This window comes from Neltuma alba, unplaced genomic scaffold (genome assembly GCF_004799145.2).
Source record: "Neltuma alba isolate B1F8T4 unplaced genomic scaffold, ASM479914v2 tig00001082_pilon, whole genome shotgun sequence".
Taxonomy (NCBI): Eukaryota; Viridiplantae; Streptophyta; class Magnoliopsida; order Fabales; family Fabaceae; genus Neltuma; species Neltuma alba.
Genome location: NW_021632319.1, coordinates 18995 through 91083, shown reverse-complemented (window position 1 = coordinate 91083; position 72089 = coordinate 18995). Strand labels below are relative to the sequence as shown.

The window sequence follows — 72089 nt, the reverse complement described above, 5'->3', positions numbered from 1 at the left end:
ATATGTTATGAATGGCAATGATGCCATGTATTTAATTACAATGTTTATGGAATGAATGGAAATATATGAGGATGATTGGGAAAGTGTAAACCCAATTTATGTATGCCAAAGAAATAGAGAGAATTAAAGTAAAAAGAGGTTACAGGATAAAACGTAGGTCATGGAGCAGTGAGTTTGTAGCTCCAGTTTGACCTGTCAAATGAATGAGTTAAGCCATAAAATTTTCCAGACTCATAGTACACATCCCAAGCTTTAAAATGAGAAGTAGATTGCCTCAATTGGATGTGTACACAAGGAGATGTAGATTTCCAAATTTGAGGCACAGAACCTGGAAGTTCTAGATTTTACCAAATGAATAGTAATCTTTATTAATTAAACTATAAGAATTGGGCAAGGATAAGTCCATTGGATATTTTTCCCTTAAAGAGCTTTCAAATATTTTTCCATAGAATTTTAGAGCACCTCAATATAATTTTTATAGAATTAGTTATGATTTTTCAAAATTGAACCTGTAATCTGGAATTTGAACAGTGAATAGTAACCCGAGTAATTATGTTGAAATTTTAAATCCACAGGCTTGTATTTTTGACCTGCTTGAACTATAACGCTTAGGAATGCATACTTTGAGGGGTTAAAGATAGGATGTTTCACCTGTCTGGAGTTGATGACAAAGAATGAAGAAGAGGATGAAGGATAAAAGGATTACCAGGCTCACTATGGACCAAGTAAGGGGAATGATGTTATCGTGTAGGAGTTAATGTCTCTAGTACAGAGAACCATATCTCTGAAAGTACGAAGAAGACTAAGTAGAAGAAGAGTGAAGGATATAAATAAATGAGAAAAAGGGAGGAAAAGATTGCCAATTTAGGGATGGCCAAAACGGTGTACTTTCGGCCATAGAGACGAAACTCAATTTGGCAAATATGTTCAAATGACAAATAGGGAAACATTATCCCATCTTTGAATTTCATAGAGGTAAATTAGCAGCAAGCATTATTAGCCACAAAGATGGCAAAGGAGAAAGAAAGGATTAGAATCAACATGATTTGAGGAAGCTATATAGGAAATAAAAAGGAAAGAAGAATCAACGCTTTTCTCGAAACCAAGGTTTACTTGAGGTTGGAAGAACGTTAGGGGCATAAGGTATACCTGATAAAGTGGATGTCTTAAATGGGATAACAGGTAGAGAGAAGTTTTTTAAAGTTAGCATGGATCAAATTGAAAGCGAACAGACAAGGAGATTTAGTAGAAATATGTCTAGTAAGACTTAGGTCCAAATAGGTCCAAAAAGTAACGATAAAAGCTTAAACTATGTGAAAGGAAAAGAAAACAAGGTGGGCCTTGTTAACATTGATAGACCCATCAGCCAATACATCTATTATAGGCCTAATATGGATTTGTCACCAGTAACCTCTTTTTTGCTCTTGAAATTATGGAACATTCAAGTGATATGTTGATGCCTTTGAAAGGAATTGATCGAGTAGGCCTAGCAGAGTCCATTATAGCACCTTATTTTTATATCTAATCCTATTTAACTTCACATTAACTTCTAACTTTTGAGTTTTGGTTTTCAATCTTTCTAAATTTAATTTCACATGCCACTTCCCCATAATTTTGCATGTAGAATTTGTTTCCAAGCTCAAATTAAACACAATCCAACTCTTTCCTCTTCAACTCAACTTGGCTGAACACTATAGGGTTTTAGGGCAAAAATTTCATTCATGTCCCGTCATCAAATTTACATTAAAAGAGAGGGGAAAATAGGGAGAAATTCCTGCCTCCTCATACCCTTGATTATTCCTCCATTGATTTTATGCTTTTACATTGTATTAGATAATTTTTTGGGTCTTGACTTACTCGGTAATACTGGGACATATTCTAGTACCCTTTTTCCATCACAATTAACTCATATGGCATTCAATAATATGCCTAAAAAAAGGAGTGATGCTTTTCCCTTATTCTTCCATTAAAAAATTTAATAATATTTATTTCAAAGTAAACTTGACCAATTTCTCTCTATTGTCTATAGCTCCAAGAATCTATCTTTGGGTACCAATATTATTTATTTATCACAGGAAATTTCTCTAATTTTTTTCAAGTTGAAAGTCAACTTATAAACAGTTTATTTTGACTTTTCCCAGATACTGTATAAATAGGCTTTAAATTCTATTAAAGTCAACCTTTTCGCTTTTTAGGGACGGAATTATTTTTAAAAATTATAATAATTTCTCAAGTATTATTCCACATTTTTTCCAATTATCTAAGGCGTCCTCATATTTTAAATAATTCAATTTTCGCTAGTATTCATAATTAGTCAAAACCCTGGGAATTTCATCAATTTGCTCTAAGGGTATTTTTATCATTTTTAACCCTTGTAAGCATCAAAATCTCATTTTCCATTTTTCTAGAATTTTCTAAAAAGTTTTTTGAATTTTTGAGCATACTTTCCATTATTGCCCTTTCTGGCTTGAAATTTTCTGAATTTATGATTAGGGCCCTACTTAGGCTTAACCTCAGGAATCTTCTCACTAAGGTCCTTAGCACAACTTTTGATCCTTAATCATCTTTAATCCCCATACTCAAGCCCTGGAGACTTCATCCAGGTCTCAAACTTGCCTATCTTGTGGTTCCAGAAAATTCTTACTCTGTGATTTAGTCCTTGGGAATCTTCTCATCCTTCCAGGAAACTTTTGGAATTCTTACCAAAAGTAGTCGAATATCCTTCCATCTTAAATTACTTTCTGTACTTTAGGGCCCAAAAATTTAGGGTGTTACAATTCTCCCCTTGTCAAAAGAAATTTCGTCTTCAAAATTTTGAGATTAAACCCCGACTCAACTCTTCTTGAGGTGGTTTTTTTAGGGGAGAATATCTCCTTCTTATACTTAATTCTAGCACTCTAATTCTATTTCCACTTTTTTTTTGGCTAGGTTTGCATCCTAGGTCTTATTCTTTTACGTCATGGCTTTACACGCTTCTCAAGCATGTATACGGGTACAAACTGTGTTCCCGAGCATGCTTTCTTTTCTTTAGGCACATTTATCCACAATGATGCCTTCACATCGTGTTCCTTCTCATAAGGCATTCTGGGTTTCTCTTTTTGCACCCTTACTAGGTACTTCCTGTACCTTGCTATCATAGACCCTTCTCATTCAATTTCGGATAGTTCTATTCTATTTTTCTCACCCTTAATAGCTTTAACTGGAAGGCTCACTATATTTTTTTTCCTCATTTGATATTAGCTTGCCTGAATATATGAAGTTTAGGACTTACATCTCTTAACTCCTTTTACCTGTACTGCCATTGCTTTCCCTTTATTGACTAGAATAGAATTAAGCTCGGTCCAATCAACAACAAAGGTATTTGTAAACAAGTCAAGGGTACTCTCTTTGTATTGGGTAACCAACCTGAGGAGATTTCCATATCTTAAACTCATCCAAGGTCATCTCATTCTTATTCCCAAAGAGGTATTATTCCCTTATTCTGATGGCTCAACAATGTTTCTCAAGCTTGGTTTACCGCGACTTCGGGAGCTACCTTGCTCTACTACAAGTCTCATTGGGAGCTACTGCTCTTTACCAGAAGCTTCTTAATAACTTTTCTTAGGTTGAGTTTACTACGATTTTGGGAGCTATTGTGCTCTACCGCTAGCCTCTTCAGAATCCACTATGACCCTATAATATTGTAACCTGTTTGAGCCATATTCCACTCTCTGGGAGAATTTAGACAACATGATTGAGGTATATGATTCGATGGTGTCATTACGCCTTAGGGTCAAATGCAATAAATTTATAACTGAATCCAAAGGATGCAGTATAGCAATGCAATAAGGGTTGTGTTCACTTTTGGGAGCCTTTATTGATGACCTAATCTAGGTAAATGTAATGAAAACATGTAATTCAAGGGGTTTGGGATTTTAAAGATTTAAATAAATGATGACTAAACTAAATGCAATGAAAATAAACCTAAACTATAGTATTTTTGGTATTTTTTCATAAAGTGTTAATGGAATGGAAACGGATGATAGGAAATCTCTTGAAAATGGTTTTAATGGCAATCATGGCTTATTTAAGATATTAAGAATTTCATAAAGTCATTAGATTTTTTTGAATAACAACCTCAATTACCCATTGAGTCCAACGCTTAAATCAATTAACTTTATTAGTGAAAACACTATTAAGCTCTCTTAATATGCAATTTGAGAATGATCAATGCAATTGGTTCAACACAACCCAACATCAACTCAATATTAGAACACAACCATGCAACATAAGTGAGAATCAATAGGATTACATAAAACATATATGCAACCACATATATTGAAGCACAGAATTCAACATTAAACAATCCAAACTACAATTGTAAGTCATCAAACAATGATTACAGTAGCAATCCAACTGTTTAACTAAGAATTACAACTCCTAAACCTAGGAATTCATAAGAACATAGCTATGAACTACAGATTGAAACTAAAACTCCCCTTTGAAACTTGGAACCTCATGCCACTCCACCATCTTCTAGAGTTGGAAAACCCTAGCCCACTGTAGCCTTAGAAACAACCCTAACCAGAGTTGAATCTTCAACCATAGCAGCTAGGAGATGAATGAGATGATGTGGGATGAAGAAAAAGCGAAGGAAATGGATGGGAGGGAAAGTGGAGATGGAGAGGCAAGAGGATGAGAGAATAGGGGTGTTGGAGATGAGAGAATGGAGTCCTGTTTCAAAAATAGGGTTTCTAAGGGTTTAAGGGGCCAATCTGAGTCAAATCATATGAGTTTAGGCTTCAATTTCGTGTTTTGATCCGAATATGGAATTATTGATACGAGTGTCTTTGTCACTGCGAAGGGATACTTTTGCTGTGACGAATTTATTTCCCGAGAGGTCACTGGTGAGATTTTAAAGTTGCACCGCGGTAAAGAGAAGCCATGATGAATTTATTTCCCGAGAGGTCACTGGTGAGATTTTGAAGTTGCGCTGTGGCGAAGCAATCTCTTCGCCACGGCAAAGTGCTCTAGTGTTGCTGCTCTTGGTCTTGCGTTGTGTGATCCTTTGGTTCCATACATTAGCTCTATTTCTTGAGTGTCCTATAATGACAAGTAATAATTTGAAGCATTAATTGTTCTAGAAATCAATTGAATACAATTAATGACTAATTATGACAATTTTACCCTCAAAAAGACACTACTCAAAGTAAGGACTCTTCATCCAAATTAAGCATAATTATCATCAAAAAGAGTCAAAATCTATAATAAAAGCCCGAAAATGATATGAAATAACATAGAACAAATGGGTTCTATCAATTCCCCCACACTCAAACCTTTGCACTCTTGGACAAAGGTAATACAAAACCAAAGCAAGAGGAAAGTATTAATACAAAGGGAAACTTCTAAGAATTCAAAGGAAGAGAGTAATAGTGCCATTAACCCAACTCTTTAAACATGCAATCATAGTCATCTTAGTTAATGAGAAGGGATTAAGGTAGAGTACAATCAATGTAATGGGAATGAACAGAAGAGAAAACACTCAAGGTATAAACTGTTTCACTTTACTCACCAAGTTGGGATAATTCTCTCTCAAATCTACTTAATCAACACTTTACTATAAGCTTATTCAAATCCTACCTCTCCACTTTTAATGCACAAATGCAATAATCAAGAGGACTTTTAAGGTTATGATAATAAAAAAGGCTAAATGAAATGAATGAAGTGAAAAGAAATGAAATGATTAAGTACTAAGCATTTCAGAAAAAGGGGTTCCAACCACATTTACTCTATTTCTTTTAAAACAACTTTGTTCTCCAAACCGCCAATGAATTGTCTTATTTTAATACTTTATTCTTTTGGACCCATTTTATTTTGGGTTAATTAATCAGTAAGTCTTAATAGTTTCAACGAATTTTGAATCAGGTCCCTATAGTTTTTTTTCTTTTTATCAGGTCCTTATACTTTTACCTTTTTTTAATCAGGTCCTTGTATTTATTTTTCTTTTAATTAAGTCCTTATAATTTCACTAAATTTTTAATCAGGTCCATGTAGTTTTAATTTTTATTTATTAACTAAATATAAGCTTAATTAAATAAATTAATACTGAAATATAAAATATTAATAATTAAATTAAATTAATAATTATGTAATAAAAAAGTAATAAATTAATTAATTCCGGAAAATTTTTTAGAACAATTAATTTTTTTGATGAAAAATTAAGATTATATAATAATTCAATATCTTTAGAATATTATTGTTTATAAACTAATATTAAATAATATATACTATTTTATGTTTATATAATAGTACTATTAGAATTTATAAAATAAAGAATAAAAATTCAGGGACTTAATTAAAAATAAGGTGAACTTATAAGGACTTGATAAAAAGAAAAATAAATACAAGGACCTAATTAAAAACAAGTGAAAGTATAAGGACCTGATAAAAAGAAAAAAACTATAAGGACCTGATTCAAAATTAGTTGAAACTATAAGGAGCTGTGGATTAATTATCCCTTTTATTTTTGATCTTTTTTTCTTCAGCTTTTCTCAATATTTTCTTATATTTATTTGCCTTTTTCTATTTCTTTTCTCAATTTTTCTTTCTCTTTCTTTTCTTTCTTTCTTTTTCTTTGGCAATTCCAAACCCAAGAAGACAAAGTTTAAAACATCATAAATGCAAAAGTAAAATGTTGTTGAACACTTGGCACTTAAGAAAAGATGAAGGCTCAAATGGCTAGCAGTGGATAAAATCATATGGGTTTGTGTTTGGGATGTAAGGGTTTAGAAATGAATGCCTCTATCATGCTCATCATTTCAATGCAACTAAGTCTTGATTAAGAATTGGAACAAGTCCTAGAAAGCAGAAGATATAAGTGGATGCAACACACTGTGAATGAAAATTAGGCTCAAAAAATCTTCCAAGAAGGCTAATTCTCAAATGTTCATGCACAAAGATTAATTGTACTCTAGATTAATCACAATACATTAACTGAATCAATATCAAAGCAAGCTTGAAGAATTGTGACCAATGAAACTAACATAATTAACCTTGAACAAATAGCAATTCTCATAAGTATCAATACAAGTTCATGAACATTTACCAAAGTCCAAGAATACACAAATTCAAGTTTAAGTTAATTGAAACAAAAATTTTCAAAAACTTTTGACTTAAAATCTTTAAATTAGGTTCAAAAATTAATCAAGATTTTGAAATTTTTTTTTTTAGAAAACTAGATTTTCAATAAACACAGAAAAACACAACACAATCAGAATATCAATCCCTTCCCCACACTTAAGTTTTTGCATTGTCCCTAATACAACACTCAAGTGCAACCCTAAACAAGAGAAACCAAGACTAAAAAGGGAGGAAAAGAAAAGAAAAGAAAAGAAAAGAAAACAAACTACTTTTACTACTGGAATGTCTCTTCCCCATATTTATCTCACAAAACAAGCAAATAATTCAAAAAATAAGAGTTAAGGAAGGAAAAGGACAATCTTGAGAATGAAATCTCTTCAAACTCTTGGAGGAGAAGTTCTCATCCTGGATGGGAAGCATGCATTTCTTCAATGTACTCACTTCTCCCATATTGGTTTGTCTTGGTAGTGGTGGTGTGGAGTCCTGTAAGCAAGTAGAGCCCACAACAGTACCACATCCAAAAATAGGAACATGAAGAGAATAAAAATGAAATAACGATAGCTTAGAATTTAATCTCCCCAAGTAACTGTTACAACCAAGGAAAACAATGGCGCTCCCATCAGTAGGAGCCAAAATTTTATTTAAATTTTTGAAATATTCAAGCTTATATGAAGTGGAAGCTGAAGAATCCAACTAACAGTTGTTGGAGTACATCACATCACTATCACATTCACAAGAAGTAATGTTTAAAGGGGGAGAAAAGAAAGAAAAAATATATTTTTGCAAACTACTATTTACAATGTAAGATAAATCAGGAGGCAAATCACAAGACAAAACTTGTTGGAAAGACTTGTTGATAGTCATGATTTTATCAATTGAAACTTTAGAGTCTTTATCAACAAAATTAGAAGTTACGAACTCAATGGAATTATCAAGAATTTGGCTCTTAAGGCAATGGTTATTTTCAATCAACTTTTCCATAGTGGTACTCAAACAGGGCTCAACAATTTCAAATTGCTCATGCTTATCAATAACAGCACTTCCAGTACAAGAGGATGAATCATTAACAAGTGCATAATCATCTATAGTACTAGGAAGAGAAGCATGTTTATCATTCAATTCATCACACAAAGAAGTAGAGCATATGATTAGTAAAGGCTTTAATCCAATCCTCAATGTCCTCTAATCTTTCCTCTTCTTCTTTGGATATCCCAAATAACTCTGTGCTTCTAGACAACTCAAAGAAGTGGATCTTCACAGTGTCATACATCCCTCTCAATTTCTTTGTTTCATTATCCATGTTTGGTAGTGTGAGGAAGTTGTCAAGACCGTAGGATTGAGGCTGAGGCTCAAGGTAGGGTGGAGGAGAATGTTCATGATATGAAGGAGGATATGAATGGAATGATGGTGATGGTTCATGGAATGTTTGGTGTGATAACGAAGGGTATTGCTGGTAGGGTTCATGTGATGCAAAATTTGACTCATGATATGGATGATGTGGTGGAAAGTGTTCAAAGTATGGATCATATAGTAAAGGTGCTAAGTCATAATATGGTTCTGGTAGTGTGTGTTTGTTCAAGTGTGAATGGAATGAAGTGGTGTGGTGAGGGGAATAAGAAGGTTCATTTATCCAATCATAGCCATGGTCATGGTTAGGGTTGGGTGTATCATGTCCTTGGCAGGTCTCCTCTTGTCCATGATCTGTGCGTGCCAGAAGAAGATTCAATGCTTGTTGTATAGTATGAAGCTCTTGAGACAAATCATTACCCGTCTTAGTGTTATCACCTACAAAAGAGAAAGAGTGATAAGGTATATCAAGATTATCATTAAATCAAGCCATATAAAAGTAAAATAATCAAATCCCAATGAATTCCTATGACTTAGAAAAATTTTAGCTAAGCAAGGATTTTTGTTGAGGCAAGACTTGAATTGGTTGCGACAAAAATCTAACCAAACCAAACTCAAAAGAGAAAGGAATATTCATCGCAGCTAGATAATGCTTCGTCGCGATGAAATTATTGGCAGAAGTGATCTCAGAACAGAGCAACAACAGAAACAGTAGAAAAATGAAATTAAAAGGTACAAACACATGCAAAACCTCTAAAATCTCAAACAAACCTAAAAATTGCAAAGAATGCTATGAGATATATGAAACTATATGCAAAAAGAAAACCAAAATCAAGATCTTTATTTGTATATTTCAAAATTTTTATGCAGTGCAAAACCTATTATGCATAATCCAAGAAAAATGTAACCTAAGAGGCTCAAGAATCCCCAATCAACCAAAGTTGACAATTAACTAGCCAAGGGAACCAATTGCTTGGCTTCCCAGCAACGGCGCCAATTGATTCAACCGTGTCATTATGCCTTGGGGTCAAATACAATAAATTTATAACCGGATCCAAGCAATGCAGTATAACAGTGCAATCCGGGTTGTGTTCAGTTTTGGGAGCTTTATTGATGACCTAAGCTAGCTAAATGCAATGAAAACATGTAATTCAAAAGAGGTTTGGGTTTTTAAGTATTTAAATGAATGATGACTAAACTAAATGTAATGAAAATAAACCTAAGCTACAGTATTTTGGTATTTTTGCATAAAGTGTTGATGGAATGGAAATGCATGATAGGAAATCTCTTGAAAATGGTTTTAATGGCAATCATGGCTTACTTAAGATATTGAGAGTTCCATAAAGTCATTAGGTTTTCTTGAGTAACAACCTCAATTACCCATTGAGTCCAATGTTTAAATCAATGAACTTTATTAATGAAAACATTGTTAAGCTCTCCTAATGTGCAATTTGAGAATAATCAATGCAATTGGTTCAATGCAACACAACATCAACTCAATATCATAACACAACCATGCAAGATAAATGAGAATCAATAGGATTACATGAAACATATATGCAATCACATATATTGAAGCACAAAATTCAATATTAACCAATCCAAACTACAATTATAAATCATCAAACAATGATTATAGTAGCAATCCAAGTGTTTAACTAAGAATTACAACTCCTAAACCTAGGAATTCATGAGAACATAGCTAAAAACTACAGATTGAAACTAAAACTCCCCTTTGAAGCTTGGAACCTCATGCCACTCCACCATCTTCAAGAGTTGGAGAACCCTAGCCCACTGTAGCCTTAGAAACAACCCCAACCAGAGTGGAATCTTCAGCCATAGCAGCTAGGAGATGAATGAGATGATGTGATATGAAGAAAAAGTGAAGGAAATGAATGGGAGGGAAAGTGGAGATAGAGAGGCAAGAGGATGAGAGAATAGAGGTTTTGGAGATGAGATAATAGAGTCTTGTTTTGAAAATAGGGTTTCTAAGGGTTTAAGGGGCCAATCTGGGTCGGATTATATGAGTTTGGGCTTTAATTTTGCGTTCTGATCCGAATCTGGAATTACTGATACGAGCATTTTTTCATGACAGAGGGATACTTTTACCGCAATAAATTTATTTCCTGAGAGGTCACTGGTGAGATTTTGAAGTTGCGTCATGGTGAAGCATTCTCTTCGCTACGGCGAAGTGCTCCAGTGTTGCTACTCTTGGTCTTGTGTTGTGTGATCCTTTGGTTCCATACCTTAGCTCTAATTCTTGAGTGTCCTACAATGACAAGCAATAATTTGAAACATTAATTGCTCTAGAAATCAATTGAATACAATTAATGACCAATTATGACAATTTTACCCTCAAAAAGACGTTACTCAAAGTAAGGACTTTTCATCTAAATTAAGCATAATTATTATAAAAAAGAGCCAAAATTTATAATAAAAACCCCAAAAATGATATGAAATAAAATAGAACAAATGAGTTCTATTAGTATATAATAAGTTTATAACATTTCGGATTTTGGGCATAGAAGTACAAGAATTAGCCTAAAATGGGCAAGCTACCAGACTCTTTTTAGCAGGAGTTCTGGTAGTTCCCTGGATGGACGAGAGGATTCCCACGGACTAAGTCTCAGGCATAAAAGGGCAATGATGGAAAGTAGGCTTGAATACTTTAAAATTTTTTTAGAAAAATAGGAATAATGTCCAAAGGGCCGTATAAGGCTGAAAATGGCAAAACTACCCCTGGAAAGAATTTGTGGAATTCCAGGGTTTTGGCTAATTATGAATATTAGTAAAAATTAAATTATTTAAAATATGAAAAGGCTTTAGATAATTGGAAAATGATGAGGAATAATACTTGAAGAATTATCATAAGTTTTAAAAATGATTTCGTCCCTATAAAGCAAAGAGGTTGGCTTTAATTGAATTAAAAGCCTATTTATGGACTATTTAGGGGAAGTCAAAGTAAACTGTCTAGATGTTGACTTTTGACTTAAAAAATTAGAAAAATTCTCCATGATGAATAAACACTATTGGTACTCAAAGACAGATTCTCGGAGTCATGAACTGGTGGAAAAAATTTAGTCAAGTTTACTCCGAAATAAATATTATTAAATATTTTAATGAAAGGTAGAGAGAAAGGCATTTCTCCCTTCATGACAAGCATATATAATGCCATGTGAACTTATTTAAGATGAGAAAAAGGTGTCAAAATATGTCCCAATTGTCCCGAGTAAGTCAAGGCCCAGAAAAGTATCCGATACGGTACAAAATGACAAGATAGGTGGAGGAATACCTAGAGGCTGCATTTTGCAAGAATTTCTATTAATTTCCTCTCCATTTTAATGCTAAAATAATGAACCGACATGCAAGGAATTATGTGTACAATTAGATAGAAGGAAAAGGTAATACGTGTATGGTTTTATAGAAGTTGGGATAAAAAGGAGAGACACATGGCGTGCTTGATGTAAGCATTATGATGTAAGGCAAGGTGATGTCATAAAACACTTGTCAATCTTGATGACACTTGGCAAGATCATAAGGAAAGAATCATGAATGGCCAAGATTAAACTACCCATTTACAAAATCGAGGGCAAAGATTTAAGCTTGTTTATGATAAATACCCTTCCTCTCCCATTCCTTGAAGACTTTTGACCAAGAGAGAGAAAGGGAGGGAAAAATCAAAAATGGAAGAGGAAGCAGGAGAAGAGAAAAAACAAGAAAAACTATACAAGTTCAAGCTCCAAAACAAGGTATGTTCATGGCTTTTAATGAGTTTCCATTACATTTATTATTGTTGAGCTTGCTTATAGGTTTTATTGAATATTGGAAGCTTGAAACCCTAAGTTAAGGGACTGCATGAAATTTCTAAGTTTAAGGGAAGATGAAATTCCTAAGTTTAAGGGAAGATGAAATTGATGATAGAATAATGTTTAGAGACTTGAAAGGAACAAGAATCAAGTGGTTATTGCATGATTTGTGAAAGATTTTATGGTTGTGTACTTAGTTATATATTTCGACCAAAGTTGGTTCTTGGGGCTAGGATTGAATTTTGGTGATTTTGATGCTTTCAATGTGCTTAAAATGCAAAATTGTGAAGGGTACGAGTGAGGAAACAAGTTTGGAAGTGTTGGAATTGGAGATGAAATTGAGCCCTAAGATCCTATGTTCGGCTAGATCAGTTTGAGTAGGGAGAAGTTTGATTTTGATAATTTTTAGCTTGAAAATGAATTCTATATACAAAATTGTGTGGGAATAGCATATGGAATTAATTTTAGAAATGTTGAAAATCAAGCTCAAAAGTTAAAACTTAATATAGTTCCAAAAAAACAAAGTGCTACTTATGTTAGTTACCATGGTGCCAACCTAAACCCTATAGTTAATGAAATACTTTGAATGATGAGCAATGTATTTTTTGCTATTGAAATAAAACAACCTATTTTCTCTATAGGGACTCTTAAGTTGCTCAGACCTGATGGCTTAAATGCTTTTTTTATTTACTAATACTAGTAGGAATAGGCTATGACTGCAATCGTACACCTAGTTCATGAAGCTTTTCAGACTCTCTTCCAAAAAAAGGCCAATTAGAGACCATAAGAGACTTTTGTCCCATTAGCTTTTGTAATGTTAACTATAAGACAATTACAAAAGTTATTGCAAATAAGATCAAAAGTGTCCTTCTGTCCATTATTTTTCCTAATTAGTATGGCTTTGCTATTGGTAGACATGGCTCTGATAATATTATCATAGCTAGCCAAGATGTTATACACTTAATGAGGAACATGAAAGGTAATCAAAGCTTCATGGCTATCTAGATTGACTTGAAAAAGCTTATGATAGACTCTACTGGAGCTTTGTTATGAGTGTCTTCAAGAACTTAGTGTACCTTCCTCCCTTAAAATGCACTTTATCATTGTATTATCTACTCGATAATGCAAATCTTACAGGAACGAAGCATGACAATGATCTTAAAGTTTGCTTAAGGAGTGGTTTTCTTAAGGCTTTCAACTTGATAAAGGAGGGAGATGAGGATCTCTATGCTCATTGGGATTTGTTATGTGAAATGTGCTAGTTGGTCAATAGGAATTAGACCTTGCAGTTGAACCATGTCAATAGGGACCATAATCTCTTCATGAACAAACTGGCCAAGATGGCATTAGGCCTCTCCGCTAAACTCCACATAGCTAGAACTAATGTTGCCTCTTTATCTTTGTCTATTGGTTTAGCCTAGAATGCAAGTTGGATGAAAAAGGGTTGTTCATGGTTTAGGAGTAACTAAATTTTTTTTTGTAAGTTAAAACAACTTTTTCTAGATTCAAACTTTTGGTTTTTTTATCTAGATTTAAACCTTCTAATGCCTACTTTTCAATATATCATGCCATCAAATTTATGCCAAAGTGACTTTTTAATAAAATCTTATCCAAGTATAAATCACGTTAGACTAACTAATTTTTATGCCAAATTTAGTTTGCAAATATTAGAATAAAAGTATTTTTTGTCAACATTAATTCAAACAAGCACTAAGCAAGTATAAAACATTAAGATCCCTGAGCTTTCTTGAAATTTGCTTTTGGTTGAGTTTCTTGTGGTTCAAAATTGATATATTTCTTATGGTTAAGGGTATTTTAGTCATTTTCAACCTTAAATGGGCCTTAACACCTCATTTCCTATTTTCTAGAATTTTTGTGGAATTTATGGGCATATTTTTCATTATTACCTTTTTGACCTGAAATCTTTCAAAATTATGGTTTGGTCCTTGCTGGGGTTTAACTTTAGGAGTTATCTCATTGAGGTCTCCAACATAACTTTTGATCTTTATTCATCCTTATTTCTTATACTTGACTCTTGAGACTTCACTATAGCCTCTAACTTCCTTATTTCTCGATCTTAGAAAACTTTTACTTTACAATTTATGTCCCTACGAATCCTTCTATCCTTTTAGAGAATTTCTAGGACTCCTACCGAAAGGAGTTTAGTATTCTACTTATTTTAGGCCATTTCCTGTAGTTCTAAGCCCAAAATTTGAAATGTTACACATTTCACCATTTTAATGTTTGAAACTTTTTATTATATGAAAGCAATAATTCATTTATAAACCTTGAAGTAGAATCCCAATCTAACTAAAACACAACTATGAAAAATAATATAATGATAATGAAAACATGATAACACTATCCTAATCAAAACCTAATATTATTCTAATAGAAACTGAACATCTAAACTAATCACACCTACCCAAATATCTACTAAAATAAAATAAGTATTGATTAAAAATGTGAATTAAAATTGGTACATAATAACAAAATATCCAAAATTCCTATTTGATCTGGATATTCCTTGCTTATAGTTGAGTTTTTCAAATTTAATCCTTGAAACTACCCTAGTTGTCAAGTTGATCAACCAAGACATAATTTGGTCATTTTTCAGGTATCTAAATTTCAGTCTCGTGGTTATTAGTGCTTGATGGGGCATGTGAGGAATATATGAGAATATAGTTTTTGCCACCTAAAGCCTATCATTATATTTTATCAACATTAGTTGACTGATAAGTGAGAAAAGTTAATGTATATATGACTTAGTGTACTATACATTTCATTTGAGAAGGAAGTAAAATTTATCAACAATATTCTATGTTCTCTTGAAAACTCTAACTCAATGTTATATCAAAGCCATGGCGAGCATGTTCCTATCCATGTCAACTAAAGCCTTTCATTAGTAAAAGAGTGAAGTAGACCTTCAATTGGCCTATGCATCTAGATCTCCTTCGGCACATACAAGAAAGTCATCTTCTCTATGATTGAACTATGTCAATTTGGAGAAGCAACTTTTGATTATGCTTGATTATTGTAGAGATATGTTTTTAAAGCTTTATTGTTCAATGCTGGGAGAGAAAATGTAGTGGAGAAGATAACATAGAGTAGCAATGATACCAGTTTGAAATATTGAAAAAAGAAAAGAAAAGTAGAGAGAGAAGGTGTTGAAGAAAAGAAAGGGGAAATAGTTTATTAAAGAGAAGAAAAAGCAGAAGAAGAAAAAGAAGAAAAGAAATAGTTTGACGATAATGATGAGAAGTTGAAAACAAAAAATAGTGGATAGTTTAGTTGAATTTAATCACTTTGACAAGATCATTCCTAGAAAAGGGAAAAGAAAAAATAGTGGATATCATAATATTGAAGATCAAGAATACAATGGGTTGTTTCTCATAACCAGATCAATGCTTGTGATTTCAACCCTGTGGCTATCTTGTATCTAATTCAATTCTTGCATTGTTGTTGCTGTCTTTGTTAATGTTGGTATGCATCTTGTTTCTTCTTACTTGTTTTATTTGAAAAAGAAAAAGAAAAAGGTAAGCAAGGGAAATGCTAGGAATATATGAGAATATGGTTTGGGCCAATCAAAGGCTAATATACCTTGTCAGTCTTAGTTGAATGACTAAGGAGCAGAGTCAATGCATATGGAGGACTTGGTAGACTATAAATTTCATTTAAGAAGGAATTTATAATTTCTCTAAATTATTCTACCTTTTTCATCAAATCTCTAATGGTGGAGCATTATCGATAATGGAATTCTTCCTACCACTTCCTTTAATACATATGTGTTTTGAACCAATTAATGCCTATTAGTTTGGCTAATTTTTTGCCTAATTCCTCTTTAATAATCATAAGTGATCATTGCTTGCTAGTGTTTTGCAATTCAAGCCTTCTAATCCAGGCTTTAATGCATGTGAAAAATTTAAGATTTAACTTTGAACTTTTTTTATTAGATGGTAGTTTCATAGATAATAAAAGGGAGAAAACACTTACTCTAATCAAAACATGTAACTCTAAATAAGATAATTTCAACTCAACTAAAATGAAAAGACCTCTTCTTTAATACATAAGTATAAAATCATTTTTAAGATGATAACCATGGTAGAAAAAGAATTGAGTTAGAACGTTAAAATACTACAATGGTTATAAATAGTTTATCTTATTTCGAAAACATACCAAGAGTTTAATAACGCATACAACAAGGACTTAGGGCACAGTAACCGCCCACAAGCCCAACATAAACATCATCCCATGAAGACTTAAGGCACAAGAAATACAGGGTGCTTGACACAGCCCACAAGTCATACACATAAGAGTAACAAATACAACAAAGTCTTACAGCCTCCAGCCATTCTAACAGCACTCCATCAAATATAGTCATCCAACAACCAAACAAAAGAAGTATATGATAGCAAAATCATGGGCCTAAGATGGTAACATACATAACATTATATATCTAAACCAAAAGAGGACTACTAGGCTATGCTCGCATATGCCTCTAGTTGTTTCCCTTCGTGCTGAGCCAAACTAGACGGCTCTCCTAAAAAGCATTGATAAATAGCAAGGTGAGACATAAAGTCCCAGTAACTAAGTATTAATTTATAATATATACAAGTAGGATGGCAAGTTGGTGAAGTAGTGCTCAAATATAATTTGAGTAATAAATGATGCTTTAATAGATACAATCACATGAAAGGAGTATATCTCACCATCTACCACAATTCATACAAAATACACATATGCAACAATATAATAAAATATGCCCTCCCATCACCATACTCCTCCTTATGACTCCTTGATAAGGACCCGAGCTTTCTGTGCTGAGTAACCTAACCAAATGTCACCCCACTCACATCAAGCTACGGGCCCCCTCCTATACCTATACTGCCCAAGAATGGACTATGGTGCAAGAGGTGTCTACCTAAGAGCTCCTTCTCAATTCTGGGCCAAGGAAAAAGAAGAACTACAGGGGTCTGACAAAAAGGCCAAACACTCTGATCAATAGTATAGGTAAAACATCATTCTTTTGACCCCTCAGAGTACGTATTTAGAATTGTTACAGTTCAAAAGATTTACGAAACAAGCCTGCAGATTGAAATTTGTAATTAGTTCTCGGGTTACTGTTTACTTGTAAATTCCAGATTACAAGTCCAACTTTGAAAAATCATAACTAATTATAAAAAAATTGTATTAAGGTGGTTCAAAATTATATTTGAAACTCTTTAAATTCTTTAGAGAGAAAAAAATATAAAACTAGACTTAATCCTTACCAATTTGTAAAGTTTATTCATAGAAGTTTACCATTCATTTGGTCAAAACTGTACATTCCAATTTTTCTGTCCTAACTTTGATCAAGTATAGCTCTTAGCACACATATCCATTTTAGGTGATCTACTACTTTTTTTAAAGCTCAAGATGTGTACTTTAGCCATACCAAATTTCATAGGTAGAATCAATCATTTGCCACACTTCCACTCTATCACTATTTTGTTGCTCAATTGGAGATAGTTTATCCCCTTAACTTGTATTAGTAAATCAGAATTAATTCCTTCCTTGCATAATACCATTCCATCAATCCATAAACTATTCCCACACATTATTATAGTCAATTATACATATCATCATTATTATTTAATATCACATAATAGTAGTGGCATGTTTATAATATGCATTGGCATACAAAGAATACAATATAATACAACAAATTTCCTTAATTCTTTTCCTCTTTCTTTGCTTCCACTTCATGTATTCTTTGCTTGATCATTATCACCTATTATGGTTAGTTAAGGGAGAGTGATTTACTTAATCTAGTTCATGCTTGTTTGCAACATTTTCTCATGCTCAATGTTTCACATAAACATGCATGGCCATAGAAAACACCAATGAAACAGAGCATCATACTAGCATTAGCACCTCATATCATCATCAAACAGCATAATGCACATCAAAACACAAGTATACACATCAAGCACACAAGAAAGGTAAGTTCACTATCTTGTATCCTTAAGCTTTCTTCTTGCTCCTTTTTACTTCACACCATTAAGATTTCTTGCTTAACCTTTGCTATTCATTTTCCTTGATGCCTTATGACCTTAAATGCACTAACGCATCATTTTCATTCATTCATTAGAGCCATGGTAATCAACAACATCAATACTTTGTTTTCTTTGAGCTATATTAGCTTCTAACTTTTAAGCTTGATTTCTAACCTTCCTAAAATTAATTCCACATGCTATTTCCACACAACTTTGCATGTAGAATCCATTTTCAGCTCAAAATAATTAAAATCAAATCCCTCCCTACTCAACCTGATCTGGCCAAACATAGGATCTTAGGGCTTAAAATTTCATTTTTAATTCTAATGCTTCCAAACTTTTTTTCTCACCTTTACCCCACATAAGTTTTCATTTTAAACACATTGAAAGTATCAAAATCATCAAAATCCAATCTTAGGCCCAAGAACTAGCTCTGGCTGAAATATTACTTAAGTTACATAATCAAGAAATTTAATCAATTTCAACGTAAAACCACTTAATTCTTGTTCCTTTCAAGCCTTTAAACATTATTCTAACATCAATTTCATCTTCCTCTATTCTTAAGAATTCCATGCAGCACCTCCCCTAAGGATTCCAAGCTCCCAGCAATCATTAAAATCCATAACCAAGCTCAACAACAACAAGGGTAGTGAAAACTACATCAAAAACTATAAACATACCTTGTTTTACAGCGTGATCTTGCATGGGATCACTTAGCCTTTCTCTCTCCTTCTTCTTTCTCTTTCTAGAATTCATTTTGCAAGAGTTTCCCTATAGGTTCCACGGCTTGCATGAAATGGGGGACGGGAAGGGGGTATTTATAGAAAATAAGGTTGAATCTTGGCCGTTGATCTCAAAAATATGTGGCTTAATCTTGATCGTCCATTTTCCCTTCTATTCTTGTGGTGACAAGTGTCCTATGACATCATGTTTACATAATCAAGCCACATGTCTTTAATCCAACCGTACACGTGTCTTGCAGCTGACCGTATACGTGTCTTGCATCCAACCGTACACATGTCTCTTCCATCTAACTGTACACTTGCCCTTCATCTAATAATACACTTGTCTCTTCCATGTCCATTTGTCATTTTTCATTAAAATAGAGAGAAAATTAATATAAAATTCGTGCAAAATACAACCCCTAGGCATTCCTCCACCTATCTTGCCATTTTGCACCATATCGGGTACTTTTTGGGGTCCTGACTTACCCTGTACCACTGGAACATGTTCTGGCACCATTTTCTCATCTCAATTAAGTACACACATGATGCCATCTTAGAGGAGCATAGAAGAAAATAATTAGCTTACTGACAAGCTATTTAGCCTTACTGAGTCACGCAGTAGAGATTTCACTATAATGGGTAGATAAAGGACTATAAAATATAACCATACTATGTTTTTATACTATCCATAAATATGACCCCTCAGAGTATGTATTTATACTATCCATAAATATCTCCTTATGGCTCAGCACACTGACTCAGACGTGTCATGATTGCATTTGATGACTCAGCACGTTGACTCAGCACCATCATGATAACCTTTAGATATTTTTTTTGGTTTTGTCTCCTATTTAGGGGATAAAAATTATTTAATATTTGACTGGAGCATTTTATTCAATCCAAAGCTCCAAAAATTCATCCAAAAATATCATAAAATTCCTCATATTTGAGAGAAAATCTGTGAATTTTCTCAGGCCATAACTCACCATGTAGCTATTTCTTTTTGAATTTCCCGTATAACGCCCTTTTTTCGGTATAACTCGCTTTTAAATATTCTTAAAGCCATTTTGCTAGCTTTTTGGAGATGAGACTAATTTTATAATTTTTTATAGTCTCTTAACTCATGAATCCCTATTTTTGCTTGCATTTCTGAGCCCTCATCATGGATCAATTAATTAAATCCAGCTTTACTCAAAATGAGCCATAATCTTAAAAATTCATTTAAAGTCAATCTAAGGGCATTTTTGTCATTTTTCTTCATATAAAGGCCTTAACATGCCATTTTTCATTTTTGGCATAATTTCTATTTTTGCCCTTACTAGCTCGAAACTTTACAAAATTATAATTTTGTCCTTGGTTCGGCTTAACCCCATAATTCACCTCATTGAGGCCTCCGGCATAATCTTTGACCTACACTCATCTTAACTTCTTATTCTTAGGCTTTGAGACATCATCCGAATCTCTAACTTTCTCTTCTGTCAATCCCAAAAAACTTTTATTTTGCGATTTAGTCTCTAGGAATTCCTCTGTCCCTCCAGGGAACCTATGAGACTTCTGCCAAAAAAGGTCTAGTAGCCTGGCCTTTTTAGGCTAATTATATAACAAAATCCCAACCTCCACATATGAACCCCATGCATAGTCACAATATATATTAAAAATATCATAGTTCTTCAAGGTAAGATGATATAATTTCAAACAAAGTACAACACATTTTTATTTTATTTAATAACATAATATTAGTATATTAAATTCGGCACCACAAGAAAACATAATTTCCAATAAAACACAACTTAGGCATAATTAAATCAACATACTTCCCACTTCACCAAAATTTATTGTATAAGAAAATACATACTTTATTCACAGGCATACTTTTACAAATTAATTTGAGAAAATAAAAACATAATAAATACCTTACAATCCAAAGCATGTACATAAAATAAATTAACCCCATTTACCTCTACTCCAAGCTTAACCTCACAAATTGAGAAATAAGAGCACAAATTACAAACTTCAAAGTACAAGATAGTCTACAAATAATGTAGATACAATTTAATATACATACAAATAAATAACTTAAATTACATAGGATTTATTATTAATATATATACATATATTTAATAACCAAAAATTCTTACTTCAAATAACAATTTTCCTCTACCCAAATAACTCATTTAAATTATAAATATTTATAAAAATATTGTTTTTATCTAATATTGTGAAATCTCAATTTATAACTTAAGTTTCCAGTTTCAAAATTTTTCTAGTAATATATTCTTAACCTATTTCATATTTTAAACTGATTAAAATCTTAATAATATATTAGATAACCCTAATAAGTTATTTAGCTTAAATTTAATCGATAAAAACATTCTATATGTCTTGAATAATATATTTTTCAACTAAAATCTTAGTTTAAAATTATCAAAAACAATCAATAAATAAATATAACTCTGCCTATATTGTATAGCCAGTCCCAAGCCTGGATAAAGGAGGAGGGTTGTGTTAGGCCCTCGACAGCTAACGTAAAAACCCGTCGAATCTCATGAACATGGATCAACGAAGTAATTACGCTAATGCTAGGTTGTTGCCCAGAAGCGACGCGTTGTATGGCTCGAGTACAGTGAGAAATGAGCTAGAGCCGCTGCATCGTCACCCAGATGTAGTGTTAAATGAGCGAGGGCTACCGCACTCTCTTGGACGAAGGCGGCTAAAGAAGTTAGTTCATGAGACTGAGATTAGATTTGGCACTTGGAATATTGGGACACTGAATGAGAAATCTATAGAAGTAACAGGAGTTATGAGGGACAGAAGGATTAATATCTTGTGCCTCCAAGAAACTAAATGGACTGGAGAAGCTGCTAAGGAACTTGGAGAGTATAAACTTTGGTATACAGGAAAGGTGAGTGCAAGGAATGGGGTTGGTATCATCGTTGATGGAACATGGAAAAGAAACGTGGTAGAGGTTAAAAGGTTTGAGGACAGAATAATATCGTTAAGAGTAATTGTTGGAAAATATACTATCAATATCATTAGTGCCTATGCACCTCAGGTTGGGGCAGAGACACACCTTAAAGATAAGTTCTGGGAAGATATGGAGGGGTTGGTTCAAAGCATACCACTCAAAAGAAAAAGTTTTTATCGGTGGGGACCTTAATGGACATGTCGGTAAGGAAGTAAGACAATTCAACGGGGCACATGGTGGTTTTGGTTTTGGGGAGCTTAATAGTAGAGGACAATCTATTCTTGACTTTTCTCTTGCATATAATCTTAAGATTGTCAACACTTGTTTTAAGAAGCGAGAGGAGCATTTAATCATGTACAAAAGTGGTGTCTCAAAATCACAGATTGATTTCTTTTTGGTTAAGAATCTAGACAGAAGATTGTGTACTAATTGCAAAGTGATTCCAGGAGATGGGGTGACTGCCCAACATAGAGTACTTATTCTTGATGTACGTTTTAAGAGTACCAGGCAAAAGTACCATCAAGTGGTAAAACCCGGGGTTAGGTGGTGGCAGTTAAAGGGTGAGAAACGAGAGTTATTCAAAAGGACCCTTTTGAAGGAAGGGATTTGGGAGTCGCAAGGAAATGCAAACATGATGTGGGAAGAGATAGCTACAAGGGTTCGTTTGGTAGGTAAAGAAATTTTGGGAGAATCCAAAGGTCCTGGTCAGAGAGATAAGGAGACTTGGTGGTGGGACAAGAGTGTGCAAGAGAAAGTCAAACAGAAAAGAGATTGTTTTAAGGCCATACACTCGTGCAATAGTGTAGAAAACCGGGAAAAGTATCAGTTGGCTAAAAAAGAGACGAAGAAAGCAGTGAGCGAAGCACGTACTAAAGCTTATGAAGGGTTTTATCAGGAGTTAGGAACAAAGACGGGAGAAAGAAATATTTACAAGATTGCGAAGCAAAGGGAGAGGAAAAAGAGAGATCTGGACCAAGTAAAGTGTATAAAGGATGAAGATAGTAAAGTGTTAGTTACTGATGGTGATATTAAGGACAGATGGGAGGCTTATTTTTACAAGTTGTTTAATGAGGGAAGCAATTATGTGACTCAGGACTTGCTAATTAATGAAGATGATCAGAATTTGGCTTTCTACTGCAGGATCCGTATTGGAGAGGTTAAGGCAGCTCTCAAGAAAATGGACAATGGAAAAACCGTTGGGCCTGATAGTATCCCTATTGAAGTTTGGAAATGTCCAGGAGATGAGGGTGAGGTGTGGCTAACCAAGCTTTTTAATGAAATTTTACGCTCTAAGAATATGCCAGATGAGTGGAGGAGAAGCATTTTAGTTCCTATTTACAAGAATAAAGGAGACATTCAAAACTGTGCAAGCTACAGAGGGATAAAACTTATGAGTCATACAATGAAGTTGTGGGAAAAAGTGATGGAATATAGGTTGAGGCTGGAGACTTCTATTTCAGAAAACCAATTTGGATTTATGCCAGGGAGATCCACTTCGGAAACAATCTATTTACTAAGAGGGTTAATGGAAAGATATAGAAGTAAAAGAAGGGATTTACATATGGTCTTTATTGACCTGGAAAAGGCTTACGATCGTGTGCCAAGAGAAGTAATGTGGAAGGCTTTGGAAAAAAAAGGTGTACGGGTTTCTTATATCAAAGCCATACAAGATATGTATGAGGGGGTAACTACCAGTGTAAGGACGCTTGGAGGTGAGACAAAGGACTTCCCTATTCAGATTGGCCTACATCAGGGATCCTCTTTGAGTCCGTACTTGTTCAACATTATTCTGAATGTTCTAACTGAACCTATTCAAGAAAGAATCCCTAAGTCCATGCTTTTTGCGAATGATATAGTTCTCATGGCAGAATCAAAAGAAGAGATTAACACTAGATTGGAGTTATGGAGAAGGACTTGGAGTCGAAAGGTTTCCGCTTGAGCAGGAACAAAACAGAATATATGCATTGTGATTTTGGGGGGAGGCAAGGCAATGGGGATTTGGAGGTGAAGATGGGGGAGCAAATCATTCCTCAAGTATCAAAGTTTAAATACCTAAGATGCATTATACAGGAGGATGGGGAAATTGATGGAGACGTTACTGGAGGAAAGCTACCGGAGTTATTTGTGATAAGAAGGTACCTGAGAAACTTAAAGGAAAATTTTATTGAACTGCTATAAGACCGGCTATGTTGTATGGTAGTGAATGTTGGGCAATAAAGGGAAAACAAGAGCACAAAGTTGGGGTAGCAGAAATGAGGATGTTGAGATGGATGTGTGGTCATACAAGAAAAGATAGGATTCGAAATGAAAATATCAGAGCAGGAGTCGGTGTAGCACCTATCCAAGAGAAAATGGTTGAAAATCGCTTAAGATGGTTTGGACATGTGCAAAGAAGGCCATTAGAGGCCCCGGTGAGGAGGGTGGATCAGACAAGATGGAGTCCCATAAAAAGGAACAGAGGAAGACCAAGAAGAACACTTAATGAGGTCATTGAATGAGACCTCCTAGTCAACAACATATCTAAGGACTGGGTTGTTGACAGAACACGATGGCGTCGTGTGATTCATGTAGCCGACCCCACCTAGTGGGATAAGGCTTGTTGTTGTTGTAATCAATAAATAAATATAAACCAATTAAAACCTCAATAATATATCAAACAACCTAAATAAATTATTAAACTTAATTTTAATCGGCATAAATATGATATATATCATAAATAATAGATTTTTCAACAAAATAAATTTAATTTTAAATACCAAAAGTAACATAGGGGCAAATCTAAACCGATTAAAATTCCTTAATAATATATCTTTCAATTTTTACAACTATATACTGTCAAAAATCACTACTTACTTTGTACTCAAATCACAAAATTTTCTCTAAATATTATAATGATACTACTAATATAAAGCTCTAAATATATAGGAAATATTCATAAAGAAAATTTAATAAAAAGAAGTGCTTTTATATACCTAAATGATCCTCAAAGCTTATATTACCCTTCAGACTGCTAACACTTCGCTGTAATTTTCTCGATTTCTCTTTCTACACCTCTCACCCTTTCTTTCTCTTCTCTGCATAACACCTCTCCTCCTCCATTTATTCTTCTAACCTCAACCGTCATCACTACAAAAAAAATAGTTGATTTGCAACAGAATTTGTGACGGAAACAAATTTTGTCGCTAATTTTTGACGAAATTATGATGGAAATTCCATTACTAATTTTTTTTACAGATTAGTGACAGAATTTTTTTCCGTCGGTAAATTCCGTCGCTAATCCGTCGGAAAATCAGTCAATAAATTTTCATCGCTAAATTGTTTGTCACAGAAGTTTTTGTCACTAATTCCATCGCTAATTCTATTCCGTCACAATTCCATCGCTAATCCGTTACTAATTTTAAATTTCATTATTTTAAATTATAATCTTAAAAAAATTTATGTAATAACAATTACAAATATAATGATTTAAAAACATTTTTAATTATAAAATAAATTGATATATTTGTGGAGTTGACGTTAATGAAAATATCGTCATCATTCATGTCATCATTATGTATATACTGAAAATAGAAAGACAATTTCTTAGAAAACTTGTTTATATTTTGTTAAAATAAATTCCTCTTGATTATTATAATAATTAAAAAACATAATAAGAATATTAATAACTTTCTTATACAAACTGATATCAGAAAGAAATAATTTTATCATATGTACAATATATTGAAATATATAATATATGATAGAAATTCAAAACCAAAAAATAAATTTATATGAATGCAAACTAATATTGAAGTGAATTTTGAATTTCAATCACTAAACAATAAAATTTAATCATGATATAATTAATACCTATGATATAGATTGATTTTAGTCTTCAATACAAAAACAAATGATATATACAAAGAATTTTAAGAAAATAAATTACATAGGATATATTTACAAGTATGAGAATACTGTTTATCATAATCTATTCAAATCTTTTAATTTTTTATATAGAATAATTTATTAGATTTTATTATAGTAGTTATTTTTTCAATAACGAGATTTTTTGACTAATTGCAAATAATTTTCTTCAAATATATAAAACACATATAGATAATATAATATAATGTAATATAATACATGTCTAATAATATTGTATATCTTATCAATGTTAATTAAAAATAAATTTAAAAAATTATTTATAAAAAATTATTTATGATTTAACATTCAAAATTAGTGTTGTTAGAAATTAAAATTCTATTAAAAATATTTTTTAAAAAATAAAACATTATAAAACAAATAGTAAAACAAATATTTAAAAATTATTTTTTCATTAAAATTATCATATTTATAATTTTATTTTTTTAATAATTATGTATATATAATTGTTTATGTAAAATAATATTTATATATATATATATTTAATTTTACATAATAAGTCAACAGGTTCATTGCAGCTTAACTAGTAAAGCCACATGCGCGCGCAGAGGAGGTCCTGAGTTCGAACCATGGAGAAGTCACTTTGAGGAGCGAATTATGTGGTGGCGACACGTGGTAGGCAAAAGTAACATGTGATGTGACAGGCAGAGGTGAGGTGGCAGCACACGTAACAGGCAGAGGTGATAACGTGGCAATTGGTAGAGGTGCAACTTGGCATTTTAATTTTTTTTTTTCAAAAATCGAATAGTGACGGATTAGCGACACAAAATTTCCATCAGTAATTATTGACGGAATTTTCTGTCGCTAATCCGTGGCTAATTAGTGACAGAATTTCAATTTCATCGCTAATCAATTAGCGACAAAGGAATTAGCGAAGGAACAAATTCCGTCGCTAATTCCATTACTAATCCGTTTCCATCACTAATTCTGTCGCTAAATAAAAAATGCTGTCATTAAATTCTATCGCTAAAAGCTTTTTTTTTTTTTTGTAATGCCTTATCCATTTTTCCTTCTCTCATTAAATGACCCTTTTCCTGTTTTTCTTCCTCTTCTTAAATGTTCTTACCTTTTCCACCAAATTTGGTGGAAAAGGTGTGTTGTTTTTTTTAAATAATAAAATATTATTATTTTATAATAATAAAATAGTGTTTTATATTATTTAATTATTATTTTTTAAATACTTTCTATTTTTTAAAATCATAATAATTTTTTTACCAAAATAATATTTAGGATGTTATACAAAACAAGATAACTCTACCTGAACAGAACATTTAACTTGATCATATTCTTTCCAAAAATCAAACTCACAAAATGCCAATGTCTTGGTGGCATAGTGGCATGCTAATCACCCTCAGTGATAGATTGTGGATTTGATACCGCCGTCTAACCCTTGTAATCAAAATCAAACTCATCAGTTAATCGTAAAATACAAAAATGCTATTCAAAAAATAAAAACAAATAAGACTTGAGCAAAAAAGAAAAAAAAAACGCTTTAACTTAAAAAAAAAAAAAACAAAGTGCATGATAACATACTCTAACAATGAGAGAATTGAATATGTTACAAACTGCTGGAAGCCATCTCAAACTAATTGGGTTATGCTTGTTGCGGCTTCTAGCATCAAGAAAAGTGAAGGCAAAGAAAGGGAAAGGGATTTCATTTCTGATTTTGTTGTGATTACAATTGGCCTCAAATTGTTTGTCGAGAGAGTACAACATTTCTTGCATGACAAGTTTAACCTGTTGGATGCTTACTGCAGCAGGCAAGTACAGCACAATGGTGTGTTAGAAGTCATTATATAAACTTATTCTTAGAAATTTCATCTACTATTATGCAATGTTTGGGGTGTGAAAAAACTATTTTCTAGAAAGGAAATAGGATAAAGATGTTAAGATGGATATGTGGTTATATAAGAAAAGATAAAATCCCTTATGAACATATATAAGGAAGAGTTGGTTTGGCTTCTATTAAAGAGAAGATGGTAAGAAATCATTTGAGCTGGTTTAAACATGGATAAAGAATGTTGTCAGAGTTATCAGTGAGGAGGGGAGATTAGATAGTACGGAGTCATTTGAAAAGGAATAGTAGAAGACCAAAGAGAATACGTGATAAAGTTATTGAATGAGATGTTCTAGTGAACAATATATCTAAAGCTTTTGTTGTTAATATAGAACAATAGTGCCATTCAATATGTTGACCCACCTAGTAGGATAAGTTTTTTTTTCTTAGGTATCATATAGTGTTTGGCACGCGGAAAATTGTCCTCTAAAAATGAAAATGGGAAACGTACCTATATAATTTCCTTTCTTGGTGCATTTCTCATTTCCTTTGTAGTGAATACTTTTCTATGTATTAAACATTGCCTCAGTAATGGTATTTATCTTGCCAGGGTTTGAATATTATCGGTTTCCCAAAGTTTCAATTTTTTTTTATTTTATTTTCCATCTATCATATTATAGGCAATCTTAGACGGATTTGAAGTATAAGCATTCTGCATTGTACAATCCATCTTACCACCATTGTTCTAATTGGAATGGGGTTACTCTAATCTATTGGTAACAATTGTCATGATGTACAAACAAGGTGGTACTCAACTTGGAAGAATTAATTGTTTGTGCAGACCTAAAGTCTTGAGTGATGTGAAGATTAACTTTCCTTTCCCATGATTCAGGATTTTCCAGGAAAAGACCTTGAATGGCTATCAAACAAAGATGCTTTCCCGACTATCGAAACATTTATTGACATGCTCTGTATTCAACCAAAGTTATCAAAGCCCCAAACCCCAGTCTCAACACTTGAATACAGTGAAGGTAGTACCAAAAATAATAACAGTGCTAACAATATTACCCTCTTTGATGGCTCTAATCACATTAAGGTTTCTGTCCAAGCACAAAGCAATCGTCGTACTAGGCAACCCCATAGTACTATTGACATATCCAGTTAGCAGTTTTGGTGGAACCAGCCGAGGAACATGATCAACAAACTAAAAACGATGGTAACAATTAAAGTAATAGGGAGTAAATGCTAGCACTGTGGAGCAAAAAACACTCCGCAGTGGTAGGCAGGACCCCTTGGGCCAAAAACTCTTTGCAAGGCATGTGGGGTTAGGTATAAGTCTGAGCGATTTTTGCCTAAATACCGACCTACAAATAGCTTTACATTTTGTAGTGAATTGCATCCAAATTCCCATAGCGAGGTCATTGAGATGAGAAAATAAAAACAAATGGAAAGCCAGGGATGAAGGGGATAGCAATGGTAGGTGTGGATTTAGAACATAGAAATTAGTGTCAGTAGAACTTGGCTATTTCTTATATTTATTCTAATTTAATTTAATTCTTCTTTCTCTATGTAAGATCAGCTTAGATCACAACTAAAATTCTTTGTTTTTACAGATGATAAGTTTAGGTGAGTCTTGAATTTGAAGTGTCGTGGTTTCATTGGAAATGAGAAGTCAATCATTTGTCTGATTTCATGGTTGTCATTTTAATCAGATTCAAAATTAGGTATAGAATGAGTCAGTAGAATGATGGATAATGTAATATACAGTCTAATATTGATGAATTGTAACATCGTTTAGATTGTGTCTTGACATTGTAACATTGATCATGTTGTATTTTTAAGGTAGATCCGTTATGTGACTTATCTGAAAAGACTGGCAATATTTGTTTCTTAATTATCTGATTGTCTTGACTTATGAGTCCTGCTTAGGGAGCAAAATAAAACATGAATAGGTGAAACTGAAAGCTTTCTTCTTAATTCAAAATATTGACATATTCGATGTTAGAGTGATGTGCTGTATATAGTCATTAATGTTTTTTCTATTTTAGAATTGAGTAAACGTTAGCTGATTAAAGCTACTTGACTATTTTTATTTCGTTGATGGCTTTTCCTTTCCCATTTCTTGTTTTCAACATTTGCTATTTGACTATTTGATGACATTAGAATTACCAAGTACTCCTCCGGTCCTTAATATAAGACTTATTTAACTAATTTGATTAGATTAAGTAAGTTAGAAAATTAAGTTAGTTAATTATAAGAAATATGACATGTTTTTTCTAAAACACCATAATCATCTTTCTTAATATCCTTCATCCCTCACTTAATTGATTATGATTGAGGGAGTATCCATAGGAATAATTTAGGAAAAACTAATAAATATGAGAAATATGTCTTATATTTAGGACTAATATTAACTTAAAAATTAGGTCCTATATTAAGGACCAAAGAAGTATATTATACTTAAACGTAATAAAACAAGAAATTTTAGTTTTTATTTATTTTGCGAGCTTCATGACACAAATGTGATAGCTGAGGCTTTAGTAAGAGGGCATGATCATGATTGAATTTTCTTATAATAATAACGACATTTACCCTATGGGTTAAATGCATCAACCTCCTTTCTATTTAACCTAAGACAAGGCCTTCCTTTATTTTAGAAACATATAGACCTCCTTTAAAAGGGAAAATGCCAGAAAAATGCACCTCCAACTCCAAAAGCCCAAAAACGTCCGCCGAATTTCAGTAATTCCGTTTTGGTACCAGCAGACCATTCTGGGATTATTTTCTTAGACAAAAAGACCAAACCGCCCTCACCCATTACAAAGCGTGGGCACCACATGGGCACCACAATAAACCGCACACCGAAGGAAGATAGGCGGGAAGGAAAGGAGAGAAACGTGCGTGTTCCAGCAGGTCGAAGGTGACGAAAACGTGGTGGTTCGAAAGGGTAAGTGTTTTTCTGGAATCATATGACTGTTTCATCCTCCATGCATGACTGTTGCGGTCTGTTTTCTTCATTTTGGTGGTCCTGCGTTCTGTATGTGGCGTTGAGGGTTCAGAGTAGGTAAGGGGCGGCATTACGTAAGGCATACGTTCTTCATATTGGGGTGTTGGTTTTTCCTTTTTTAGGTGTGAGAATGGTCATCAATCTGAACAAATGAGTTGATTAATGTTAGATAAGGTTAGGGTTCTGGCCAAGTTAGTTTTGTCAGCTTAAGAGGGAGACGATGCTGTAGCAATCGTAAGTTGATTCATCTGGAGGTATTGGTTGTTGTTTTTAACTTGTGGGAATGGAACGTATGAGTCGGGTAGTGAGTGATAGAGTTAGCTTAGTCTGGGACGGTGTTTATAATGATCTGTTTTTGGGGATAGCAGATGGTAGCTGAGGGAAATTGGAAGAAGCGCTGCGATGATCACGTATATAAGTAGGCTGAATATCCATAGTAATGAGGTTGTGAAGGGTGTTGTTAATAGTTAAAGTGGAGTTGTGAAACGATATATTGAAGTTGTTAACTTTGAAAGTAGCTGTGTTGGGTTTATGAAATATCCTTTTTACAGAGATGACATTGTGATGAAATATTTTCCTTGTTTGTTGCAGGGTATAATGCAGAATGAGTTGCAATATTGGGTCAACATATTCAAAGACACTTGCGTTGATTTTTCATCTTGGTGGAAACTTTGTTAATAATGTTGAAGGTGAAATGAGATACAATGGTGGGAGTGTGAGAGTTAGAACGATAAAACAGGGGATAAGATACGAAGAGTTGAGGTTAATGATATTGGAATGGTTTGATATAGATGTTAATATTTGTGACATGAAATATACAGTGAGCCTCGATGATAAGGCATTAGTAGATTTGGTTGATGATAGTGAAGTTGATAATCTTTTTCAGTATAATGACACTAGTGCACATGTGTATCTAGCATTGAAGGAGAGTACACCGGAAGTAATGGATGATCCACAAATGTGAGACTTGTTTTTTTATGGTTATTTTAGTTGTTATTTGTTATATTGTTGTTGTGAATTTGCTAACAAAAGTTGTAATTATGCATGCAGCATTGACAACTACTTGGGATTGTCACAACAAATGTGTTTTTTGTCAAGTAGGGAGAATAATATGGACGGAACAGTTTGTGATGAAAATGGGGGTGACTGTGTAAGAGAAGGCGGTGGGGGATGTCATGTGAGGCTAGTAAGTACAGTAGAGATTGCACCAACACCAATGCCCGAGATGAATGCTGTGAAGTGGAAGGAATTGTTGTTAGGAAAGAAGCAAACTTTTGCAAATGCCACAGAATTCAGAAAGGCAGTATATAAGTTTAGTATTGCAGAAAACTTCGAGTACAAATATGTCAAAAATTGTGAGGAATGTGTGCATGTGAAATGCAAAGTTGAAGGTTGTCCTTGGCGGATAATAGCAAGAGTAGCTGCGAAGAGAAGTCCTTTCCTCGTTGTAACTCGACTGAGTAATGAACATGTGCATAATGCCCAAGAGATGATGCAAGTTACACATGGTGGAAGAGCAGCCTTGACATCATCAATTATCATTGAGGAGGTAAGGGATCACACTGAAAAGCGTCCAAATGAAATAAGGAGGACCTTGGCAAGGGATTATGGTGTGAAGTTGACATATAAGCAAGCATATAGGGCTAAGGAAAAAGCATTAGAGGAAATACAAGGGAGGCCTGAACAGTCATACATGTTGATACCATGGATATGTCAACGATTGAAGGAAACCGATGAGAAGACGGTAGCTGAATGGGTAGCAACTGTTAACAATATATTTGAGCGTGTTTTCATAGCATATGGTTGTTGCATAGAGGGTTTTTTGTCTGGGGCAAGACATATACTGTACATAGATGGAACACATTTGAGTGGACCATATAGGGGAACACTGCTATCAGCCTCAGCATATGACGCGGACAATGAATTGTTACCATTCGCGTATGCTATTGTGAAAGGAGAGACTTATGAGGAGTGGGCATGGTTCTTAAACATGATAAAACAGATAGTTGGTGCAATCCAATTAATTATTGTGTCAGATCGTCACAATGCAATAATAGGAGCTGTTGGAGCAATATTTGGAGGTGACCGTCATGCATACTGTTATAGACACGTGAAGGAAAATTTCAGCTCTGAAATGAATAAATTATACAGAGGTAGGAGGAGAACTAGTGGTATTAGTAAGGAAGTTGGATTAAAGTTGCTTGATGACATTGCATATGCAAGGGTTAACGTTGAGTTTGATAAGGCAATGACAAGGATGGGAAATTTCAGTCCTCAGTTACTTCAGTGGCTTAACAATCATGGTGATATTCATAAGTGGGCAATGAGCAAGTTTGCATATAAACGGTGGGATAACATAACAACGAACATTGCTGAGTCATTCAATGCTTGGATTGTAAAGGAAAGGCAGCATAATGTTGCCCAACTTATTCATGAACATCGTGAGAAGGTTGCAAGGAAGATGTTCGCAGCAAGTGTGGCAATGAGGAACTGGAGAAATGGTGTGGGTCCAAACATTGATGGAAAAGTGATGGAAAATGTGGCTAGATCGATTCATATGCATGGTGAACCTTATGGAGGTGGTAGGGTCTGTGTACATACTTCGCGTGGAGCCTTATATGTCAATGTTCAGTCACATGAATGCACTTGTGCTGCATGGCAAATGACAGGGATTCCGTGTCCACACGCTTGTGCTGCAATAAGGGTGGTTCATGCAAATGTGTATGATTTTGTGGAGGACTGTTATAAAATAACATCCCAAGAGAAGATTTATGGGAACACCATGATTCCAGTAGTGACAATTGACAGGCCTAATCCTAATGATTATATGCTGCAAAATATGGGAAACCAAGTGTGGCTATACCCACCTACAACTAGTAGACCTTCGGGAAGGCCAAGAATTAGGAGGCGGGAATCCCAATTCCAAAACAGGAAGATTTACCACTGTGGACAGTGTCATGAACCTGGGCATAGTAAAAGAACATGCAGAAATCCAAACCCAAGTTAAAATTGGTAGTCCACGTGTGGGTTTATTTTGTAAAGGTTATTTTTTGTTGTGGCTTGTAAATATTTTGCAACTCTTCATATTTTTTTGGATGAAGGGTTGTGTCATGTGGGAAGTCGACATCGTAAGTCACACATAGTCAGTGAAATGTGTATTTTGATGTCAGTGACAAGAAAACATTAAGTGGGGATGAAATATTAATGTTAGCCTGTCACTGATTGTAAGTACTGTCAGGAAGGATCTGGTTATAGGAAAATACCTATATTGAAGTTGTTATTTCCTTTAACTGTGTTGTTAACAATGACAGAAGTTGCAAGACGAGTCCCCTTATTATTCATGTTTGATATTGTTGCCTTATATTTTATGTTTTTAAGTATGATCATCGTATATGAACTTCATTTGAACTGAGTTAAAAATATGGGTATTACTAATCATTTTGTTTTATGACAGTTGTTAAACTTTTACTCGAGTTGTTGAAACATTATTTAGTGGTTGTTATATGGTTTACTGAAGTTGTAATATGGTGGGTTTAGTCATTATTGGAAATGCTGTTGGGAACGCATATTGAAGTGGGTTTAGTCTGTAAACACGTTTCTAAAGAGGGCGTAAGCACGCCTGTATACCAGGTGGTAACAGGTATACCTGCGTTGTGATAACCTTATACTGACGTTGTTAAAAGGTTAACCGAAGTTGTGAAAAGGGTTTTTTCCCCCATCTTGAGGAAGCTGTTGTGAATACCGATACTAAAGTTGTAAAATTTTAAAATAATGTTGTTAAGGCATACACTGGAGTTGTGAAATTTCTCCCCGATCTTCAACACATTTCCAACGAGGGTGTGGGCGTGCAAGAGACCCGTTAGCTTACGGGTATACTTGAGTTGTGTAAAACCTATACTTAAGTTGTTAAACGCTTCACCGAAGTTGTAAAAGGGGGTATTTGTTTCCATCTTCAGAAAGCTGTTGTGAAAACCTATACTAAAGTTGTAAAATAGTATAATAATGTTGCTAATGCATACACTGGAGTTGTAAAATTTCTCCCCGATCTTCAACACGTTTCCAACAAGGGTGTGGGTGTGCAAGGGACCCGTTAGCTTACGGGTATACTTGAGTTGTGAAAAACCTATACTTAAGTTGTTAAACGCTTCACCGAAGTTGTAAAAGGGGGTATTTGTTTCCATCTTCAGAAAGCTGTTGTGAAAACCTATACTGAAGTTGTAAAATCGTATAATAATGTTGTTAATGCATACACTGGAGTTGTAAAATTTCTCCCCGATCTTCAACACGTTTCCAACGAGGGTGTGGGTGTGCAAGGGACCCGTTAGCTTACGGGTATACTTGAGTTGTGAAAAACCTATACTTAAGTTGTTAAACGCTTCACCGAAGTTGTAAAAGGGGGTATTTGTTTCCATCTTCAGAAAGCTGTTGTGAAAACCTATACTGAAGTTGTAAAATCGTATAATAATGTTGTTAATGCATACACTGGAGTTGTAAAATTTCTCCCCGATCTTCAACACGTTTCCAACGAGGGTGTGGGTGTGCAAGGGACCCGTTAGCTTACGGGTATACTTGAGTTGTGAAAAACCTATACTTAAGTTGTTAAACGCTTCACCGAAGTTGTAAAAGGGGGTATTTGTTTCCATCTTCAGAAAGCTGTTGTGAAAACCTATACTGAAGTTGTAAAATAGTATAATAATGTTGTTAATGCATACACTGGAGTTGTAAAATTTCTCCCCGATCTTCAACACGTTTCCAACGAGGGTGTGGGTGTGCAAGGGACCCGTTAGCTTACGGGTATACTTGAGTTGTGAAAAACCTATACTTAAGTTGTTAAACGCTTCACCGAAGTTGTAAAAGGGGGTATTTGTTTCCATCTTCAGAAAGCTGTTGTGAAAACCTATACTGAAGTTGTAAAATCGTATAATAATGTTGTTAATGCATACACTGGAGTTGTAAATTTCTCCCCGATCTTCAACACGTTTCCAACGAGGGTGTGGGTGTGCAAGGGACCCGTTAGCTTACGGGTATACTTGAGTTGTGAAAAACCTATACTTAAGTTGTTAAACGCTTCACCGAAGTTGTAAAAGGGGGTATTTGTTTCCATCTTCAGAAAGCTGTTGTGAAAACCTATACTGAAGTTGTAAAATAGTATAATAATGTTGTTAATGCATACACTGGAGTTGTAAAATTTCTCCCCGATCTTCAACACGTTTCCCACTTGGGTGTGGGCGTGCAAGGGACCCATTACTTAACGGGTATACATGAGTTGTGAAAAACCTATACTGAAGTTGTTAAAAGCTTCACTGAAGTTGTAAAAAGGGGTACTTGTTTTCATCTCGTGAATGCTGTTGTGAAAATCGATACACAAGTTGGAAACATATATAATGCTGCTGTTAAAATTTACCATAAAGTCTGACTACTAATGTCGCAAATGGTATGAACCCGTTGCTAACAAGACACAATTACTAATCTTGAAATCAGTCCTTCTGCCATGTACATAAATGTTCTCCCAAGTTAAATAACATGGAACTACATCAGAGTGTCACATAGACATGTAAAAGGAACCTCCTACTAAGTACTATGACAAACGTCGTCTTTTGGTGGTTGTCTTGTTCTGCTGTTCTGAGAGGAGAGTTAAGGCTTCTTCACGACTTGAATTTTGCGGATGATTAACTAGCCACCACATTAGCTCACGCCTAAACTCAGCTACATGATTCTGCATATAAGACAGGTCCATATGTTAATGTTCACCGTACCTGGCAAATAATTAATCATTAATTATAGACAACTTTCATACCTCATTGAAGTCAAATGTCACATCCGGGACCCATTTGCTTAGCCAGATCAACACATGAACACCACAATCTCTCCTATACATCCAATGGGAAATAAAACATTTAAGTTAGTATGTCTGCTTCTGCAATTCACATCTTAAACTAGAAAACAATGTCAACAGTCAACACAACATACAAGTTGTTCTGTTGTGGAACAGGTGCAAAAATAATATCAGTCTTAGGCTTCTTCCCAACAAGTTGAGGTCTGACTAATGCAATTATATCATAAAAGTTGTCTCTCTGCAAACCAACAACAGAAATCCAAAATATGAGATAAAAAGGTGGAAACATTGGGCACTTGTGATACACAGATACATTAGTTTAGTCCTTACACATGCATGAAGATGAAACATCCTTTTTTCTTCCAATGAATCCTTCTTCTTGGTCTTCTTTGGCATATCATTAGGCAGCCTCATGGAGTCCAGGACATAAAAATGCATTGTTTTTGGCTCCAACACAAAGCAAAACCAGTGAGACTCAACAATTGCGGGTCCAAATATTAAATCACAGTCACCTAGGTTGTACCCGATATGCTGTGGCAAAATAGCACGTTTGTTCTCTGATGCTCGCCACTGAGAAGGGTTACCAAGCATTTTCATCTACAAAACAACATATTAGTTTAATCATCACAACCTGTAATTGTCAAACAAACCGTACACACCACAGGGCTCACCATGAACTCAGCATCAAAAATGTGTCGCCTCACTTGTCCTCCCTCACCTGCCTCTGCCATTAATGCCCTACCGACCATTGTTATTAGAGGGCTACTCACTCTTTCGATTCCACCTATCGTGCGCAATTGATCCCGATCAATTTGTTCATCACACATTGTAACCATAATCCTGCAATGTATACATCATATGTAAGTAAAACAACAATAACAAAACAAGATGAAAAAAATTTCCTGCTTTCAATGTTCCATGCACGGCATATCTTACTTCTGACCCTCCTCCCGTGAACACATACGAGAGACAATGTTGAAAAACTTGTCTTTCTCAGTTATCACTCTCTTTCTCCTCTTAACAGGCTTCAACATGGAAATCCATGGAGAAGTTACTTGACGACTTGGAATGATTGTTCTCTTTGATGGCCTTTGGTCTTCTCCCTTGTCAGTCTCTTCATCTGATGACTCCACCCCTTTATCTCCTTCATCATCACCTTTCTCACTGTCTCCTTCCTCTCCATCCTCATCACCTTCATCACTACCTCTTTCCTGATCATGGGCTTCACCTTCAGCAGTATCTCCATCACTATAACCTTTGTCACTACCTCCCTCTTCACCTTTACCATCAGATGGAAGAATCACTGCCTCATCGCGTGTGTTGTCAACAAGGTCCCTCAGATTTGAACTTGGCATCCCCTGTAGATGGAGCTGCACCTTCATAAGCTCCTCTGCAAATTGGTTACTAAGCCTTTTATGGCTTTCCTCAAGTGCATCCATCATCCTTCGATGCACTTGCTTCAATTCCTGCTAACACATTTGCTAAACAGTTAAACTCTTTACATATAATGAATTTTATACATACAAAACTATAAACATACCGGTCGTAGATGAGCAACACTTATTGTATCTTCGACCACTTTTGTAGACTTCCCTTTGTACAATAGGCCTATGTTACTCTTTGACTCTTTGTTGACCAATTCCTTTATTCTCTTATCCGTCCAATATGCAATAGCATTTGTTGGGTCATGGTTAGTAGCTTTTGACAATGGGAATTTCTCACCCAAATATAGCTGCAACCACAATCATAGAACACACCGCATTAGCCAATTGAATTAAACAGTTACATTAACATTGAACAACATGTTTTGCTCTAAACATACCACCAAGAAGTACAGGCAGCCACCCACAGTGCAGCACGGATCCCTCTCCTTCCTGAACAAATTCACATAATCTTCCATTTCCTTGTAGAGGTCATTCATGATGTACGTTGCCCAATCATACTGTTCATATCCATTCATAGTTGCACATACCACCCTTAATAACTTCTCACCAACTCTTGCACTTGAAGTTGGAGCTAGAAATGTGCCAAGTGTGACCAACATAAATAATAGTTCAAAATGCTCATCATCCGTCCCACTTTTTATGTCAGCTAATATCTTGCTATAAACAACATTTAAATACTTTCTCCTCAGCTTCTTATATGTGTCATGATTTTCATCAACATCTCCTTTTACCTCTTCCCCAGTATGGGGCACACCAAGCAATGTTCCCACATCGTTTGCCTCAACTTCTTCTGTCCTCCCCCTTAATCGGAACTGATGTGTTGCTGGATCGTACGATTGAATGAAAGCTACAATTAACTCACGTGGGAGTTTGTCAATTTCCACATCCAACAACTTAGAGAATCCTATGTTCTCTATCCTTTGTCTTAAACTTTCATCACTCTTAACAAATTCCGCCAGTGACATGAATTGACGAACAGAGCAACGGGTGAACATTTTCCATACTCTCTTACTCTTCTTCTTCTCCGGCCTCATTTGTTTGGCCCTTTCACTATATATTTTCTTCTCCTTAATAGAGAGCCTTGCCCATGCCTCTTTCGCCTTGTTAGTTCTATCTACTACACCCTTGAATTTTTTCCCTTGAGCAAATTCCTCTCTAAATAAGACATACCCATTCCTTGGCCCTTTTGAAGTTGATGTCTCTCCCTCCAACACCATTTTTTCTGCACATTACACATTAATACAAGCATGTCAGAAAACAATTAGGAACTTCTGATTAACAACATCTATATAGTTATTTATAACTTCGGTATGGCTATTCACAACAGCATTTTGAAGAAAACAAACCCCTTTTCCTGACTTCGGTTAGAACTTAACACCTCCAGTGTAGGGATTAACAACATCTATATAAGTATTTACAACTTCAGTATGACTATTCACAACAACATTTTGTTGCAAACACAGACCCCTTTTTCCGACTTTGGTTAGAACTTAACAGCTCCAGTGTAGGGATTAACGACATCTATATAAGTATTTACAACTTCATTATGGCTATTCACAACAGCATTTTCAAGAAAACACAACCCCTTTTTCCAACTTCGGAGTTACTATTTTACAACTCCGGTGTAGGTATTAACAACATATATATAGATGTTTACAACTTCAGTATGGCTATTCACAACAGTATTTTCAAGCAAACAGAGACCCCTTTTTCCAACTTCGGTTACAACTTTACAACTCCAGTGTAGGGATTAACGACATCTATATACATATTTACAACTTAAGTATGACTATTCACAACAACATTTTGAAGAAAACAAACCCCCTTTTTCCGACTTCGGTTAGAACTTAACACCTCCAGTGTAGGGATTAACAACATCTATATAAGTATTTACAACTTCAGTATGGCTATTCACAGCAGCATTTTGAAGAAAACACAGACCCCTTTTTCCAACTTCGGGGTTACTAGTTTACAACTTCGGTGTAGGTATTAACAACATCTATATACATGTTTACAGCTTTAGTATGACTATTCACAACAGTATTTTCAACAAAACACAGACCCCTTTTCCCAACTTCGGTTACAACTTTACAACCCTTGTGTACGGATTAACAACATCTATATATACTTTTACAACTTCAGTATGGCTATTCACAACAGCATTTCCAAGAAAACAAACCCTTTTCTCCAACTTCGGTTACCATTTTACAACTCCAGTGTAGGGATTAACAACATCTATATAAGTATTTACAACTTCAGTATGGCTATTCACAGCAGCATTTTGAAGAAAACACAGACCCCTTTTTCCAACTTCGGGGTTACTATTTTACAACTTCGGTGTAGGTATTAACAACATCTATATACATGTTTACAGCTTCAGTATGACTATTCACAACAGTATTTTCAACAAAACACAGACCCCTTTTTCCAACTTCGGTTACAACTTTACAACCCTTGTGTACGGCTTAACAACATCTACATATACTTTTACAACTTCAGTATGGCTATTCACAACAGCATTTCCAAGAAAACAAACCCTTTTCTCCAACTTCGGTTACCATTTTACAACTCCAGTGTAGGGATTAACAACATCTATATAAGTATTTACAACTTCAGTATGGCTATTCACAGCAGCATTTTGAAGAAAACACAGACCCCTTTTTCCAACTTCGGGGTTACTATTTTACAACTTCGGTGTAGGTATTAACAACATCTATATACATGTTTACAGCTTCAGTATGACTATTCACAACAGTATTTTCAACAAAACACAGACCCCTTTTTCCAACTTCGGTTACAACTTTACAACCCTTGTGTACGGCTTAACAACATCTACATATACTTTTACAACTTCAGTATGGCTATTCACAACAGCATTTTCAAGAAAACACAAACCCTTTTCTCCAACTTCGGTTACAATTTTACAACTCCAGTGTAGGGATTAACAACATATATATATTTACATGACAGTGGGTACATTCACCTTTTTTTCAAATAATTATTTTAAGTTTGGCGCCCTCTACACCCTTATACACACTCCCCCACACCATCACTGTGATTCATACCTTAAATCAAACTATACAATTATACTAATATGCATTAACTTAGGCTAATAGATGAAAGACAATTATTGTCCATAGAGATAACAGTGTCATCGATGTTAATTAAGCTGACAGGAATAGCTTGGTGGCTGGGCTGGAGGAGTGGGAAATGTGAATGAAAAGAACAAAAGGTAGAGATAAAGTAGTGATGAAACAGTGAAATCATTAACAAGAAAAGAAAAGGTACGGGGCTGTGGGCTGTGTATGTGGTCCACACTCCTGAAAGTATATCAGTCATCATATGGTGAAATGCAAGCAATCTAGTGGGTCCTCCACTTTCTGCACATTCACTTTGTCATTTTCATCTCCAGAAACTGCCCACTCCCTCTCACACACATTCGATCGACATCTTAAAAGTAGTAGCAATATCAAATATATAACTTGAACAAACACAGAGAAGGAAGAAATGTTAACAAACTTACCTCTGTCTCACCGCAAATTCCTCCTTTTCTCTCTTCCTCACCTTCGATCGATTGCCGCAATGTAGCCGTTCCGTCGTTCTTTTCCTTTCTCTTCTTCGACGGTGACCACCAAACGCTCTTCCTTCGTCTCTTCTCTCTTCTTCGACACCGGTAGTAGCTTCCTCCTCCGCTCTCTTCTCCTCTCTTCTTCGCTCCGTCGGCTGCAACAGGGGTCGAGAATGAGAGAGTCGAAAAAACCGCCTCTGTTCCCACCTTTTGTTTAAAATAACACTGAGGGCGGTTTGGTCTTTTTGTCTAAGAAAATAATCCCAGAATGGTCTGCTGGTACCAAAACGGAATTACTGAAATTCGGCGGACGTTTTTGGGCTTTTGGAGTTGGAGGTGCATTTTTCTGGCATTTTCCCCCTTTAAAATCAAAATATGTATTGCACAAACCTCTTTTTTAGCTTTGAGATTCAACTTCTATCCACCCAGATTGACCCATTATTTTGACAAAAATACCCCTCCTTAAAACAAATATTACTTAATAATTACCATTTAATCACATATGATACATCTTTATTTGAAATTAAAGAATAGTTTTAATAAGTATTTTAAATATTTTTGTTATACTATTAAATCGATTACCATATTATGAATTTAATTAATTTTATGAATACAAATTTTTATTTTACAATAAACTTAAATGTTTAATATTGTTTATTTAAAACTAATTTTTTAAATATATATATTAGTAGAAAGTGTTTTGTAATTGTAAATGTGTGATTTCAATAAAATTATAAAGTTATGTCTTGATTTACTAAATTTAGTAAAAATATTAAATAGATATTAATAAATATTAATATTAAAAGATAAACTATATGTTTAATTGTAATATTTTTTTTAATTAAAAGATATACTTAAAGAACCTTTTCATAATATTCCTTAGCGGTGTTAATAGTTTGGACTAAAAAGTATGTTATCAAAATAGATGGGAGGTCCATGTAATTAAGATAAAGTAGACTGATGGTCAAAGTATTTTACTCTTATCCTATTTTTCAACCTCATTATAGAAATCCAGTGCAATTAATAAAAATAATTTAGAGCACAAATTATAAATTTTGAAGGCAAAATGAAAATAAAGCATATTGGATTCTAATATCTATGATCAAAATAAATTTGCTCATTATGTCCAACATTTGAGATCGGAAGAGTATTATTTTTCATTTACACAATAATATTTCATTAAAAAGAGTTAACTGCCCTTGCAATTGCATGTGCATTGGTTAAACAGAGACTTTAGGCTTATACCACATCCAAGAAAAAGAAAGAAAATGCATATTGACTCTTGACTACAATGACACTTAAAAGGGGGCATAATCTGCCCTATCTTTTCTTTTTTTTTTTTCTTTCTTTTTTTTGGAGAAAAAGATAATTTATATATATAAGGAAAAATGAGTTTAGAGTAGAGAGTGTATATACAAGGACATAGATGAAAGGGAAACAAATTCCTAGTAAATTCATGATAAGCCTGCCCTTAAACAGTGTAAGTGGAAGATTGAAGTCCAATAAAACATTTGCAAAGGGTGACCATTTTAAAAAATAGAACCAAGAAAAAAAATTCTGATTTTTGTTTTTAAGTTAAGCTAAAAACCAACGGTTCAGCCATTACAAATAGTAGCCCTGTCATGAAGATTGCTTCAAGGGCTGAGCTGGCAATGCTGATGAGAATTATTGGTTGAGAAACCCATATCCATAAAACAACATATACCAAAAATTTCTTTGATGATAGTAAGAGGTTGAAAAGATTTGATTTCTCACGGAGTGTAACACCTTCATTTATTACCTAATTTTATATCAAATCAAAACAATTGGAACTATTTAATAAGTCCTTAAGTTAGACAAATTTGAATTTTTAAATTTCTTTTCTCGGATTAGCATTCATTATAACCCTAAAATTAGCTTAATTTTGAAAAATCATAACTAATCTAGAAAAATCAAAATGAGATGAATCAAAATTTTAGTTGAAGCTTACAATGAGATTGTTAAGGAAAAAATATTCTAGTTGCAAGCTTAGCTCATGTGTGCCCAGTTTTCCTATCAATGTGCACTTTTCATATAGTCAATTTTCTAATTTTTTAGAATTTATGGCTAACTTTGGATAGATATGACTTTTTGTAGAAAACTCTAATTTTTATGAGTTACCACTAATTTTAAAGATAAAATGAGATCTATTGATTTGTCAAATTTCATGATCAATTTCCTTCATTTGCTCAGAATTACGTGCAGTCAAACTTTGAGCCATTTTAGGTCAACTTTTATCCCATGTAAGATTAACTTGCGATAATTTCATCATACCAATTCATACGTGCTTTTACCATAGTTCACAACATTTGTCAAACATTTTCACATAGGTTACAAGTCTCCAAACGGTCAACAAGTCATTAAAATCACAAATATTACAACTTTGTAACATAATGTTCATAAAATTCCACATAAATAACCCTAAAGATGTGATCACTTCCTTGCCTTTCTCATGACCACTTGTAACCCCTTGAAGTGTTATTTTGGACATAGAGAAAAGTGAGATTTCATGAAAATCTTAGTAGTAAAGAGCCATAATTATAATGTCAATCAAGCAAGATATGTTATATGCAATTTCACAAGATATCAACTAACTTTCATACCATGAAAGAGAGCAATATACCATTCTAAAAGTCAATTCAATGATGCATATAACCAAGGCATACAATGCAATAAGTCAAGCACATGATCATCTAACAAGTTCATCCATAACATGGCATATAAATAGGGAATTACACATAGTAACAACCAAGCAAGTTGACATTAAATTGTAAGTTCTAAGCTACCTCTTGTCTCCTTTAATCACATGGCTTCTTGCCTTTGTTCTTGAGTTCCCACTTGCTTAACAATAATGCCTATCAAACAACAAGAATAATGACATTTCCAAATCAATAACATCATTCCATTAAACAATTCACTCTAAAAACCTAACCCTTGAACCTTTAATTTAGGGTTTTAGCATCATCCTTCTTAACATAATTCCTATAAGTTTTTTCGACACAATTTTTCATGTAGAATCCATATATGAACTTAGATTCATTAAAATCCAACTCCTTTCCTTCTTTTTCAATTTAGTCAAGAGGCCCCCAAGGTCCTAAACTTCCATTTTTAATTCTAATACTTCCAAACACATGTTTTTCACATACCCTTGCATAAATTCACCTTCTAAACTCATTAGAAGTACGAAAACAACAAAAATCAAACCCTACAATAACAGACCATCTTGGCCGAATAGTGTCTCTAAATCACACAAGTTGAAATCTTTCAAATAACAAAGTTTAACCAGCATCAAACAATCATTTTCTATCCCTTAATCCATGTATCATCTTAGTATGAATCAATCATTTTCTATCCCTTAATCCATGAATCAACTTAGTATGAATCATATTCCATCAAGAGGCATTTCATGCAGCACCAATACTTAGGGTTTCTAACCATCAAACTCCATCCAAACCAAGTTTAAAACCATCAATCTATAGAAAATCAAGCACTAGAGAGGATAATCATGCCTTTACTGTGATTAAACACTTGAAATCACTTTGTTTAAACTTGTTCTTTCTCTCCTCTTTCTTCTCTCCCTCTTGGCTGAAACACTCTGCTCTCCAAACTCCCAAAAATGACCGAAAAGAGTGACTCAAGAGGAGATGAGATAGTATATATAGAACTTGCCTTGCCTTGGTTATGTGGTGACTTGTTTTACCATTGGTTTTTTACCCTAGGACACATGGCTTCATCTCTCTTCTTCCTTCATAACACACCATTTTTTCCCCTTAGGTGTCCTCCAAATTGAATGAAGGTACCACCTCATAGGACACATAAGCTCCCATGTATAAAAATTTTCATATTTTATTCATAATTCCAATCTTCCAATTCTATCCTTTGTCAAATTATATTATTTCACTTAGGCTCTCTCCCTCCTCAAATGATGCCATTTAGGTCAAAAGAATAGGGAAAAATTTGGCCCCACCAAGCTTATGGTTATTGCACTGTATAATTTTACAATATCGGTTAAATTTTTCTTGGATCTTGTTAAATCCACCATCTCTACAAATTCATTTTCTTGTGCCTATAGCTTCCTTTTGATAAGGATAGGTTCTCTTAATTTTCTCAGATTTTTATTTTGTTCTATAACTCTTTCAATTAATTTTTTTTCCCGAAATCAGCCCTTTACTAATATAATTTCAGCTTTGAATAATTTTAAACCTCTGCATCTCTGGAGGTTGGGAAAAATTTTTAAATTCATAATAACCTCTCAAATAATATTTCTAATTTTTTTTCAAGAATTATTGAGACTCCTATATTTTTTAAATAATTCAATGTGGCCAATTTTTCCTTAATTAGCCAAAATTCCAAGAAAATACAAAAAATTTCAAAATAAATCATTTTCATACTGTTTTCATCTTTTAGGCCTCAAATATTATTCTTTACCCTTTATTTTATTTTTCATGATTTTCTGAAAATTTTCTAAAATTTCAGGTATACTTTCCCTCTCTATTCAATATTGATAGGATATTTTAAAAATGACAGTTCAATCCTTGATCTAGTTTTAGTTCAAAAGTTATACCGTCTATTGTTGGCTACCCTACTTGACCCATGGTACGGTCTGTTTTATATACCTTATTTTTAGGATTAAAATTAATAAGATATGACACAAGGCAATATTTCTCTCATTCCATAAAACAGTAATGAATGTGATTATTCCATGCACCAAGTTCTTTTCCCCATCATTATGAAGCTAAAGCAGAGTACTTTTAAACTGGCTCACAAAATCATTGAAGCTGGAGCCGGGCATCTTAACAGTAAAGAGACCAATCCAAATGGACCTAGTAAAAAGGACATGCAATGAAGATGTGTTCTAATGATTCCTCCTAATCAAATCCAAAAGTACAGAATCCACATACACTACCTAAGGATATCATTTGATGGAACTACCTGGTTCAACAGTTTCCAATTGAAGAGCAAATGCTTGTCATAGTTTGGGGGAAAATGAAACCAGTTTTTGTAGTAAGATCTTGGAGGATTGCCATTGCAAATAAACTGATCTTGAGAGTTAAGTAAGGATACTAGGATTCGAAAGCAAAACTATAAACATAAAGTTGGTAAGGTTTATTCCATTGAACTGGATTACAGTTGAAAGAAGTATGCAGTAAGAGCTTAACTGCTGGATTGATATTCATATGAGGGGCTAAATTTTGTTGCATGGGCTGCCACAGAGGGCGGTTGAGGGCAATTTGATGACCATCACCAACCTGTCAGTTCAATTTGCTAATTATAATGTGAGGGATTTCCCAAAGGCCTTTTCAGACCCAATTTGTAGAGATTAAAAAAATTAGAGTTTAAGTTAGTTGTTTATAAAAGATATGTGTTGGTTTCCCTAAAGCACTCTTTCTAATTATTTGCATTGAAAACTACTCTTATGCAAGACCCTTTTAATGTGTGCAACCAATACGAAGAGTTTAAAAAAGTTACAAATTTAGGAGACAAAGTGGATTGAGATCTTATTTTGAAAATGAAACGCAAAAATATTTTTCCTACTTATCCAAATTTAGTTATTGTCATAGGGTAGTTCTCTCAAGAGTGGCACCAAACTTGATACTTTGTTTAAAAATTTCATTTGACCCAATCAGCACTGTAATATTGCTATAGGCTATATACACCAAATCATTACATCAAAAATCAAAATAAGATATACATATACTATCTCCTTGTAGTATGAAAGGTCATGCATACAAATATAACCTCAATTGCAGATGATCTCCTCCAAAAGATCATCGAAAATAAGGTCATCTAACTCAAGCCCCACGCATTCAGAATCAAACTGGAGATTCATCCACCCATCACTTCTTGCCAAGTCTCTGCTAACATAGTAATCCAAAGATGGATAAAACTCTGAATTCAAGTTCAGATACCACTTGATAAGTGTCCACACTTGTCCTAGAACTTGGTCTCCTACTCGTATTGGATAAACATGACAGAGAGAAGATAACGACTTTGGGTAATAACTGTATGATCTCCCAAAAATCTCAATCAATACCTCATTGATTAAATCAAACAAAATCAAATGGTTGCAGTGAGCCCTGGTTTCTTCGTTACGAGCACTTTGAGGATCAAATAGTAAGCAACCTTCTAATTCATCATACACTGTAGGATCAACTGGTTGCTCGTTGGAAAACCATGTGCTAAGGTATTCATGACTTGTGGATAACCCAGATAGCTCTAATACATCTTTCACATAGTTAAATTCAGCCACACTATCTGTGTCCACTCCAAGGCTAGGAATCCCCAAGTCCAAATGCTTGTTCAAAGTGCTAAATTTCTGAAAATCATTTTCACTACTCACTAATTCATGATAGTCTGCAATGTCAAGCTCTTGAAGTTGCTCTGCCAGATGATCCAATCCATCAGTTGGCCATGGCTTTATTTGTGATTCTGTTCCATTCAACCGTAACCAGATGGTGAAGTAGGAAACTAACATTAATACCAAAACTCGAGCAAAACTGTGTTTAACATATACTGCTTACCATTATTAATCACGAAATCCGAATTTATCTTATTAAAAGTTGCTAACTAACTAACAAATAAATTAATATTTCAAGCAATCAAACTCGAAAAATAATCCGTTCTTTTTAGTGCTTACTGTTTGGTTCATGATTAATATCATCAACCATAAATTATTTATAAACCAATACGGGAAATATGAATAGGACTACAACATGGGTGCGTTCAGATTGAAAGTTTCGAAGTGAAAATTTTGTGCATACTTTACCCTCGAAATTTGAACAATCAACTTCACGGTAAATCATGATATCATTTTTCAATTCCAAGCATTGTGTTAAAGCAACATTTGACACGATCTGACACAAAGAGCTCCATGTTTGAAAGTTTTTAGGTCGTAATTAAAGAATTACTGTTTCCCAAATCAAGATTATTTCCCTTTGTTCCTATGTCCTGGTACAGTAATATAGTTTAATCAATTTTTTCTTAATTTTCTTTAGCACTCTGGTCATTTTCTTGAATAGAATTCAACCTATTTATACTGTTAAACAAGCAAATAGACACCAAAGATTTTATAAGTCAGGAAAGACGAAAATGCAATCCATGATTATCAAAAGACAACATATACCTTCTGGTAAAGATAGCCTCTCATCAGAGCTAACTGAATCATCTAGGAAGCTGGAGCCAGAGAAGGAGATTGATTTTGTTTCAGCGACAATAGAAGTTGATTCATTCATCTCACTGTCTGTTACTTTTCCGAAATAATCATCAATTCCTACACTTTCATTTTGATTTGACTCCTTGTCCTCATCTGATGCCAACCCTGTATCACTTCTGATGGCTATTCCTCTTTGGACACCTTTTAAAACACTTTCTGGAGTTGTAATGTTATCTACACTAGTGCTTGGGCTAGCGGTTCTCTCTCCAAATTTCCTAATTGGAATCTGGGGAGGTAAAACAGAAGAAGGCTCCTCATTTTGAGAAAAGTAATCTTTAAGATTAGGCAGTGAAAGAAACCTTTGAAAGGATTTTGGGGTCCTTAATATTGGATTTTTCTCCTCCATTTTCGCCTTTAACCTCTCAGACTTAGGGTACCTAGTTCCTTTGTTAAAACAAGTCTCGTAAAGCTGAGAATATTTCCAAACTGATTCATTCAAAGATGCAGTCCTCATTGGAGATATCTGACGTTTTTTAAAATTGCCAAATTCACTTGGTGAAATAGTATCTATGGGAACTTTGGGAATCTTCCTCTTCAATTCTATGGGAACTTTATTTCCATGAGGAATTTTGTCATACACAGCATCCATGGCTATGCGGCGTTTCTCATTTTTGCTCTCTTCAAGAACATGTTTCACCTTCTGTCTAAGATCCTTGAAACGCTTAATAGCCCTAGGATTTCGAACCCGGGGTGGTAATGATGCATAATAAGTAGAGTCCAACGAAACAGGCTGCTGCTGGTCACTTTTTTCTGAAGATTCAGACGGAGATATTACCTTTTGTGTTTGACCATCATTTTGTACCTCTCTTGATTTGAGCATTTCATCTGCCATTTTGTTTGTGTTTTGTCTTTTAAATTGGGATGATGATGACGACGAGCCAGGTACAGGAAATGAAATAGACTTATTTAGTCTTATCTTTCTTGCTGATTCCTGTTGGTTGGGAAAATGGCATGCCAAAGGAGAATGTTGATGCTGCAGAAATTTTAACAGCAAATTCTTATTTGAATTTATCATATCAAGAGCATCCAAGAAATCCTTAAATAGATAAGGTGACACGTCAGTTGTGAGTAACTTGGCATGCATGGACTTCTCTTCACAACTCAGTGTTTCCTTCATCAATGCTTTGTGATATTCTGATGGCGGTTTCTGATGTTTATGAACCATACTATTATGCTCCATTGAACCACTAGAAAACATGGTCCCACACTCTACACAGATCTCCTTATTGGCTGTTGAGCATGCTAATGGCAAATTCTCCAACGTCTCAGTAGTATGTGGAGCCATTTTAGGATTATTTTCTGTTGGAACCGATTCAGAGACGAGATTAACATCTGAGTGATCTAAACTGGGAATAGAAACTGCTTTGATTGGTGGTCTTGGCTTTGCAGGGTAGGTTGAACTTCTTTTATGCTGACCCTTCTTTCTGGCTATCTCATCACTAAGAAGTGCTTTTAGTCTGGCTTTCACAGAATGTTTGGCTGGTGAAGTGGACTGTACGGACATTTCTTCATATAAATTTGAGTTCGGTTCATAGTCCTGCAAATTATCAGCTCCACCTGGACCATCAACTATTACAATGTGAAAAAGAGCCTGTGAATTTGAATTGCATGTAACAAGCAAGACAGAAATTTACAGATGTATACCTAATGAGAATAAAACACTACTTTCAAACTTGCGTTCATTTTTTGGTAGTTTATTCTAACTGGATATGTACAAATGAGGGCTTAAAAACCAAAGATAGAAGAATTAGTGGGTTTATTAAAGCATAAAAGTTACGGCAATTGTTGCAACCACATTATATACTAAATTCAATCTTCTACTGTCATATATTTGGAGAGAGAGAGAGAGAGTCACATTATAGACAAAATATATACAGTATTCCCAAGACTGCGAAGAATCTGAATTGCAAACCACATCCATGATGAAAATTCATGTCATTGCATTTACAACACGCCCAGCCTGTTACAAGTACAAGTCTACAAGGAGAGTCCAATTCTTTCACCCAAAAAAAAAATGACACTTTAGTTATAAGACTCCTCAATGTGGGACTCATAACACAGCCTTAATAATCACAAATACGACCACACCAACAATTTAAAACTCTATAATCCACCCTCCGGATATTATGATGCCTATATCGAAATGACAAAAACAATCTGAAACAGCTAGAAACATGTCATTTGAAGAGTCCAGAGTACAATTACCATCAGGATTTTTTCCAGCAGCATTCTTCTTGTGTGTGAGCCTTTTCTTGACGTTATGAGGCCAATGATGATACTTCATAATGTTAAGAATGCTCCAAGTTCTTCCATGATGACTAGTACTGGCACTGGCACTGGTGCTAGCACCACTACTATTATTCTCCTCTGCCACATCAGGTCTCTTATCACGGACTCTTTTTCCCATGGTTCCCCAGATTCAACTACAAAAACTGGTTCAGTTCAAGAGTTAGTCATTGTTACGACAGAATTGTTGCAAATTAGTCTCTTCTCAAGTGGTTTAGAGATTGCCCAAATGATTTAATTTGTGACAGATTTGTTATTTTTGAGGACTAACATGTTTATTCATTCATTCTCAAGATTAAAACTAATAACTAGTATGGACCTAATAATAGTTATAAATATAAGAGCTAGTAGAGACTAGAGAGGTTTACTTTGGTTCTAAATATAAAATCTTAAACATTTTATCCCCCAAATTTGTAATTTACTTCCCCTAAACTCTGTCTATTAATTGCTCTCATAATAAGAGGGACTTCCATCAAAGGAGGAGTTTTTTATGTAAATGATTAAAATGAATACTTTAGGAAAATCAACACGCATTTCTTACAAATAATTAATTTAAGTAATTTTTTTAATCATTTAAGACCTGAGAGAGTATTTAAAGACCAAATTACTTGTAAATTTACTCAAACAAATGCGAATACAAGATGAGACACGAATTTCAATGGCTGAACATCACATTTATACCTGGAGAACACTATGTTGTGAACTCGTTTATTTTATGAGTCTTCAATCCTATGGAGACCTCTTTTCTTAATTGTTAATATCACCAAAATCTACATAATTAATACCGCCCATAAAATACTATTGATGAAAGGAATTTTTTTTTGTACGAATTTCAAAAGGCAATTTAAATTTCTCAAAATGGTCAATTCTTCTTGTCACCGTTCTTCAATTAATCTTGATAGTATTTCTTTCCATTTTCTTACAATTATTGCATCCTCAATGTAAGAACAAATAAGATCACCCATAACTGTAGTACTAGGCAGAAATATTGAGAAAAAACTTGAAATCCTAAGTTCATATCTCATAATACAAGGATTTTTTTTTTTTCCAATTCTCAGTACAGATTGAAATATTTCTCCATTCCTAAATGCATCAGAAATTATTCCTATTGAATTACAGAAGAAAAAAACGTAGAATAATCAATATGAAACATTGAAGACCATAATATATTTTCAATCCTTACCTAGAATTTAATATCTCAAAATTGATTTTTGATGTGAAAAAACAAAGAAGAACTCAGAAGGGAATGTGCAATGATTCATTGATTAAAAAAGGGGGGAAGCAAAATTAATTACCAATGTGAATCCTGTAACAAAATTCTTGTTGTGCTCATGAATTGCCAGACGTGGATTGGGAAGACGAAGAGAAATTGAAGTAACGTTTCTCATTGTTTTCCTATACATCGCTGGAATCTTAAAAGGAGAAGAAAATGGCGGAAAATTGATATTAGGCAAAATCAATGGAAAGAGGAAGCACTGACTCCACAAAGTTTCCGCATTATTTTCCATTTTTCATTTTTCTAACAAATTCCTAATTGGAATTTGATTAGAAGATATCTTTTAATGGATTCTCTTATCACATTATAATTTTTTACGTCCTTGAATGAGACCATTTGAAAATAATGAAGCGATGACAAATTATGAAAGATCGACATTTGTTATTTCTATTCAACAACATACGACTAGTTTATGATTTTGGCAAAGTAATATGCAAGTTTTTATTATTTCACCTCATTCTCAATTAAGTTCTCGTATTCTTTTTTATCGGGTTTTAATAGTTTTCTTAATTATAGGTATTGATCTCTACACTTATAATTTGTAAGAAAAACTAATATGGCTCTCACTTAGCATACATCCTCTATTGATTTTGCCACATAAGTTAAAATCAAATCAAAACCAATCAAACTAAAGATTATATATACATGAAAAGGGATGATTATGAGCATTATATTTTTTTTATGTTGAAAATAAATGAACTTTTTTTTTTTTCAAGAATAACCTCCCTTTCATTTTATATTTTGTGGCAATTTACACATCACTTGGTAGCATCTACATCGTTGGCCGAAAAAAAAAATCCCCATCAAGCATAATTAGCCTATCATGAATTATAACGAACGTCCGTTGTTGAGAAAACTATAAACAAATGAAAAGAAAAAACTAAGAAAAATTATATGGACTAACAAATTAATTTTTTCTGAAATAGATAAAATAATCAAAATGAACAATAGCAATATTTTGGCCATGCAATATTTTCATTTCAAATACCAATTGTTGAATTATGTCTATTATGGAAACTTGAAATAATTATTTTAGACAATAGCAAGATGAAATAAATTTACTAGTACATTCTGTTTCCTGGGCCCATAATTCGTACTAGCGAATTCTCATAACCTCAAGTAGCCTTCTAAGCATCTGCCTCTGCCATGATTTGGTACTTTTTCTTTGACCTTGACCAGCGTAGTAATTCGGTAATTGAAGTGACGGAATACATTAGAATGATTAAAATCTAGATTGTTTTAATATAACTTTTGATTAGTGGACTTTAATAACTAAGGCACTGTGTTGGGTAGGCTAATTTTGAGGGAAATGATAAATAAAGTGAATTGAGACCCACACTTTTTTTTTTCAAGGATTTCATTTTTAAAAGCATGCTAATTTAGTACTACTTTCGGTACTTAATGTAAAGATTAATTGAGAATTAAATTTACTCCCCTACTCATTGTGAGAAATTCTCACCAAGATATGGTTCCAACTTTCAATACAAACATGATTAAAAAAAATAATCTAAAAAAATCAACATGCATTTATTACAAATAATCAACTTAACTAATTTTTTTAATTTTTTTAAAATTAATTATCAAGCTCTTATATTAAAAACTGGTGTTAGTATAAAAAAAAAAAAAAAAGGCTAATTACCGGTTCTTGTACGTACACTTACGTTTGAAAAGCACAGTCAAACACAGGCGAGATTTTGAAAAATGTGTGCGCGGATCTCAGGGGTCTTCACAGTTCACACTAAGCAGGAGTACTGTCCAAAAACATTGCCAACGACCAGATCTTGTATTTACGTTCACATTTGAAAACACACACACAAACACAGAAGATTTTGAAAAATGAAGATAAAATATGCAAGGGTACAAGTAAAAAGGAGACGGAATTTTACTGGTAAGGATCCCTATTGAGATTTTTATACAACTGAAACATTGGCTAATCAGCTTTAGGAGAAGTGCTCTGAACCAAGGGATGAACATAACTCTCTGTTGCCAGCCAATTCCCCAAAGTGAGTAACTACATTCTCCAGTTGAGCAAACTGAGTCAAGAACTTGACATGAAGTTCATTGTTCCCAAACTGATTCTGATCCCACTGGGAAAGACCATCCCCAATAATCTTCAAACCACTCTTAAGCAATTCCACACCTTTGATAATCCCATCACGAAGTTTCCTTTTCTTATTGGAACAGTTATTATGATCATCATCAACTTCCATGCTCACACATTTTACTTCTGCTTCAGCTATGTTGGGTATTTTATGGACCATTTGCTTCAGAACCCGGCCATCTCTTGCAAGCAGCTCAAGTTGTTCAGTGTTTGGTGCAGTTGAGAGAAGAGCCATTTCCTTGTTAAGAAATGCCTTGATCTCCTCGGTAAATCTATCTTGGTCTGATTCTGCTCCTGAAACTAGATCATATGAAAGGGCTGCATCGGGTGGAACGAATCTCCATAGCTTGTTGTACTTGGTATGCATGGCGAAATATCCGAATGCTGTTAATGCCAAATGAATGAAGGCCCAGTGCTTCTCTTTCAAAAGCATGTGAAACAGGTTCAGAACAGCACAGTTCTTTGAATCATCATCATCAATCTCTGACAATTCTGTGTGTATTAGTCCTGCCATGAATTGAGCCAAATGTGGTTTGCATTTGTGCAAGCAGCCATCAGATGCTGTTGGCCCTGAGACAAAGGTATTTTCAATCTCCAAGATGGCTTCTTCAATACCATTTGATGAGTACAGATGTCTCAAATTTGAGATCATCTGCAGGAGTTCACCCAAAAGGGTAAGACAATGGTCCTTAATTACTTTGTCCTCAGAACCTTTAAAATTACGAGTAACTGACACCAAAAGCTTCAAGGTCCTTGGATCAATATAAGGTATAGAGGTCTGGCTGCAGGAAAAAGATAAGAATAGTTAGCCCTGACATGGATTAAGTTTTGTTCATTAATTTGCAAAAAAAAAAAAAAAAAAAAAAAAAAAAAAAATAGAGAAATTAATTCCGTTGGTAAAATATTCAAATCAGATCGAATAAATCATGGGAGCTCAAAATTCAGAACGCTAATTTTGCTATGCAATATTCAACGCTTTTCACAAACGTACATTGAATAAAATTCTGTCAACACTAAACAGGAGTCTTGTGTCCATCTGTGTGTACGTCTAATGGGTATTCATAGGTTCGTTTAGGTTTGATTGGATTAAAACAAAACTAAACCATAACAACTGGTTTAAGGACATAGCTGACCTAATTCTACAGTCTAGAAATCAAATTGGTTTGATTTTTGATGAGTTTGGCTAAGTTTGGATTGCTTTCAGAAATGCTCAATGTAATTTTTGTGAAAATATTTGTAGGCAGAGTAAATTTGAATGTATATTCACTTTTTAAAATAAAAATAGTTACTGATGGAATTATTGTGTTCTGCAAAATATAATTTTACCGAAGAAAAAATTTTAAATCTTATTCCCAAAGCATACAACTAAATTAAAAAAGTTTTTGAACAAGATTGGACCGAAGCTTGGCAATGGATTAGGCCAGAGAAAAATTAATTATAAAAAAATTATTCCCCAGGGTGTACCAAACCAATAACCACATTGATTGAATCAGTTTCCAAAGGCTCGAAATCAATCACACTTAATTCTTTGCAAGTTTTGGTCGGTTTGGTTACATTGATTCAGTTAAATTTTGAACAACCCCTAATTATGTCCTATGAAAATACCATTAATGAAACGGTCAACACAAATTGATAGCAGATATGGTAAGCCAGTAATTTTAGCCAAAATCAGTAAATCACAGTGGAAAAAATATCCTCAAAACAAAGTACTTACAATGATTGCAAAGAAGCAGATAGAATAGAGACTGGAATGCCACATAGACCAGAAATGCTTGTCTTCAATGATGCTTCATCAAAGCTGTCTATGAACTCGAAATAGTCTGATATGACTCTTTGAATGGCAGTATTTCTCAACTTATCTGATAATGAATCCAATGGAAAACCTTCAATGAACAGGGCCAAACATAAAATTGACGACAAATGAGTTGTGGCATCTTCAACAAGTGACATATAGACCTGATTAACCATTGGTTTTGCACCATACGTTAGCAAAAAGCATATTGATCTTGCCAATATTCGGAATGAAGAATTAGGAAGGGCAACAGATTCTGAGGATGCCAGAAGCTTAAGTAACGAACACAGTTTGCTAATCATGCTATATGCCAAGTCTGTTTCTGCATGTCGCAGCATAAAGCACCAGCATTCCATCACTATCTCCCAGCAAAGAGAGTGAGGATGAAAGAAATTCTCAAGTAAAAATGACTCCATATCCCCCCAAGCAGCGGTTGAAGAGACCACAATCATGAAGGTTTTGACTGCATGCAAGAGAGAAGTAAACAGCGGTTGCCAAACCAGCTGGATTGTATTCCCAGACCCACGCAATAAAGGGAGTTTTAAAAACAGTACGTTAGAATATACATCTTCTTCAACTAAAATATCAAGAAACCGTTGAAGTTTGTGTGCAAGTCCTAATTTTAGGCCTTCATCAAATTCTAGAGAACATCTCAGGAAATTAATAAACAAAGCAACTCGAGCTGTCATTAGTATTCTTTCTCCGTTCATATCTTCACATCTAAGGTCAAAGATCTCATTCGTAGATGTTAAGCTACAATTAGCTAAGGTCGAAGCATCAAGAGTAGAATAAGAATCCCCTTCATTAGTGAACAACCACTCCAGTACTTCAGACTTCTGTTCAAATTTCAGTTCATCAGAATTTAGCAAAGACATTGCCAGATCCATGCTTGTTTGCTCCAAAAGCTCAGTAGTCACTGTACATACACTTTCCAGAAAGATTTCATTGCTCGTTGCAATCTTTAAAGTTGTGATCTTGATGACGCAGAGCATAATGTCTCTGTATACTGCATAGGCTTGATGAGGATACAGTGAGGCGATTTTTACTGCGTTAATTAGATAAAATTTCACTGGCACCAGAATCCTTTTAGCTTCAGTTTTAGAAACAGTATCCTTGGGTGAAGACCAAGCCACAGCCGCGCATTTCAGAGGCTCAGTTACCAACGCAATTAAACCTACCAGTACATTTGCTATGCTTACTATTTCTGCTAAATATTTATGACCAATTTGAAGCAAAGAGACTACACCTTTCCATGTCACATTAAGAATGTTAACTGAATTGCCCCCATCATTAGCAGCAAGGACACCAATCTGAGATAACTTTTCTATTGCACATCTTGTTATGTTGATAACATGGACCATTTTGTTATTATCCTTGTCAAGGTTCAATAGCTTTACATCATAGGTATCCGAGTTTACTGATTCAGAAAGTGCCTTGCATAGTTTTATGACAGCATCAATCATCATGTGTGCAACCTTCAATATTTCTGATCCAAACGATTGAAGTTTCTGCTTAGGAACAGACAGTAAAATATCCTTAACAATAGATGCTAGATCGTGGGACAAATATGAATAAGATTAAACAGAAGAACGGATTTCCCTCAATCCTCACTATTCCCAGAGTGAACATTAGACAGCCAATTTCTATCTGATGATTTACAAGAGAATTTCTTTTTCTCTCCGATCAGTGAGAACTTTGGACAAAATTTTACAAGTTCATAACAAAATCATAACTAAATAATCAACTATATCTTCTTTAACACAAAAATCTACAAGAAAAATTTATTAGCCTTTAAAAACAAAAAAGAAAGATATCAATAAGAAATGGTCACTATTATGATGGAATGAATAGCTCACTCCATTTGCTAAATAAGCAGGGATTAATTTCTAGCATCTTAAAGGTTGAAACATCTGATTTCGTATGCAACATCTTTTTTTCTTTATTTAATAAAACTCTTGATATCATCAATAAAAATATAAATAAAGCTCTGACATTCAGTTTATGTTCATGTTTCACTTTTAGACACTCAATTTAAAGTTGAACGATTTGAAGAAAATCCATTGCTTTGTTATGACTGCATGAACCTAAAACTAAATCTATAGTCTATGATTTCATAATTTAATCAGTATAAACCTGGGAATAAAAAACACTTCCATACTTAAATCGTGGATTTTGCTTTTGATAGAACAACACTTCCATACTTAAATCGTGGATAGCCTTCTTTATCATCTATATTGTCTTTTCGAGTTGGAGATAGCACTGCATTTCGGTTTTGAGAGGGCTTGGATTGGAGACACTTTCTCTAAAACTTTCCCACATCTATATCAGTTATCTTCTCAGTAAAATGCCCCCATCTCTGAATTTCTTAATCAGTCAAGGAAATAATGATATGTGAATAATAGTTGAGGCTGTTAGTTCTAGTCGCTTAATTCACTTAGCAAGGGTTGTATGGTCTATAAATGTAGCATAAAGTGGTGAATTTTTTTCTTCTTTTTTTTTTTTTGTTTTTTTTTTTGGGGGGGGGGGGGGTTTCTGTTATTTAATGTTAGCTCTATTCGTTCTGTTCTTTTCAAATTATGTTTCTTCACAAATTTTCAGTTTGCTATAAGTCTCATTGATGCAGTTAACTCTGGCCATCAAAAAATGATAGAATTATCAATGATCTTACTTTTTTTCTCGGAAATTCATGTAATGTGATGTTTCTTTTCCATCTATTATAAGGAATTAGAGTTCAGATTATTCAGAATTTCATACATTTAAATACCTTCTACTCATTCTATTTGATTTATAAGAAACTATTCAGACATTTGACGTGTTCTGTGTCACTAGATATATATACAGAGAAAACTATCTTACCTTAACATCTGATATGGAAGCTTTTGCTAAACTTAAAGCTTCCAAAACGAAGTTGGCAACAGCATCCATCAATACCCTGTCATCAAATACTGGAAATTTCATCAAGGCCAAGAAAGTTGATGCAGAAAACCTCATAGCCTCCAGAAGCAGCTGCACAATATAAATAAACTACCTCAAGTAAAAATTGATGTCAATAAGACAATCAGCAAGTGAAATTTTCAATAATACATGAAAACTGAAAATTCGGTCAAACTGAATGATGCACATTTTTGTTTTGTTACTGGAGGTCCAATCACTTGCACTAAACAAATCACAATGCATGAGACAAGCAACTGTGGACAAGTTTTATGCTTGCCACTATTCCACAGCTAGCTACCACTCATTGTTTTACATTTCTTCAAGAAACTAAGTCATACCATCTCTGCAATTTGCATTTGTGGGAGGCACACATGACAACTAATGATGTAATTTTTCTTCCTTTTTCCCCAGATGAACAATAAAAAGAGGTAATTGTTACCATCCAATTAATCGCCTATAATTATTAAAGGACAGCAACGCTGGCCCCAGTGAAAATGACGCAATACATGAGTTAAGAATTAGTGTCCTGAACGTAGAGCCATGTCCAATACCAAATGAATAATTAGAGTTTCCACTGTCCTATGTCATAATATTATCGTACTATAAGAACCCTCTTATATGGATCAAGTGCTAACAATTTTATTTAATCAGATCCCAAGAGGTAAGCTTACAAATAAATAAATAAATAAATAAACACAAGTTATACTAACAGCAGCAAAAAAAATAGCAACAGAGATGCAATATAAAAGACCTTAATTAATAATAATCATGTAAGGAATAAAAAATGAAAGGATTAAAAGCAACATCGACATATAATAGCAAGCCAAACAGCTCTCTTAGCAAGTGACCTTAAACATGAATAGTGTGCAGTTTTGTGTGTAATTTGGGACCTTGATTTTGAAGAAAAACAAAAGTAAATTAATGACTTTAGTGCTAATCGTTGTGCTTTGATGGAGTGTAGGCCCAAACTGCCATAAATGGCAAGTTCAGCTTGGCAAAACGGGAGCCCATTTTGATTCAGGCCTTTTCAACTGGCTCCCGCCATGATGGGCTAGCCTGCTTTGTTTAATAAATTTTTCTTTCAAATTTTATAAAAAAGAATTTATTATTTTGCACTTAATTTAAACATAGCCTTATTTTATGTTAGTAACTTGGTTGTATGCTTGATTTCTAATATTCACTAATGATTCATCATGTTTATATTAATATAATAATTATGTAAAAGAGTGGTGGTAAAAAACATAATTATATAAAATAGATTATATGTTTATTTGTAAGTTCTGGGAAGAGTTTAATTATGTAGGTTCATGAAAATACAGAAACAAATTGAATTTCGTCTGTAAAAGTTTATGACTTAATTTTAAAAATTAAAATAAAATATTTTGAAATATTAAAAAAAAAAAAAAAGAGGGGGGGGTTCAACCCATCTTAAGCAGGCTTGGGTTGGCAAAATGCCAACCTGCCAGAGCGTTGGCTTTTCCAGCCTGCTTCACCACCTCAACAAATAGAAAGGACTACTTAAGAGTAGGTAGCAAACTTTGAGGAGCTATGTAAACAAGCTGTGCAAGTGACTAAGGGGCTGGAAAAATGCTAAGAGAGTCACTCATGGGAAGCCGGCTGAAAACTTCTGGCAGATGTAATCATAGATGTTGTTGAAGGGATCACTAACTGCTAAAGTTCTTGACTTGATGATATTAAAAACCAAACTACTGAATCATGATTTTTTTGGACAGCAAACTACTGAATCATGATTTTTTTTGGACAACAAACTACTGAATCATGATTTAGTACAGGTGTGCAGCAATATGAGATTTTAGGTTTGGATTTGTTTTTAATGGGGTTTTATTTGTAACAAGGTATAATAAGAGTGTTATGTCTAAGATTATATTTTCTTTCGGTGACATGAGATTAGAATTTTGCAATGCTTACTACTATGCTAGCCTTGTCTAGTTGTACTTCTCTTGTAAATACTCGTTGACATGATAAGTCTTGTCTCCTTTTCTACCCTCTTGATATTTCAAATGTCATTTTTTATGGTCACTTGAGTAATTGCTTGCCACACTTACCAACATTGATGATGATTGAAATAAATTCTTGTGGCATATTATGGCATTAATTGAAGATAGGATATTTAATTCATGTTCATGTACACTTTCCCAACACTCAAGAGCTAATGATGCATCAATATTATCTGTTTCAGATTCTCGCATTCATTTCCATATTTGTGACTAAAAATACCCTACACGGAAGGAACATGTCGAGTGCTCAGCAGAAATAAGGAAAATTTTAACGAATTAAAACCATGAAAACTCATTATGCCTCAGTTGGTGACATATAACTCATACCTGATAAAATACAGAGACATGTTCCTCTTCCTGAGATTCTTGGTTTGACAAAAGAGTCATTTTTAGATGCTTACTGCACCAAGCGTTTGCCTGATAGAAGAATGCATTGCGAAGAAATATTTTACCATACAGCTAGAAATTGACACGTGCGATCATATGGATCTGGATTAAAGATCAAATACAAAGAACAGATGAAAGCCTATGTACCTTAATTCCAAGGTTGAGAATCTTCAATATGCTGCTGCTATGAAGGTCAAACTCAACATACTTCAACGCCAATTGAATAATACTTCTGTTTAGCATGCACTGTGTGACATCCAAACACGTAAAATCTTCCCAAAATGCCTAGCTTGTAGTTAAGGTGGAAGCAAAAAGCACACATTTGAAATAGCATTGAAATAGTATGCTAATAATAAATATAGGTCACCAAAGGTTGACAAGGATAAAAAAAGATGTGAGATTTGATTTCACAGTATTGCCATAAATTTGATCTTTATTCTTTCCAAGCACAAGCATTTCTACCAACAAATTTTACAGAGCATTTGAAAGGGAAAACAGTAACCTGCTAATGTTGTTAACCTAAAATGGTCAAATACTACTTCAATCTTCAATTTCTTAAATGTGAAGCAAGGTATCATAATTAAAGTTGCAATCCAATTTGCTGTTATTATGTTTATATCAAAACTTATTTTTTATTATATACAGACACACATACAAACTTTCATCATTTCATAGTAATGCAGAATAAAGGAAATGCCCAGCAGATTCGCTTATAAAATGACACTTTACACTTATAGCATTGCCTTTAATTCACTGACCTTGTTTTCAATCAACCATCTCCTAAATCATATAAACTAAAGCAATTTGTGATCATTTCAAATCAAATCACAAAACGGGTTAGAAAAATAATAAAGACATTAAATTCAGGAAGATATACTAGAACTTTGAGTTGTTGCAGCATTCCAGCATAAACATTTATTCATCCAATGAGTTGGAACTTGGATATTTCTCCCCGAATTTCAAGGACACCTTAGGATAACCAAATTCCATCCGGTGATACACTTAAAAAACTCACACATCTAGGAAGACTCTTTGCTCTGATTAAAAATATCATCATTCCATGTAATTTTAAAACTAAAAATACTGTAAATTATTTATGCATTTTGATTTGCCAGAAAAAGTCATTCACATTAATACATACAACATGAGGAGAAAATAGGGCTTGGAAGCTGCTAGTTCAAAATCATGTTAAATTTAAGATTCTAACTCTTAGCCAAGCTAAGACGCTTTATTAGTCAAGACAAACATTAGTTCTTACATGTTGCCTGCATTCATTCAGATGTTTTCTAAATCAATATCATTTAAATTTCAAATTAGGAACAAGAGGCAGGACATAAGAATTTAACAAGCACATGAGACACAAATAACAGAAAAAACTACAAGTGATCAAGCGCAAAGTCTACAACTGGTTTAGGCAAGCCTTACATTATATTTGTGTAAAAGTATCAATGGCGGGTCTCAAAAGGGAACTCGAAAAGACCTTACACAATAAATATTGTTCAGTTGGAAATCACAGAAATCAATTCCAATGGACAGATGTAAGCATCCATCTTCAGCGAGCAAAAGATAGCTAATGTCAAGGATACTATGAGGCAGTCCACAAGTGAAGTAAAGTTGGATATATCCTTGAAATCTAAATTTCCAAGCTCGGTAAATAGCTGAACTCGATTCTCAACGATCTGTGTCCATGTGTCACCCAAAAAAAAAAAAAAAAATGTAATCAAAAACTAATAATGCTAGAAGGATTTACAAGAAATCCAATGTAAAATATCACAATATTGGCTAAAACCAGGATATTTTGTCGTAGCACTAACCAAGACATAAATTACCATAAGGGTGGCAATCTGGAAACAAAATAGCTTCAGACTCGGACATTTACAGCAATATCAAATATACATAGAACGAGAATGCTAAACATTGCGCATAGCTCATTTCTTTCAATAATCAATTTCTGGATTCATAGTAAAGGATAGGTTTCTTGGTTTCTTATCAATAAAAATCTCAATATCAATGGTTTTCTCTGAAACTTGACACTTCCAACCAAAAAATAATAATAATAATAATAATAATAATAATAATAATAATAATAATAATATACCCACTGTAACCCTAACATCATAACCACAATCAACGGGACTAAATAAAGATTTCTATTAATGAAACAACTAAGGCCACAGTTGGAGCATTATACCACAAGAACATGCAATTCAGAGTTGGATCAAAAGAGGGGGGAAACAACAGATGCATTCCAACGCATGGTTCTAGAAAATCCAAGGTTTGACAAGAAATAGTTATCGGAATGAAGTAAATAGCTAAAGTAAGCTTGCCTCAGAGGATCTAATGGCTCCTAAGATCCTCAGCAAATCGTTGTCGGAGCTACTTTCCTCCATTTTCCTCTGTCAAAATCCGAATATGATTGTATTTCGAAGTTTTTCTCTGTTACTTCGCAGCTCTCAGCTTTCCCGCCAAAGCGCCATTGGGAAAAGAATAAAACTCGAAATGTATGGCGGTAATTGCCCTTTCCAATTCCTACCGGCGTATTTGGATAAAATATGATTCTGCAGGTCAAAAAATCATGATGATTCTGTGAATAATTTCTGGGAAAAAAAAATTAGAGAAAAAGACAGGAAAATACCCTTAAATATGTGAAAACCCAGATAAGTGCATGTGAAAAGCAAAATACCATATCAGACCTGGTGTACTGATCTGGCATTTGCAAATGTTAGCCAAAGACAGAATTGCCCCTGAATAAAATTTGAAAAAAAAAAAAAAGACGGAACGCGGGAGAGGTTATTTGCACTGTGCCGTTGTGAAACTTCCTGTGCCCACATCTTTGCACCACAATCGCCAGTTGCTGTGAGGGGAAGGAACATCATGCCTGTGAGGAACAGCCATCGGCCGTCGTGACGGTGAGAGGAAGCGGTATCGCCTTCAGGGGAACATCGTAGCTATGAGTGGAGCAGTCACTGTCGGAGGAGTACTGTCGGTGTGAGGGGAAGAATCATCATCATTAGTAGGGTCTGGTAAGTTGATTATTTATTTTATTTGCACGGTGGTTGTTATTGGACAATCAATTACATCAGAGATTAGAGATTTTAGAGAGTAATAAGGTTATTAGGCTGAACTAATGGGTCAATCACGCGAAGGTAAGTTGATTTCAGATGATTTTTGAATGATTTGTTTGTTAATGAAAGAAAGATTAAGCCTCACGATACTGAATGAGAAGAGGGAACAATTTATTTTGTTAATAATTTTTGCATGATCATTTTGGCTAATTGGTGTTTGATGGTGAGAACATTTGTTAGTAGAATTTATTACATAGGTATAGTGATTGACAATAACTGAATAGTGAATGACAACATTTTAGCATGAGTAACTGCTTAAGATGATTGTTTGAATGATCTTATTGTTAATTAAAGATTAAGCCTCAGTGTACCAAATGAGGCTAGGCACCGATTTATTTTGTCAATAGTTTTTGCATGATCATTTTTGTGTAATTGGTGTTTGATGGTGACAACATCTGTTAGTGGAGTTTGTTACATAGGTGTAGGAATTGGCAACGATTTCATAGTGAATGATAACATTTGAGTACTAGAGATTGGTGAAGATGAATTTTTGAATGTTTTTATTGTGAGTGACAATGAATGCATAGTGAATGACAACATTTGAGTACGAGTGACTGCTGAAGATAATTTTTTGAATGTTATTACTGCGATTGACAACAAATTCATAGTGAATGACAACATTTGAGTAGTAGTGACTCCTCATAATGAATTTTTGAATGTTTTTATTGCGAGTGGCAACGAATGCATAGTGAGTGACAACATTTGACTAGTAGTAACTACTTAAGATGAATTTTTGAATGGTTTATTGCGAGTGACAACGAATGCACAGTGAATGACAACATTTGAGTACAAGTGACTGTTTTAGATGATTTTTGGAATGATTTTATTGTTAATTAAAGATTCAGCCTTACTATACTGAATGAGGTGAGGAAACGTTATATTTTGGTGATTACTTTTTGCATAATCATTTTTGGCTAATTTGTGTGTGAGGGTGACAACATCTGTAAGTGAAAGTTATTACATAGGTGTAGCAATTGACAACTATTGCATAGTGAATGACAACATTTGAGTACTAGTGATTGTTGAAGATGATATTTTGAATGTTTATATTACGATTGACAATGACTGTATAGTGAATGACAATAGTTGAGCATCAATGACTGTTTATATGCAGAAGAGTGAAGATGGTCTTGGAAGGAGATTCATCGAAATTAGTACAGAATATATTCATGTTGTTTACGAAGGATTTTTATGAGAAATTAAGGGGGAAAGAGGACAAAGCGTTTTAAGGAACAGAATAAGGAAATGTCAAACGCATAGAAAGAGTTGTGTGAGGAGGAAAAAAAGAGGTATAACGACAAGGCTAGGGAATCAAGGCCTGAGAGGAAGAAAACAAGGAAGAACAAAATTCCATTCCAAACCCGGTGCTCTCTGCCCTAATTCAGGTCATTGGCGGACTTTGTAAATGATAATGCAAGTTTGAGGGAGAGAGTAGAGAAGATAGGGTTCTCAAAGTTGCTGCATGTAGCATGTGAGAGACTCCCACATGACCTACTAGTGACTTTTCTTCGTTCATATAATCCAGCAACACATGAATTCAGAATTAGGGGCATTTCAAAGGAATTCAAGTAAGAAGATGTTAAAATATTGCTTTGTGTCCCTAACACTGGGGAAGTAGTGAAGGCCAAAATAGATGAAAATAATCCAACATATCAACAATTGAAGAGGGAGTACTATAAAGTGTCATTTACCAAGATATTAAATGACATTAAATCTAGACAACATGATGATAAATTTGAGTTTTTGTTTATGTTTTACACCCTTGGAACCTTTCTATGTCCAAATTCAAGGGATAAAGTAAGTGACCGGTTACTGAAGTTGATGGCTTGCACTATGAATGGGTTTGAGCATTATGATTGGGCTATATATTATGAAGGACTTAGCGAAAGAGTTGAAGGCTTATGTTAAAGCATTCAGAAGTGGTGGGAGCTCTAATGTGAGCAGCTGTGTGTACTTGCTGTTGGTATGTAATGTAATGTAATTTGTCAATGTTTGATTTAATTGATATTTGTATAATTTTATTTATTTCATGTTGCAGATATATTTTTACGAGCACTTCAGGCTGAAAAAAATGATGTGCATGATGCTGCAAATGCTATTGAGTATTGGAATGAGGAGAGTTAAAGAAGTTGTTAAAATAGAGAGGGAGAGCAACGTAGGATTGTTGTTTGGAGGGACACAAAGAGATGTGAAAGTGGGGTAAGAGGACAGAGTAGGAGTTCCTTATCTAGACCCGGTATATGTTACTTTGTCTAGTGTTTTTAGTTGTTTAGTATGCGGATTATGTTGAATTTGATGGTATTTGTTGCAGGAGCTGAACAATCTTTATGGGCAATTGGTGACTATTATTGATGAGAGCAATAAAAGACTACTCACTATAATTGCGGAAGAGTTGCTGAAGGTTCAGCTGACAAAAGAGGCACATAAAAAAGCATCCAAGAGGGAAGTAAGGAGCCAATTGAGGTGGAAGAAAAAGGAGTTGGAAGAGGTGATGACAGTTTTCACATTGATAAAGATTTTGAGGACAATGTAAGTGGGAATAATGATGAGTCGCCCATAGAAGGAGGAGAAGAGGATAAATCTGTACAAGAAGAAGGAGGAGGAGAGGGAGACAATGATAAATGTAGCAGTAAAGAAGATGGAATAGAAGAAGTTGAGGATGATAAATCTGCCAGTGAAGAAGAAGGAAGAGGAGAAGGTGACAAGGATAAATCTGCCGGTGAAGAAGAAGGAGAAGGAGAAGGTGGTGATGATGAGGCTACCAATGAAGGACAAGCAATCTGTGATGTGAGTGGGGAAGGAGCGGAGGAGGGACAACAACTCTGAAGATCAAAGAGGGTGATTAAACCAACGGTTAGATCTCCATGGATCTGGATGAAGGAAATGCATAAGAGAAAGAGGACTTTGGAGGATAAGGACAAATTTTTTAAAATCATATCCAGGATGCCTCCATGGGATGGGATCAGGGTGACCAGTAAGTTATTATAAAATGACAACTTTTCATTATGTTTTCACCCGTCACCTATATGAGTTGACAACAAAATAATATCCAGGACTGAATTATTTTTTGTTCCTTTTTCGGGCCAATAGTTGATATGCATGATGAGGTACTCACTCGGGAAGAACTACTTTCACTGGGTGGAATCCAGAAAATAAACACGCAGCTAATGTCGCTTGTATGTAAGACCTTGATGGCTGATATGAAAGAGGAAGGAAATGTGAAAAGACACTTGTTTGATGCCTACTTCATGGTTAGATGAATAACTTATTTCATTGCCTTATCGATATTTGCCTGTTTTTAACACAAGCTTAAATTGCAGTTGAAAATGGTGTCACGTCCTGTTAATTGGAGGGCTTCTGAGCACAAGAAACAAATATTACCTGAGCATGTTGGGTACAACATAGGAGATTGTGATCTGATTTTTGGGCCTGCTCTTGTGACTAACAATTGGTTCTGTTATGTCCTCTAGCTGAAGATATTGAATTTTTATGTGCTTGATTTGATGAAGGTCGATGGTGTTAAGTAGAAGAAAGGCAAGAAAAAAAGATTTCTGGAGGATCCAAAAGGAGCTACTCACAATGCATGTGTAAGAACTAAATAAGAGAACCTTAATAATGATGTTATTATTATATTAATTTGTTACTTATATAAATTTGTTACTTACTATGGTCATGTGTTTATGTTTAGAGGGATCGCTTTTATGATATAATTGAATTGGTCAAACCAGAGCTCATTGGGAAGAAGCCAAAGGCAGACATAATTATGCCTCCCATTCCACAACAAACCAACTTGTGAGTGCCATTGACTCTGACCAATCATTATTGAATATAAATTGTTTTCAGTTGACTAACAATTTATGAATGACTTTTTCTACCCAGGAGAGACTGCGGTGTTAGATTACACAAATGAACAAGTCACTATATTTAGACGTGACCTATTGTGGTGGTTGGTTAACCATGAGGGAAATGGTAATAGCATTGAAGCTTTGAAGCTGCTTCAAGAAGAAAAAAAGACCACAAAGCGGCAGTATTTATCTAAGTAGTATACATGGTTGTTTGCGATCGGTGTTAGGCTTTATACTACATATGAACCGCTTGTTTTGTACAGAAACAAACCATTTGCCAAATGGTGATCTTATGTTTGGTATGTGCGTATACTTTGGAAACACCACTTATATTGTAAGAAATTCAAGTTCTGATAATGTATGAACCACGTTGACAACTATTATAAATGGTTTAACACCATTTCCGTATTTATTGACACCATGCTATTAGGTAAGTTCATTACATGTTTTAGTTGTTTTGAAATGTAGACCCTTGATAGGGACGTTGACATCACTTTCATTAAGAAGGACAACTCCTTCATATATGTTAACTACACGTAAACTAGTAATTTGTGTTTCAGCCAATCAAAAATGAAACATGGGCTAAAGACTTTCATAAAAATAGGAGTTACGCGTTTACAACACTTATGAAGATAATGAAAACACTTTCATATATAATGACAACATGGAAACTGGAAAGTTTGCTTTTGGGGATACCCTATATAGGAAAATGGGGTAATCAGATGTCCTCCTTATTTTGCACATTGACAATATTTTCATATATAATGACAACACCATCATAAAATTAAACAGCACTTGCATATGAAGTGATGACACCATCATTTGAGTTAACACCGAAAGTGGAAGTTTGAATCGGGAGAGCAATGGAGAAACTTGGGTAGCTGAAGTGACAACAAATTTAAATATAGTAACAACACTATCATAGCAGTTAATGACACATAAAGCTGCAAGTCGCATTCAGGGGCAACAGATAGGGAAGTGGGGCAAATCAGATGTTTCCCATAATTATATAAGATGACAACACTTCTATATATAATGACAACATGATCAAATTAATTAACAACATGGAAACTGGATGTTGTAGTCAGGGGAAACTGATCCGGACATGAGGATGTTATTCCTGCGACATGCACGTGCACAACACTTTAAACCATAATGACAATGTCATCGTATGAATTGACAACACAAACACTGGAACTTTTGTTCAGGGGAATGAAGGGAACTAGCCACTGATCAAGGAATCAAGCAACATTGGAAGTATGTTGACAACACAATTATATAGAATCACAACACATTTGTATATGATGACTAAACCTAAGCTGCAAAGTCGAGTTCCAAAGAACCAGTCACTAATATTAGACGTAACCAAGTGAAAATGGCATAAAGGTCAAGTTAATAAAACATCTTCATTCATTACAGGGCAATAATGTGAAGGAGTTCAGAAGATTGGTTGCACAATATCATTCACTATTTAACATTGACATTGACAACAAAATGATAGCTATTAACAACGTTACTCTAACCATTACTACAAACCACATTTCCACTGACAATAACAGCATTTTCTGTATTGAATGACAAGTCAACATTAAGGTCATACTTGCACTTAATGTTTGCTTGTCACCCAAAAAGCTTACAACCCATGCATACAGTACATATTACTTACACCCTCTGCATGTTGTGCATCATTTACATTAAACCCTTTGCCCAAAAAATTACAAAGGGGTCAAAATAACTAAAAATGTCACCTGTTCTAACATTTACAGCCACTTTCATGATGGTTTTGGGTTTCTGCAGGTCCTCTGTGTATGACTAGCTTCACCACAATTTGCACAGTGGTATATCCTCTTGTTCTAGAATTGTGATTCACGTCTATTAGCTCTTAGCCTTCCAACAGGTCAATTAGTCCGAGGTGGGAACAGAAAAATTTGCTTTGAAATATTTTCTATCAAAATGGTATTTGGGTCAGGCTTGTCGATGGTGATCACTGGTATCATGCAGTGGGAGTAAATCTTTTCTTGGGATGTGATCTTGTAGCAATTTTCAACAAAGTCATAGACATTTCTGTGCATGGACTTTATGGCTATACAAGCATATGAACACGGGATCCCCGACATTTGCCAAGCTGCACAACTACATGTATATGCACCGAGATCAACACGTAAGGCTCCATGGGATGTGTGGACAACAACCTTGCCCCCACCATACGGTTCAGGCAACATAGGGTAACATTTTTCTTTACTTGTTCATCAATATTTGGTCCTATTCCATTTCTCCATCTACCCATTGTCATACTAGTTGCATGTATTTTTTTGGCTACCTTCTCACGATGCTCATGGATAAGCTGTGCAACGTTGTGCATCCTCTCCTTTACCAACCAAGCATTAAATGATTTGGCAAGGTTTGTAGTTATATTGTCCCACCGTTGATATGGAAACTTACTTAATGCCCATTTTTTCACATCTCCATGAGTATTGAGCCACTAGAATAACTGTGGAGAGAAACGATGTATGTGGTCCATTGCCTTATTGAACTTACCATCAAGCCTTGCATATGTGATATTATCAAGCAATTGCAACCCATCTTCCTTCATGGACTTACTTGTCTTCCTTTTGCCTCTGTTTGCTTTAACTAGTTCTGCACTGAAGTTATCCTTCATATGCCTATAGCAATATGCATGCCTCTCACTTCCAAATATTGCTCGGACAGCTGCTATGATTGAGTTGTGATGGTCTGAAACTATTGTTAACTGTCTAGAGCCAATGATATTTTTAATCATATGCAGAAACCATGACTAATCCTCATATGTTTCCCCCTTCACAATGGCAATTGCAAATGGTAATAATTCATTGTCCGCATCATAAGCCGATGCTGACAGCAATGTTCCCTTATGCAGTCCACTTAGGTGAGTTCCATCTACGTACAGTATATGCCCACCACCAGTTAAGAAACCCTCTATACAACACCCATAAGCTATGAAAACTCGCTCAAATATGTTATTCCCAGTAGCAACCCATTCAACAATAGTTTTTTCATCACTTTCCTATAGTCTTTGACAAATCCAAGGTATTAGCATGTAAGATTGCTCAGGTTTGCCTTGTATTTCCTCCATTGCCTTTTCCTTAGCTTTATATGCTTGCTTGTATGTTAGATTCACCCTATAGTCTCTTTTCAACATTGTCATTATTTCAGTAGGCCGTTTGTCTATGTGATTCCTTAACTCATCAATTATAATTGCTGATGTCAAACTAGCTCTTCCACCATGGCTGACTTGGAGATTATCTTGTGCACTATGCACATGTTCATTTACAAATGTCATCATGCGTAGGAAAGGAGTCTTCTTCCCCATTGCATTTGCACATATCTTCTATGGACAACCTTCAACCTTGCATCTCACCGACATCTTGTCCTTACTATTCTTCACATACTTGAACTCAAAATTATGTGCTATGCTATATTTGTGCACTGCCTTTTCAAGCTCTTCTGCATGTGCAAAATTTTATAGCTGTCCTGAAATCAATTCCCTCTATTTTGAACAATTCA

General features: G+C 34.4%; 4 protein-coding genes across 4 annotated transcripts; 1 reads left to right on the top strand and 3 right to left on the bottom strand.

Moving 5' to 3' along the window:
- The first annotated feature begins 31813 nt into the window (after positions 1 to 31813).
- LOC114750394 (uncharacterized) lies at positions 31814 to 33709 on the top strand. Its single transcript, XM_028938992.1, has one exon. The coding sequence runs from the start codon at positions 31814 to 31816 to the stop codon at positions 33707 to 33709; it is 1896 nt and encodes a 631-aa protein (XP_028794825.1).
- A 2459-nt stretch (positions 33710 to 36168) lies between these two features.
- On the bottom strand, positions 36169 to 37991 carry LOC114750360 (uncharacterized). The gene is made up of 6 exons (XM_028938946.1): positions 37475 to 37991; positions 37210 to 37378; positions 36869 to 37135; positions 36673 to 36776; positions 36500 to 36572; positions 36169 to 36418 (listed from the first exon to the last, which is right to left on the bottom strand). Exons 1-6 carry the CDS (start codon positions 37978 to 37980, stop codon positions 36281 to 36283), a joined length of 1257 nt encoding a protein of 418 aa, XP_028794779.1. The 5' UTR covers positions 37981 to 37991; the 3' UTR covers positions 36169 to 36280.
- A 9318-nt stretch (positions 37992 to 47309) lies between these two features.
- LOC114750382 (uncharacterized) lies at positions 47310 to 51189 on the bottom strand. The gene is made up of 3 exons (XM_028938983.1): positions 50988 to 51189; positions 48693 to 50339; positions 47310 to 48037 (listed from the first exon to the last, which is right to left on the bottom strand). The coding sequence occupies exons 1-3, from the start codon at positions 51187 to 51189 to the stop codon at positions 47310 to 47312; spliced, it is 2577 nt and encodes an 858-aa protein (XP_028794816.1).
- A 3095-nt stretch (positions 51190 to 54284) lies between these two features.
- LOC114750374 (uncharacterized) lies at positions 54285 to 63229 on the bottom strand. Its single transcript, XM_028938971.1, has 6 exons — positions 63163 to 63229; positions 61724 to 61861; positions 61517 to 61606; positions 59094 to 59243; positions 56160 to 57745; positions 54285 to 55227 (listed from the first exon to the last, which is right to left on the bottom strand). Exons 2-6 carry the CDS (start codon positions 61817 to 61819, stop codon positions 54285 to 54287), a joined length of 2865 nt encoding a protein of 954 aa, XP_028794804.1. The 5' UTR covers positions 61820 to 61861; positions 63163 to 63229.
- Positions 63230 to 72089: the final 8860 nt, after the last annotated feature.

Excerpts from the sequence above, each read along its gene's own strand:
- LOC114750394 (XM_028938992.1), top strand. The coding sequence starts at position 31,814 with ATGGACGGAACAGTTTGTGATGAAAATGGGGGTGACTGTGTAAGAGAA.
- LOC114750374 (XM_028938971.1), bottom strand. The coding sequence starts at position 61,819 with ATGCTAAACAGAAGTATTATTCAATTGGCGTTGAAGTATGTTGAGTTT. Across the intron at positions 61,607-61,723 it reads TTCTCAACCTTGGAATTAAG|GCAAACGCTTGGTGCAGTAA; the intron begins GTACATAGGCTT and ends TTCTTCTATCAG. Across the intron at positions 57,746-59,093 it reads CTTCCATATCAGATGTTAAG|AAACTTCAATCGTTTGGATC; the intron begins GTAAGATAGTTT and ends GTTCCTAAGCAG.
- LOC114750382 (XM_028938983.1), bottom strand. The coding sequence starts at position 51,189 with ATGGGAAAAAGAGTCCGTGATAAGAGACCTGATGTGGCAGAGGAGAAT. Across the intron at positions 50,340-50,987 it reads TGCTGGAAAAAATCCTGATG|GTGGAGCTGATAATTTGCAG; the intron begins GTAATTGTACTC and ends TTGATGGTCCAG. Across the intron at positions 48,038-48,692 it reads GAGGCTATCTTTACCAGAAG|TTTCCTACTTCACCATCTGG; the intron begins GTATATGTTGTC and ends TATTAATGTTAG.
- LOC114750360 (XM_028938946.1), bottom strand. The coding sequence starts at position 37,980 with ATGATGGATGCACTTGAGGAAAGCCATAAAAGGCTTAGTAACCAATTT. Across the intron at positions 37,379-37,474 it reads TCACGGGAGGAGGGTCAGAA|GATTATGGTTACAATGTGTG; the intron begins GTAAGATATGCC and ends TATACATTGCAG. Across the intron at positions 36,777-36,868 it reads TGTTTCATCTTCATGCATGT|AGAGACAACTTTTATGATAT; the intron begins GTAAGGACTAAA and ends GTTGGTTTGCAG.